The following is a 72,089-nucleotide window of genomic DNA, read 5'->3' as shown; positions in this document are numbered from 1 at the left end:
TAACACTAGTGAACTATTGCTGTGTGTATCTGGTCACTTGACCAGATAGCTTAAAACTAGTGACTTGACTTAAAATGTGTCTGGGCTAGTGAAGCCAAGAGAAATTAACTAGTGGCTTAACAATGTGAACCTGGGTAAAATTTTTATTTTATTTATTTACTTAATTTTAATTTTAAATTACTTTTAATTTTATATATGAAGTAAACATAAACCCAGCTCTTGGTTTCCGCATGCTTATAAACTTTGGGTTAGGCCCTTTGGAAATAATCGTTGAAGGTTTTTTGCTCTAGGTTTAGGTTGAGACGTGAAATACTGTTTCATGCTTTCGGTAGTAGAATGAGGTAGATATTGTTATCTATGCAAATGAGATGGAAAGCATGCAAGATGGAAAGCAAGATGCATATGCAAAGCAATGTATTGACATTGACTATTGATTTATAGGCTATATTGCATTTAAAATATTGATTGGCTGGACAGACTGATCAATATGGATGCACATCCCTCAGTAAATAATAACAATCAAGTATCAAGTATTGCTTATCATTTAAAACACAGTGACATGCTATGACAAGCCATTTTAGCTTTTATTCATTCACAGGATGCATTTTTGATATCAATAATTAAATTTGTACTATTTCAAATGTGAATTCTTGATATTAAAGGGATATTTCACTTTGAAATTAAATGTTGGTATGTTTTAGCTTACCTCAAGGGCATCCAAGATGTAGGTGTCTTTTTTTCCGCAGTAGTTTCAATTTTGATATTTTTAGGTCAAACCGTTCTTGTCTGACAGTCATATAATGCAGGTCTATGGTCACTATCTCAAAGAGCATGCACAGAGTCCAAATTAAACAATTCCCCATCGTAAGTACACATTGATGGCCTAAGACATGAAACGAGCGGTTTGTGTGAGAAAACGAACAGTATTTATATCGTTTTTACCTCTTGTAACACAGCCACGTCCAAGTGATCTGAGGGCGCGCGCGCATCCTGCTGTGTGACGTGTGCGCAGACTGGTGCATAGATATACAGTATATACACTAGATGTCGCATTAAAGACATTTGTTCCAATGAACTGCCGCAGCCAAGGCGACATCTAGTGTATATATCTATGCACCAGTCTGCGTACACGTCACACACCAGGAAGCGCCCGCGCCCTCAGATCACTTGGACGTGGCTGTGTTACAAGAGGTAAAAACGATATAAATACTGTTCGTTTTCTCACACAAACCGCTCGTTTCGTGTCTTAGGCCATCAATGTGTACTTACGATGGGGAATTGTTTTAATTTGGACTTCTCTGTGCATGCTCTTTGAGGGGGTGACCACAGATCTGCATTATATGACTGTCAGACAAGAACGGTTTGACCTAAAAATATCAAAATTGAAACTACTGCGGAAACAAAGACACCTACATCTTGGATTTTCATTAGTCCTAGTTAAAGGAGGGAGGATTGTAGTGGGAGCACTGGGGTGTCAGGTGTGACTGTGTGGCAATGGCTAATGGTTTACATGGTTCATGGGTCAGGTATGTTTATGGTATCATGGGCCCCATAACAGAATTTAGCTTAGGGCCCCAGGGAGGTCAGGATCGGCTCTGACTACATAAACCTCTCGCTGCTGCTTTAGGCACTAACGTAAACGCTGCTGCTTGTATGAATATCAATTGACCTATCTCGAGTTCAAGACAGTATAACGCGGTGCTTGGTTTTAGAACTTGAATCTATTTGCTAGTTTAGAAATCAAAAGCTGAGGGGGGGGGGGGGCTGTCATCGCCAGTGGCCCATGCATATCGACTGTCACTCAAAATCAGTGGTAAAACGTGAGGAAATGCTAGATTTTTTTATAGCTGGCAAAGTTAAAGTCTAATGAAATACACTGACACCTTATTTTTGTCCTTTCAAAAGGAACTGAATGCCCTGCTACATATATTAGCCTACAGTAATCATAGTTGTATTTAAAACATATAAATGTACATGTATATGTATAATTATGTCATTATAAAATATATATTTGTTTATATACACACTAAAAATGCATATATTTGAAAATAATACATTTTCCGCTTAAACAAAAAAACGTTCCGTACACAGCCTAGATCTACGTGCCCCCTAAACCCACATAATAAAGATGGACAGTGACATAGAAGTTTGCACAAATTAAGCATACGTTCCATACAATTGAGGTATTATCGAAATATCTAAATTTTAATAATGAGTGATTATTTAACAAAAGGCAAGTAAAACGGTCAGGGTTACATTTTAGACACACACACACACACACACATACACACCTCTGAAGCGATAGAAAAGTCCTCGGGACCACATCACTCGCAAGACGAAACCTGCATTGGTGTACAAGGCTGAAGTCCACCATTCTCCAGTTGAGTGGTTGCTACACACACATAGTTTAGATGTGTCCGTGGTTGATGGCCAGGGTTAGGGTTAGGGTTAGTCTAGCCCTGGCAGCATCGCGGGGAGAGATGCACTGGATCTTTTGCACAACGAAAACAAACGCGCGTCCCATCATTGCCTCTCTCATCTACTACGCGATATCACAGTTTGACATGTCTGTCATTGGAAAGATCCACGTGGTGTCATGAATAATTAAGAGAAAGTGTCTTCTCATTGGATAAGAAAACTCAGTTACATGAATAATTATGAGACACCGATGAGTCATCAAAGTACTATAGTGCTCTGCCACACGATGAAGATTTTAAACCCGGAAGATGAAAATAGCGGGAAAAAACAAAAATTTAACCATTTTCCCCCTACTATAAAATCTAACAGATGCTAATATTGTCTTAAATGGTGTTCAACACACCATTGTGTGTGTGTTGACCATTGATCTGTTAAAATCTCAAAAAATTTGGTTTAGGGTTTCATGACCCTTTAACTGTTTTAAATCTGCGATGGTTTGACTCATAAACTGCTTGCTGCTGCTGTAGACAGGATAATTGCTTGTATTCTTAGTAATTTACTCCTATCTCGAATATAAGACGTATAACATGACGCTTGGTTTTAGCTAGTTTAGAAAATAAAAGCTGACGAACACAAAAATGCACTGATATTGATTGTCTATTGAGTTTTAGATGAACTCTGAAGGTGTGCTGCAAATTACTATAGTTGATGGTAACCAGCCATTTAAAGAGCCCCTATTATGGATTTTTGTAAATGACCTTTCATGTAGTGTGTAACAGCTCTGAGTGAATGAAAACATCCTGCAAAGTTTTAAATCTGAAAGTTCACCGTATATAAAGTTATTGTCTTTCAAAAGTAAGAGTCGACTCTGAGTCAGTGAAATGAATAGTTTTTCAAACGAGTCATAAGCCGTTTCGTTGTGACGTCAAGACGAAACATTAGCATATTGCCCGCCCACTTATAGCGCACGCTGACACCAGGGAAAACTTGAACCTCAGACCTGCAGCTGATCCTGTGGACACTGGAGAGCATCATGTCCAGGAGACGCTGTGCTCTGTAATGTGAAGGTAAAGCCAGTGTTTTCACTGCCCAAGGACGAGCATGTGGAGAATCAGAGGTTAAAGTTCATCTTTACCACGGTATCACAGCAGTGTGATCCTAAACTTTTGCTGTGTTCCCTTTATTTCACTGACGACTGCTTCTCAGATCTCGGAGCTCAATGCAGGATTCACAAACCGCTTACTCTTGAAAGATGGTGTTCAAAATACTTAGTTTTGAGTTGTATATTGTGTAGGTCTCCTGCTAACTGGCTAACTCACGTTATCACTGTCTTACTGAAATACTTCTGCTGATCAGCTGTGGGCCACTATTACCTCTAACTGAGTCTATTACTGCAGATCGTCTGTCGTTCTCACTAGTCTGAGGAAATATTAAGCATGGAGCAAGATCTGTTTTACCAATGTTTAGTGGTCGACCGATATATCGCCAAGGCCGATATATCGGCCGATATTTGGCATTTTTGAAATATCAGAATCAGCCGATAAGTTTTTCTGATTGGCCGATGTGTTGGAAGCGGGACTTTTATTTTGACGGCGCTCCGGACTATTATTTTGACGGGCGGCGCTGAGAACACCGGTGCCTGAAGAGAACGTAACGGCTGCTCCTCAGATCAAACAGCGCTCACTCACATTCTCCGTCTTCATTAATTTACTATCTCTGTCAGTCATATCTAATACTTTGTTAGACAGAACTGGTAAAGAAAGAAAGTAAATGGTAATTTATGCGAAGTAAGTAAAGTAAAGCGTTTGCTTTTATATTATTTGTAACAGAAAAGGCCAAACAATCAGGCTAAAATACTTTCTCATTTGCCGTCAACATTCAGCAAATGCGCATCTACGTCATTTAAACAAATCCAGCTGTGATATCATGTGAAGTGTGCAATACTGTCTGCGAGTGACGGTCGGTCCGTGCGAAGTGAGTGAATGCGAACAGAAGATCAGCTTCAGGAGACGCCATCAAAAAACTTTAAATCCTTCATTTATATGCTGATATATAATATAACCAGTTGCCAACTGTGTCATATTCATATCGTTTTCACTGTGCTGTATGTAAAATTAGCGTTACCTTGTCTTTATTTGAAAAAAATATGATTACCAGCAAGAAAATAAACCAGATTACTGAGAGCCCTGTTACAGTGTTTACATTCTTTTTATTCACATATTCATATATTTCTAAACAATTACTTTGTGAAAAATACTGTAACAGGATTGCAAATTTAAGAAGTTGCCATTCTAAAGTATAAAAGCATGTTTATTTTAAAAATTTGTTTTATAATTTATTAAATATTGATTAAAATAAATATATATAAAAAATATCGGCTTTATATCGGCCATCGGCCACCCTGCTCTCTAAGATATCGGCATCGGCATCGGCCATCAAAAAACCAATATCGGTCGACCACTACCAATGTTTACGTTACATCAGTCATTCACTCAAGAGCTCGGCTAATGTATTGCATAACTTACATGGACTGTTATTGATACAGTTTCCACGTGTTCACCGCAATATATTACAAAAATACTCGGTAAATAAATTTGTAAAATAATCGGTTGATGGACATGCACTTGTTAATGCTGATGCTGAGGAATTACAGTTGCAACATCTCATGTACCTCAACATCTCAGTGAGTAGTGTATCACTGAGAAACATTGAGTCCTGCTCGAGTCGTCCTTGCGATGGATGTTCGGGTTGAATAACTAGTTCTTCCAATGAATGTTTCATCATCGGACTCGCGCTCACATTGATATGGTAAAATTGACGTCATTGTTCGTTACTGTGTTTAGTTTACAGTGTAGGCTAGGAAGCCTCAGGACACGCTGAGCTGACGTTGTTATGGCAATGGGTTAGGGTTTTGTTTTCGATGTGCTGTACACGGTAAACCAATCACAACAGACTGAGCCGTCTGGCCAATCAGAGCAGAGTATATCGCGGAAAGGCTGAATTTAGAGAGACTGATTCATCTGATGAGTCGTTTGAGAATCATTGAAAATCTGGTGATGTGTAAATGTATATTATGAGAAAATGAAACCTTTTTTGACCTTTGATGCATGTAAACCTGTTGTAGGAGACTCCACAACAACATTAGGAAACTTTAAATTAGCATGATAGTGGCCCTTTAAATGCTGAGCAGCAAGATCATTGGCTGCAGATGCGACATGAACCAATCAGCTTGTGCCAAACAGTTAACACAGTAAATATCATCAGGTTGCATCAAGAACCCATTAGCATCTGTTGTCCCAACATGTTGTACTGGGTAGCTTTAATGCACTGTAAATAGTTTTGAAAATATTTGCTAAATGCATTCGTGGGTGTGGTACTGTACCTGAAAGTGGTGGGGTTGTGCATGGACTGATCACTCCTCATTGACACACAGCTGGGTCCTGCACCATGCTCTTCTTTCTCCTTCAGGTCCTCCTCTCTCTCCTCACAGCGATGCATTTTGGCGTTGTGTTCCCCTCCTCTTTCTCTTGATTTAAGACATTTATCTGTTAATTATCTTCAAAAGGACAATAAAAACAAATTTACAGTAATATTTGGCAACAATCATGTTTCCTCTCTCAGATTCATGGATTAAAAAACTTGAGACTGGATCATCGCTGCGGCGGTAGCGATGAGTAGCACTGACGCTGGTCCGCCAAAACACATTTTTTTTTACGTAAATGCTGTTTTACATGAATATTATAACACGAGTGAAGCACAACATTTTGTTTACAAAGGAAATAATAGGTTAGCAATTAGACGTTACATTGCAGACATGGAAACAATTGGATTCTTGCAGAATGAGAGAGGTAGCCTACGTCACGTGACGTGAGCCCATAAATTTAAGCTTTGTCGGCTTTGTATTATGTTTTGCGATCTGCACCCATTTATCAGCGAATTTAACAATATTCCATTGGAGATGGAATATCTTGTTTCTTTTCCCAAATCTTCACGCACGTCTCGCCCATTTTCGCAGGGGATTATAAATGTTTCTTCCTTTGGTTCGCTTTTAAGTTGTCCTTCTGCGTTTTTCTACTTTACTAAAATACAATATCAATATAAAAGACCTGACACCTTTTTGCTTGCGCACATCAATTTTTATTTACCACAGTTTGTGCTTGTTATTATGGAAGCCTAAGGCGCGTCAACTACAGCACATTTCACACACGCTTGGGATTTTAGTTTCGCTTTCTCTGGCAGCACAAAATCAAACACACCCTAAATGTCTTGACACTGCTGAAGATGACATTCAGTCTTCAGACCTTTTGCAACAAGTGTCAGTTTCTTGCAACATCAGGAGAAAACATGAAGATATTAGAGAAGAGAATAGGTGTCTCTGCTCGTGTCCCACATCCCCGTCGAAGCGCAGAGCAGTACCTAGATGTAGGACACATCTTTGTCGGGAAATAGAAAAACAATGTTTTTTAAATCTTATTTGAAAACCAAAGATTAAAAAAAAAAATTAAAATAAAAAAAGAATTAAAATAAACTATTCGAGGGCGGATTAACCCATACCTCCTCAAGCTCATAGCTCAAGCTATTCAACCACCAGACCATTGGGAGACAAGCATTAAACGTGGATCTATGAATTTATTCACTGACTGATAAAAATAGCCTATCACAGGCTACAACATATTACTCTGCAAGGAAGTAAAGAAACCTAAATGATAGCGTATTTCTATATAGCCTACATTGTAAAGATTAACTTCTGAACTTACCACACCATATACCGGAGTTAAATACACAAGTTTTGTTTATATCTCCGGACTGGCGTCTCTTCTGTTTCTTCCGTTTCTTCTTTTACTTTTGTTTTCTGGACACACAGGTGACTTGAGGTGTGTGTTCCCTTCGAACGCCTGTGCTCTGCGAAGTGCACTTCATAGGGTTCTCCGCCATCTTGATGAGCCTCTAGTGCGTGTGCGTGTTCAGCTCGAGCTCGTAGGGCACTGCACACGGCATAGGGTGTAGGGAACATCGATCATCACTTCATCTGAAGTGGAGAGGGGAATACGTGTCACTGCGCGATCAGTGTGAGGGAAATACACGCGGGGAAGGAAGTGCGCGAGACGCTGCAGTTACAATGCAACTATCATGAAAGATAGTAAAATAAATTAAAGAATAAATAAATTACGTAAACACTTTTCAAAATAAACTACATTTATTAAAATAACTACAATAAGTTATAATACAATTAAGTTATTATAAAATAACTACATTACATTGATCTCCCCACCTTCATCCGGGATGCAGAATCCCTGACAACATTCAAAAGACAGATGAAAACTCATCTCTTCCACTTTACCTCATAAAAAAATATTAATAATAATAATAATAATAAAAAGTCATTTTCCTTTAATCCTCCCTTGTCTGGCTTATGCTACTCTATTTTGAGCACTTCTTGCGTTGTTTTTGCCTCTTCATGATGACTCGCTTAATTTAGTCTTCATTAAGCCTTGTTGGACAAAAGCGTCTGCTAAATTACTAAATGTAATATAAATTTTGATATTTAACATGGCAGCAGACATTTATCACTTAAATCATCTTCAAGTTTGATTTATTAACTAATTAATAATACATTATAGTTATGAATATATAGACTATTAACCTAGCCTACATAAATTACACAAATGTATGGTAACGCAATATACAACATGTTGCCTGAAGCTTTCAACCACCAGACTTCCACAATTGACTGGTAAAATAGTACAGTGTACCTTTATATTGTAAAGAAATGAAGGATCCGTTTTTATGTCGAATAATTCCATGTACAAATTTTATGAGATAGCCTTTTTCAAGCTGATTTGAGTACGCTTTAGGAGGCGGCATGTCTTATTTCCCTAGGGCACCAAATAAGAAAGAACTGCTCCTGCATACACCCCTGGTCCACTAAAAGTAAATCAGTATATGCTGTGAAAAAAAGTGTATTTTCTTCAATGCAGACTCATATTTACCATTGTTACTGTTTTTATGCACTTGTCTGCAGTTGAGAACTTCTGTAGACGTCTGACAGAAATAAAGTAATTCTGGTTAGTAATAAGTGGAGCTGGTAATGCTGTTTGTGGAGTTGTTTAATCCTCCTCTGCTGAGATCTTCAGAGATTTAATGTCTTCTTTTATCTTTGGTTGGTTTCCTCTAATCCTGTGGCTGAAGAAAGTTGTAGTTTGTGTTCTTATTTCTCTTTGTTCACAGCAGGTGTTTGCATGATTGAGAGAATGTTTCAGCCTGGAACTTCACACTAACCTTTAAATAACATTCTATTAACATTCAGGAAACTGGGCATTTTTATGTTCTTGGAATGTTACAAATAAAATGTTGAATTGTTAATCAAAATTAAGTTGAAAGAATGTTTGAGGAACATTATACCTTTTAAAACACATTCCTCTAACAGAAAACTGGACATTTTTTACGTTCCCAGAACCAAAACTGAATATTTGGAGAACGTTCTTGTAACAAAACTCTGTTAGCTGGTACTCACCAATGTTGCATTGACAGAACAACACTTTATAAAGTAAGTTAAAGTTGATAGGATACTTTATTGATTTGCAACAACTCCTTTACAACTATCAAACCCTTTTCAGTAAAGCTTACAAATATCTAAAAAATTATTGAATCAAGATGCATTTACTAAAGTAGTAAAATGCCATAAGATATTATGTCTTGTTTTCTGTGGGAAAAAAAATCAAAATGAAGTGAGTTTTTGCTTAAAACAAGCAAAATTATCTGCCGATGGGGTAAGAAAAAGAATCTCAAGTGTATTTTTCTTACCCCATTGGACCCCATTTCTTACCCCATTATTTTTCTTACCCCAGTTCTTACCCCTTCTTTTTTTTTTTTAGCAGATTTCAAAATGCAATAGATAGCAATAGATAAGCTAAATAAAAATGTAAAAGCTGAAATACTACTGATAAAATGTGTAGCATTCTTATGAGCTGTGGGATATTGTACTGCAGGATGGCTGAAACAATATTATGAATAGTTTTTTGCACGTTGCCTGCTCAATTTAATTGACACCTATAAAACACCCCAACAAACAAGTCTGGATCTGTCACTGGTCAAGGGTTTAACTTTAGCTGGGTCAAACACAGGAGTGCTCACAGTAGCGGAGATAGCGTGGGTCCGGCCGCCCCAGGGCCCCGTGCAGTAGCGGAGATAGCGTGGGTGCGGCCGCCCCAGGGCCCCGTGCCAATTAGGGGCCCCTCAAATGCCGCCGATCTTGCGTCACTGGACAGGAACGTGTTCTTCTTGATATCATTCTTTAAGCGCAAGACGCGAGAGAACACGTCTGCATGCCCGCTGTTTTCTGTGCTGCGCACTCACAAAGCACGAAAAGAGCCGCCTCTCATATAGTGCACTCATACATACACAATTATATCTCACAATTATCCTTCTAGTTAATTTATAGCATCAAATAAACATGAATAAACATTAGAAGAATTGTTGTTTCAACCACGGAAATTCAACCTTTTTTCAAGTTCAAATATCCCGGTAAAAAGTCGTTTTGTTTTAAATGGTTGAGAAAGAAAAACACTAAGCCTATGTCTATTGAATCAGTGCACTGACAGCATATACTCGCTGCTACCATTAATGTTGATCAAAGAACAAAAGAAAAAGAAAATCACTTACTGAACTTTTCTAACTTTAATTAGCTTAAGTATCTGGTGCTCTGGTGCTTAAGTGCTCAGTATCTGGATCTGTCACTGGTCAAGGGTTTAACTTTAGCTGGGTCAAACACAGGAGTGCTCAGTATCCCGCCGGATAGCCACCTTTCCTGAAGTCGGACTCGGCACAGAGTTTGTCCTGCTGTCGAACAACCGCCTGGACCACTGATAATGAAGCATTGTGATGGATATTATGACTCTTCAGCTTCAAGCCATCAATTACTCTCTGCATTCAGAAATACAACACAGAGAGAAAATTTGTATAATTATCACTTTTCTAATCTAATTTAGATGACAAACGTTTGTTTTCAAGTGTAAGAATCCTACCTGATCAAAGTTATCTTCTACATTTGTGTCATGTAGCGTGATCTGAACTCTGGGTTCAGTGACAGCTTTCTGCAGGTCATAGTCAAAGAACAGGGAGTTCAGGATCACCTGAGATTAGAGAGACAGGAGAGGGGAAAAGGTTTAGATTAAAGACAAAAATATTTAAATATCACACAAACCTATTGTCTATTTTTTAAATCACATAACCTTAACCTGACCTGTTCTGTCAGGGTTCTGTCACTTTGATCTGCTTATTCTTGGGTTGGTGACAGAGCTCTGATACTTCTATTGTCTTGTCTTCTGTCCGTGTGAGTTGTTTTGCGTGAAGTGCGTGGTGTTCTCATTAGCTGCGTGCTCAAGTCTTGTTCTGTTTGAGCACATGGCTTGTGATTGTGTTCGCTGGCCATGTGCTTGTGTTTTAGTCATGTTTGTGAGCACAGGGGTTGTCACGTATGTTCTCTCCTATCTATTGTCATAATCTTGTAATTGTTTGAGTTTGCTCCATCTGTCCTCCCTTGTTACCTGCTTTGTTTGCCGCCCTATTCATTCTCCTTGTGTTAGCAGTCCTGTGCAGTCCCAGTTGTCTTTCACTTTGGAGCCGATCGGGTCTTCTGATGTCTCTGAAGAGTGTTGTTTTCTACAACGAGCGAGTGTGTCTGTGTTCTTCTGGAAGACTCTCCCAGTGCTGGTGTTTCTACAGCGAGTGCAGTGGTGATCGCGAGCTACGGAAGCTCTCAACTGCTGTTTTAACAGCATTTTTTTTTGAGTGTTTGTTGACGGCCGGTTGAGGGTTGAAATAGTGAGTGCTTCACTGTAAAGTGTTGCCGCGGTTGTTCCCCTGTGTGCTCCGGCACTGGTGACGGGTCCAATTTCCTGAAAGAGCAACACAGGTGTGTTTGCGTCTTTGTCAAGATGCCATTCCATCCGAGCGTTTCTGGGTGCGGTAGGGCTCTGTCCCCCTCTGACGGCCACAATAGATGCATCACGTGTTTGGGCTTACAGCACGCTGAAGCAGCTCTCGTGGATGACTCTCATTGTGGGATTTGTTGTTCTGAGATGTTTTCATTGTGGGAATATGGTCATCTCGGTGTTGACATCGAGACTGGAGTCCCCATGCCCCGCTCTGGTGTTTCCTCTGGGCTAACTTCCCAGGGGAAGCCTGGAGTGCCACAGGGGTTGGGTGATCTGAGGATTACGGTGAGGGGTAATCCGCCTGGCTAAGCCCCATGGATCCCTCCCTCCTCTCTCACACCGCAACCGGTTGAGCTCCCTGAGGAATGCACTGGTCCCTCTGTAGTGGACCGACCAGCCGTTTAGTTCGGGGCCCCTCCAGAGGACAGGATGTCCATCGGACCGATGTCCGGTCAGTGTTTCATAGAAGTACACTCATACACTTCCCTCGCATGTCACAACTAGCCCGCCACCTCCTCCTATGGAGTAAGAAGCTTCTGAGATCGCTTCTTCCACTTCAAGTTCTGGCCTGCTCAATCGTTCCGCCCAGGATGCCTCACGACAGCCTGTAGCCAATGAGAGTGGAGACTCCATCCCCAGGCGGCCCAGCTGTTCCGGGGTCACTTCGGGGCCGCACAGTCTACATCTGTTGCCTCTCCGAACTCATCCCTTGCCAGTTGTTTACTCCCTGAAACACGGAGACACTGGCATACAGCTGACCCTGGGGCCTACGCAAAATGTGTTAAAAATCCCTGTCTCCCTCCACCCTCAAAATGTATGTTGCCTTTATATTAACACACATCATGATGCAGTAGATTTATAAGGAAGTACGACTTGATCATCAGGTTCCTGAGGCGAGCTAGGAGACTGAATCTGCCTTGCGCCCCCTCTATACCTTCTTCGGACTTATCTCCAGTGCTACTGCACTCCGAGACCTCCCCTTGAGTCACTGCAGGCAGCTGAGTTAAAAATTCTGTTTTTAAAGAAACAGTTCTCCCGCTTGCTTGCCTCTATCAAGAAGGTAGGGGACCTGCACGCATTTTCGGTCAACAAATCGTGTCTGGAATTTGGGGAGGCCAACTCTCACAAAATCCTGAGACCCAACCCTGAACACGTGCCCAAGGTCCCTACCTCTCCCTAAAGACAGGACCAGGTGGTGAGCCTGCAAGCACTTCCCCGGAGGAGGCAGAACCAGCCCTGGCTTTTCTCTGTTCCTTCCGCCTTGCGGTTTTTCCGGACAGAATGCAACCCTCAGGACCTCTCTCAGCTCTTGTCTGTTACGGAAACCAGCAGAAGGGAAGGCTGTTTCCATGCAGAGGTTGGCCCACTGAAAAGATAGTGGTTGCCATCATCTTGGTGTGTTTTCACAAGATGCACCATGCCCACCTGGGTAGTGAGCTTGTCCAAAGAGAGACTGTAGCTCCTTCCTGGGCGTTGACACAGAGTGCCTCACTGACAGATTTTTTAGAGCTGTGGGCTGGGCGACACCAACACATTTGCTAGGAAAATAGCCTATGTGTCGAGCCAGTTGTTTTCCAGAGGCTCCCTTCACATGAAGCCAACTTCACTGTTAGTCTGGTTTGTAGTGTCGGCTTGCTGCGCCATTCCCCTCTTATGGACTGGATACGTGCACCATTTTGCTTCAGTTGAGTTCCCCTCTTGCCGAACCCTGTTGAGTTCCTCCACACCCCTCGGCAATGGACGTGGCAGAGTGTCTGATGCTAGGCCTATCACTCTTATGCACGGGTGGAACTTGTGCTAGGCTGGGTCCATATGTTGCGATCACTACGGCAATCCCATATGTGTATTCTTCCACAGTCTGGCCCCCTGCGGCGAGCCCGTGTCTTCCCTTGGCAGAGCCTGCTCTGCCGTCACTGTCTGGTTGCATCTCCCCCTCTCCCATCTTTTAGGCTGGAGCCTCCCCAGTGACATTTCATATGTTGTACTGCCCAGTATTTCGCTCAGTCCATATGTGTTATTCTCCACGTTACCTCCCTTCGGGCAGGATGTGGCTTCCCAGTGGTCCTGTGGAACAGCAGTGACTTTCCTGGCCTAAGCCCTGCCCTATATCATATGCGGGAGGATCAGGAGGCTTTTGTCTAGGCACTGGAAGGTGGCAGCACTAGTGGCGTTTTAATAGGGATCCCAATCAGTTGACACGTTGACTACGTCGAACGTGAGCGACTGAAATGGAACGTCTCGGTTACGATTGTAACCCCTCGTTTCCTGAAGGAGGGAACGGAGACGTAGTCCCGTCGCCACTATTGCTGGACCACCGCTGACTCCGGGCTCCGCTTGGCTCCTCAGCGAAAAACAACTGGTGCGTGCATCTACTTCTGTATTTATACCTGCGCTGCAGGGCGGAGCGTGTGATGCAATTCACGCACGCCAATGTGCATTGGCTCATTTTAACAATACTCGAAGGTGACAGGCTTCCTAAGCGTGATCCCAATAAGTCGGCATGTCGACTACGTCTCGAGGGTTACATACGTAACCGAGACATTTCCCCCATTACAACGCCGTTACCGTTACTGATAATAAATGTGGCGTTACTATAATTGAGCTCACTGAAGCGGTTTTCATCCGAGTAGGCTCTCTCTCTCTGTGTGTGTGTATGTGTGTGTGTGTTTATGAGGCGCCAGACTGGACAAAAGTGAGAGAGGCCGAGGGTGTTCGAGCATTATAGTTTGTTCATAAATAAATTACACATTTCAGCATTAGATTAATCTCTGTAGCCTACTGGTATCATCTGCAACGTTTTAATTAGTTTACATGGTTATAAAAATAAAATCTACAAAACTGGGAACTGGGAAGGTTCTGTTTAGGTTATAAAAAATAACAGGTGACGTTCTTGGAATGTTCTCTTTAGGTTAAAAAATAAAACCTCAAAATAACCTGCAGGGAGCGTTCCCAGAAAACATTGTTTTACTGGTTGTGGACACGTGTGGCAAACACGCCAAGACTTTGGCTTAAAAATAAAACCCCAAATTATTATATTTTATTATTATTATCACTCTCCAGAACATTCTCATTCACGGTTCCATGCTGGTGGAATGATCTCCCCACCCTCATCCAGAATGCAGAATCCCTGACAACACTCAAAAGTCAACTGAAAAGTCATCTCTTCTGTGAGCACTTAATCTCATAAAAAAATTAAAAAATAATTCTTTCCTTTTCCCTTCACAATGACTCGCTTAATTTGGTCCTAATTTGTAAGTCGTCTGCTAAATGACTAAATGACTAAATGATTATTATTATTTTGGTACATTGTTCAGTATTATATTGAGAGCACTTCTTTTTAAACTGTTTACTTTTGTGAGGAAGAAAATACTTCAAGAAGGCTATACAGTATGTCTACCAGTTTGTGAAGTTGTGTGACAATTTTATAATTTTTTAAAATTTGCACTACAAAGAGTATGTATTTTTATTATTATTATTATTATTTATTCATTTTTGGTATATTTCTCAAGAAGCATAATTTATTTTTCTTATTTGTTGGCCAATTGTGGTCTGTGCAATAAATATTAAAAGTTCTAAACCATATATTGTGCTTTATTGTTCCACAATAGTAATGATAATATTTACTATAATATATTGCATTTAATAGATGTCTCTCACATTGTCCCACAGCAACATTAAAATAGTGTAGATTAGTGTACAATGTTTAATGTAATAATAAAATAAAAATGTATTCTATTTAGTGACCATTTCATTCATTTGACATATTTAATATTGGGGGCATCCAAGTTATTTGACATATTCAAACTTTTTTTTTTTTTTTTTAAAGTAACGCAATAGTTACTTTCCCTGGCAATGAGTTACTTTTATAATGATGTAGCTCAGTTACTTACTCAGTTACTATTTGTGAGAAGTAACTAGTAACTATAACTAATTACTTTTTTTAAGTACTATGCCCAACACTGGTTGTTACAGATGGTGGTCAACCAGAATGCCTATTACCGCCGCGCCAGCCGCCGCGGCGAAATAGGCTTTATGCCCAGCTCCACTACTTCCTGAACTTCAGCCAGCTCCTTTGTTTCCTGTCTGCCATTATTGGACAAACTGATTAATCCAGGTGTGCCTGACCTCAGTAGTCACAACAACAATAATCAGACAAACCTGGATTAATCAGTTTGTCCAATAATGGCAGACAGGAAACAAAGGAGCTGGCTGAAGTTCAGGAAGTAGTGGAGCTGGGCATAAAGCCTATTACCGCGGCGAAAATAAACCAGCCGCATTTCAAAGTCGTTCCCGAAATGACCGCAAGGTGGCGCAAAGGGACATTGTGCAAAACAGCAGCAATTGCCGTATTTTAAAATGTAAGTGGGTTAAATAATAGGCATATTTTTCATATATATATAAATAGGCCTATTAGGCTACAACAGAATAGAACCAAAGATAGAATCAATTTTACAGCTGAAAAAATAGAATCAAAAGTTAAAAATAGAGACGATGTTAGGAGCAATGACGCTGAATATTTTTACTATTCTATTGAGGAATTAGATAAACGAAGAGCTCTCGTGAGCGATACAATTGCACAGTAATTTATAGTGATTTCAAAAGCAGTCCTTAAAAAAAAAAAATTACATGGAGTAGTGTGGCATATTTTTTGAGAGATTACGCGGAACACGTTTTAGTTAAGATCCTGGTTTCAATGCCCTTAATGTATATAGGCTAGGCTTTTAAAAAAATTCACAACACGTTTTGAGATTGTTTTGAATTAAACATTGAAGTTTAAAATGTAGTGTTTTGGCACACCAGGCCGAGTGGCGTTACGCATCGTTCAAAAATCAAGTTTTATTCTGGCATGTTGAATTGGCGTTAATATTTTTTATTTTTATTTATTAGATTTAGATTTTAGGTTTTGTTAGATTTATTTTTCTCATAACAGCTAAAATAACTTAATATATGCCTTGTCTTCATATGATTTTTATCAATGAACTAGTGTTTTCTGACAGTGTCGACTGCAAAGATGAAGTTGACGATCGCCATATTTGTAGTGAACGCACCTAGAGAGAAATGCACAAAGACATAATCAGAGAGTAGCCTTTTTCTTTTTCGTTTTGAATTATTTCGTTTGAAGACACTTCAAGCTTTGTGTATTTGATGTATTTATCATGTCTGTGTGAGGCATACGCTGAGTTTCGTTAAATTAGGAGGATGAGATGCGCTCCAGCTGACGTGCAATGCAAGTGACCTCACGGGCGCCTCTATGATTAGTGTCTGTTTGCTTCTCTTACTTATTGAATCCAGACAATTGGGTGATGAAAAAATGATTAAAATTAAGATACAATTTATAGAAAACGAAATTCACTTTAAAAAAAAGTTTCTACTAAACAAAACTTAATGAAGTGGTCAAAATCATGTCTGACCCACTCCATATCCATCTCTCGATATAATGCATCCTATCTTACTCGTGCTGTTCACTTTTCATATTCAACATAGATGGAAAAAAATAACATTATAATATTTTAACAAATATGATACTAAATGAGATTATTTAATGTCTACAACAGTATAGTAGGCCTATAGACTCTATTTGTACAAATTGCTGCACGTTAATGTAATTAAATGAAACCTTGTAACGAATTCACACTGTAGACTGTGTACAGTTGAGACACCTTAAATAACTTGCGTTCGCAGCAAGCACAAGTTGTGATTTTTGCTGTGCACTTGCATATAAGTGTCAGCTGGGAAGGAAATATAGAGACCAGGGGTGCGTTTCCCGAAAGCATCGTTGGCCAACTATGGTCGCAAGTTCATCGCAATGTCCATTGAACTCTATTGGTAACGACGGAACTTGCGACCATAGTTGGCCAACGATGCTTTCGGGAAACGCACCCCAGACCTCTTGGAACTTTAATTGAATACATAGCGTTGGTAAAGCATACTGAAATTACATCCCTACAAATGTATTAGGCCCTACTGAAAATAAATGTATCGAATTTAAGCAAAGTAGCCTAAATGTTAAGACTGTAAGCCCTTTGCTTTTTTACGTAGCCTAAATGACTCTTATAGCCGACTTTGGGTTAATTTAATTTGTAGAGGATTTTTTAACTCAAACATTAACACTTAAATAAATTAAACTAAATTATTGTAATTTTTTGGCACACCACGACGAGTGGCACTATGCATTGTTCTAAAGCCAGGTTTTATTCTGGCATGTTGAATTAGTGTTCAACAAATGCGGCGGCGCGTTCATTTGAATGAAGAGCGTTTCTCGCTCGTGTGAGCGAACACACACTGGAACATTAGGCCATATCGCAACGAGTGAATAGTGGCCGAGTGGTTGAACGTACGTTACGATCATTTAGATGACACGGGTTCGAATCCCGAACTAACTTGGACTACTGGTATTTTTATATTAGCCTATTAATGCATTTTATAGTCTATTGTTGATGCAGAGAGATTTGTCTTCTAAAACATTTTTTTTTTTGCCTATTTACAAAATAAAATCGCCATGCATTTCCATTTTACACTAAGGAACAAATATTATACAATGACTTTACTTCTGTAGCCTATAATAATTCATATATATGACGTTTAAACGACAAACAATAAAATCAGAACCAGTATTCTGTTGCGTTCATGGTTCCAGTGGCAGTAATGCATCCACGGCTTTTCAAAATGTCACAAAGCGTTTTGAGATTGTTTTGAATTAAATATTGAAGTTTATAATTTGTTTGGCACGACGAGTGGCAAACGCTTTGTTTTGTTTTGCAAACTCAGCTAGCCTGTGGGGGGTTTGGAGAAGGCAATAGTTGCTTTATCGTGGGGGTGCAGGACAGAGGTGTTAATGTTCCGTCTTTCATATGGAGAGTGTCGGAGCCAGCCTGAGGCAAAGGCAAAGGCAAAATTCTTTTAAGGATTAATCTCAAAATCTCCAAAAGTCCATAGCCTATGTACAGTAGGCCCTATATCTTATTAAATTATATATTGTAGTTTTATTGATTGTATAGGTTTTCCACAAACAATTTAAATTTAGCAGATACAGAGCTCTTTTATTGGCGACCCACCTCGTTTTATTGTAAGGTGAATTCAGCAAGGCATGTTGTATCTTTGAAGGAACAAAAGCTATTTGTTACAGTTTTTTCTTTCGTGATTTGTGTGGATGACACACAGCGACATATACAGTATTATCAGCTGTATGGTGTTTTTTTACGCTGAAATGCTTAATTTCGAGAAAGACCCGCCGCGCGCAGTGAGGGAGACCAAACTTACTAAAAAAATATCCATCGCGAGAGAGGCAAAGAAAAACGCCTGTTCTTAATTTATGTTGCTTTGAACTTTTACCGTTTTGTACCGTTTTAATTTTTTAATTTAGCTGCAATTTCTTTGACAATAGAAATTTAAAATGTTGCAAGAATAGGCCTAAGATTCTGTGTTTCTTATTTTGCATCACAAAGGGAATAAACTCTATCGATGCAACCCTGTTTAAATAAATAAACTGTCCCGACACTTTATTCATATCTTAAAATGTGCGATGGGTTTTCAAACTTAATTAATTTTATTTTTATTTTACATTTTCATTGTTTATTTTTTACTTGAAAGCAATACTGTATTGAAAGTATTTTTCTGATTTGTTCGATCTGTTTTGAAAAATGTCTTCCGTTGATATGGCCGGGTATCACTGTCAGTCATCTCAATCTCGTGAATGATTCACACACACACAAAAAAATAATTTAGCAGATTAAAGACGAGCTTCATCATCTTCATTTTCTGGTGCGATCGACTGACAGTCTTCCTTCATCAAATGTGTCGTCTTTGCAGCGGGAATGTAGCAAATTTATGTTGTAATGTACAATTGATACCTAATTAAACAAGATGATTGACTTTAATAAACAGATACATATTTAAGCATCAACACTGTCGGCTACACTGAGATTCGATCTCAGATCGTTTGAAGCTCCGAGAGGCTCTTGTTAATGCTTTGACCACAGAGCTATCGTCTGAATCGCCAACGTCTACTATTTTCTCTGTTTTAAAAGTTTGTAACATGTAAGGCTATATTTAGTTCTGAATATAACAAAGAATGCTTAAACCGACTACATCGGTTAGGAGCTGCAAGTCCTGAAAATGTTTTAATTTCACGGTAAATTATTTTAATTTATTTCACTGTTATGTTTCAGTTAATAAATCTACAAACACATTAAAATAACACGAAGAAAATGACAAGTAACCTATTGACATAGCCTTTCTAAATTATAGAAAAACTGGGCACACAATGTTAACGTGTGTCTACTTTGTTTAAATTTAATGAATTTGAATTCGTTTAACCACAATATTTATCTTGAATTTATCTGTGACCTCAGCTCAGATTACTGCCGCGGCAGATTACGTCATAAAGAGAATAAACTGACACTTTTCAAAGTCTGTGATTACAGCGCCACTCAGCGGTAAAAGGCAGCAAATACACATCCCAATTTTGCCGCCGCGGGAACGGCGGCGGTAAAAGTCTCATTCTGGTTGACCACCATCTGTAGTTAGGTCAAGTCAAGTCCTGCAGCCGATCCTGTTTTCCCCCTCAGGGTAGTTTTTGTTTTGTTTTGTTTTTTTATTAAATAAAAACCCATACTCTGCAAGTCCTCGCCTCTTCCCTTTACTCCAACCTTGACAAATTTAGAACAAATGTTTTTTCAAGTTCAGAATAGTAATTCAGAATAATCAAATGTCAATGTATTGATATTGCTTTCTGTAATGTGCTGTTATATAATGTTGAGCAATGCTGTAAGTGTTTTTTGTTACCTGAGCAGTTGCAGTGGTAATATTTGTCCCACCTGCACCTCCAACCACCATTTTGACTTGTCCGCTGTGTTTGTCCAATATTATTGTGGGGCACATTGATGAAAGTGGCCTTTTACCTTGTCAAAACAAATAGTATTTTATGAACATTTATATTTATATAGGTATTTTTTCTTGTACTCAACTCTTTCCCCGCCAGTTTTTTTTAAGTTGCCAGCCATCGAAAGCATTTCTGAGCATTTTCACAAAATTTTAATGGCCCCTAGAATATTTTGTTGTATGAATGTCTGAACATGCAATATATCTAGCGAAAGAACAGATTAAAAAGAATTCTAGCTTCAAGCATTCTTTTATTTATCAACACTTGAATGTGGATAAGTTTCATAAAAAAACATTCTGCAAAAAAAAGCTTAGAAAATCGCATTTTTGTCAAAGACTACATCCGATCCGGATGATTCAGAGCGATGATCAAAACATAGATGGAGTAGATTGAGTCCATCAAAGCTTCTGAAATTCAGTCAATGGCGGGAAAAAAGTAAATATTGTAAATCATTTAAACTCAAGGCATGCATGTTTTTATTATTACTTTTTTACCTGGTTTAATTAAGTTGTTTTTGATAACTTCATTTATCACCTCAGGTTCAATGAAATCCCACAGTTGGTCATTAAATATAATGCCTGTTAAGCGTGAGATCACCCCAGAACCAAAACTGTGAGAACACAAAAAATATCCAGACAACAAGATTGAAAACAACAGCAAAGCAACAGAGCTTCATTAATATAGACACCAAAAGTACATTAACATCTTTTTAAAAAAAAATCTATTCTGCATTAAAATCGAATCTATATTTTTGAAAGGAAGAGTGCAGTTTCTTAAAAAAATAAGTACTATTGTATTTTATTCTGTTGTGTTTAAAGGGTTAGTTCACCCAAAAAGGAAGTTTCTGTCATTAATTACTCATCCTCATGTCGTTCCATACTCGTAAGATCTTCGGACCACAAATGAAGATATTTTTGATGAAATCACTTTCAAGGCCCAGAAAGAAAAAAAAATGTTTTCTTGTTGCATCATAACATCCCAGACAGCAACATAGTGTTGGTCCAGATCTGGCCCACATCTGGGCCGTCACTATGTTGCTGTCGGGGATTAAGGTTGAACCACTCTAATCACATGGACTATTTTAACGTTGTCTTTACTACCTTTCTGGGCCTTGAAAGTGTGTGTTGTATTGCTGTCTATGGAGGGGTCAGAAAGCTCTCGGATTTCATCAGTGTTCCGAAAATGTACGATAAGTAATTAATGACAGAAATTTAATTTTTCTGTGAACTAACCCTTTAATATAAGTATTGCTAAAGGCTATGTCCCACTAGCTGACTTGAATGATTTTGGTACAAGTCAAATCTACTGACTATTCTTGCAGAGGACAGTGACAGACTTAAAGACTGCCTCTGACATTCTTGCTTGAAGAAAAATATAGAGCTACCCCTGAAGTTGTTCATTTAAGCCATTAGTCAACTAATCGCACGTTCATATTAATTTAATTACTGAAATATTTACTGGGGGGGGGGAACTTAACCATAATGATCGTTTAATTCCACGCATAAAGCTTGCCGCAAAACAGCAGCAAAACCAGCTACTTGCCTCGCAGACATGAGAAATATATCTATAGAAAGCTTTAAATGTCTACTAGGCTCCCTACTAGCCTCCCTCCCAGTGTAGGCCCCTGGAAGCCAGTGTACTAATGACCCCTGTTGAGGCGATGGATGACAGGCGAATGCTTGGATTTCTTGTAATTACCACAAGGATCCGCTGTTAACGATCTGTCCCTCACAGACTGCATGACTTTTTTTGTGACTCTTCGACTAATACAATTCTTCTCGTCAACTAACGTTTAGTCGACTATTAGGGGGCAGCCTTAGAAAAATAAGAATAAGAACATTTCGTGAACATACACTGAACTGTAGAAGTGTGTCACATGTTTGTCCTGTCTTGTTTTGCACTTGGGTGTTGGTTAGGTTAAGTCAGGTGCTCATGCTCATTGTTAGCCCCGCCCGTCTTGTTAGCTAGTTATTGGTTAATTTGCCCCACCTGTTGTGTTCGTTACCCTCCTTTGGTTGCTCCCCTATTTAGTCTCCTTGTGTCTGTAGTCTTGTGTGGTTACGTTGTCTATGTTTGGTGTTCTGTTTCCAGTCCCAGTTCTGTTTCAGAGTTTCTTGTATTTTTCCCCCTCGTGGGTATTTTTGTTATTGTGTTTTTTTATTAAAGTTGATTGATTGATTGATTGATTTTATTTCTGGATCAAACCGGTACAAAAAGAAAGAAACAGTAATCCAAAAGGATAACATGCTAAAGTAAAAATACTTATTTCCAGCATGGTCCTTGGTGTTACACACTGTAAAACAATAAACAGAAACAATGGGCAAGAATAAAGAAAAACAAAAACAAACCCATACAATATGAAGAGGAGGGTAAAAAAAACATCACGTAAAACAAACTAAAACAAAATAAAAACACTATAAAGACTCTCCAAACTATTAATAACTAATTTACCCTATCCCATAAATGTTTTTTGACCTGTGTTTTAAAAATCCCTCTTGATGATAGGAGTTTTGTAGCAGTAGGCAAAATATTCCATGCCATGATACCAGTATAAAAGAAAGAATTTTTAATTGCATTTGTAGCTCTAGGAACTATGCAAGAGCGGATGCTGGCCCTAGTATTATAGCCATGCTGCGTATGGACCATGTTTACGTTAGAGCATAAATATTTGGGGGCATGACCATTAACAATGTTAAACATATGATTTAACTTAAGTTGTTCTACTCTTAGATGTACAGGTAGTAGACCAGCTCTTGTAAACTCCTCCCTACCTATATGAGTACGGGAGGGTACTTTTAATAGGTACCGAATAACATTGTTTTGCAGCACTTGGAATTTATTTTTAAATTTCGCAGTCAACTCAGAAAACCATGCAGAGCAAGCAAAATCTACATGACATTGAATCAGAGTTAATACCAATAATTTCTTTACAGAGGAATCAAAAAGCTTTGTCTTGCGATATAAAAACTTTAACTTACAGGCACATTTGGCTAAAACCTTGGCTGCAATGGCTTCACCTTTAAGTGATTGATCCAATGTTAGACCCAAATATGTAACACTTGATTTGGATACAATTTCAAACCCATTACACATCACCTTTAAAGTATTTGATTTTGCCAGTTTCCTTTTTGTACCAAACAAAATTGATTCAGTCTTGCCCAGATGCATAGAGAGCTTATTGTCTACTAGCCACTGGCTGACAGACTCGAGCTCTATGCCAAGAGTATTTTCAATGTCTTTAACATTACACCCTGGGACAAGTAAAACAGAATCATCAGCATATAATAGCAACTTGCACCGTACCGCAGCTGATATATCATTTATATATACTAAAAATAACAGGGGCCCCAGGATCGAACCTTGGGGCACCCCGCATGTTATACTCTGTGGATCAGACAGGGTCCCCTCAACATCACAGACCTGGGTCCTGTCTGTTAAGAAAGAAGTGAACCATATAAGTGCTGAGTTACTAAAACCCATACACTGTAATTTAGAAATCAAAATCTTATGGTTCACAGTGTCGAATGCTTTTTGCAGGTCAAGTAATAGCATACCAACATAATTCCCTCGATCAAAATTCTGACGCACATAATCAAAAAGGTGAATGAGACAGGTGTCGGTAGAGTATGCAGCTCTAAAGCCAGACTGGAGCTCATATAATAAATCATGCCTGATGAAATACTCCTCCACCTGTTCATACACAAGGCGCTCAAAAATCTTTGATACAGCTGACAGGATTGATACTGGCCTATAATTTCCAACATCAGCTCTGCTACTTTTCTTAAAAAGAGGAACCACTCTGGCATTTTTCATATCGCTTGGAAAAACACCCTGACTTAAGGACAAATTTATAATATGGGTAAGAATACTATATATAACCCCTGCACTATCCCTAAGAAACCTGGAGGGGATAAGATCCAAGCCAGAGGCCTTATTCACTGACAGGGTGGAGAGGATCGCTTTTACTTTATCCTCTGTGACCGGGCTAATTACAAATGCACCTGCAGAGACATTTTTACTTTTATAAAAAGAGTTAACAAAATTTATGCCAAATTTGTCAGAAACACCAGGCAATTTACTGACCAAACTGGCAGCAATGGTTGTAAAATAATGGTTAAAATGACAGGCAATCAGCCGCTTATCAAAACACATCTCATTCTGAATAATAAGCCCCGCTTTTCCAGACTTAGATTTTGCCTTTGCTGTTGATCCCATATCATTGAGAATTTTCCACAGTTTTTTAGGCTGTTTTACATTTGCAGCAATGGAATCAGTATAAAATGTAGACTTAGCTTGCTGTATCTTGCAATTAACTTGATTTCTAAGATAAGCATAAGAGTTATAGTCCGCTGGAAGTTTAGACTTTTTAAACTTTCTGAAACATCTATTACGTTGTCTGATCATGTCAACAATTTCAGATGTCATCCAACATGCACTTCTATGCTTAATTCTTGTTTCCCTCATAGGAGCGACTTCATCAAGAGCTGCTATAAAACGCTGCTTGATGAAGTCGCTCCTATGAGGGAAACAAGAATTAAGCATAGAAGTGCATGTTGGATGACAAGTTCTTCTTGTTTTGGCTGCAATTGAGTCCTCGGTTTTGTTTGTATCTAACGTGACAGAACGTAACCACCACCTTGAGGACTCAGCAGCATGGAGACTCACGGGCTCGTTTCGTGGGAGAGTGAGTCTTTCAGAGGAACCCGTCTCGCTAAATTCAGGGGAATTCGTGGAGGACACAGGGGAGGAGATGCTAGAAGGGAGCACCAACAGTACTCTCCAGTTTGGTCGTTTCGTGACCAAGGACCGACGAGGTTCAGCCCCGAGTGTTTTTCATCGCCGGTTCCCAGGGTTCCAACGCCGGTGACTCCAACGCCGATGATCCCAGGGACTTCGAGACGCAGGAGGAGAAGAAGGACGGGTCACGTCACACCTACCCAGCCAGAGACGGTTCATGCCACGTCTGCCCAGCCAGAGACGGTTCAGGTCAGTTCTGCTCAGTCAGAAACGGTTCAAGTCACGTCTGCCCAGCCAGAGACGGTTCACGTCACGTCTGCCCAGTCAGAGACTGTTCACGTCACGTCTGCCGAGCCTGTGTCTTCGGACAAGATGGCCGACGCGGAGCTGGTGTTCCCTGAGGAGATGGCCACTGGAACATTGTTGGATTATTTTTCAACGCTACGGAAGATCCTAGAAACACCCAGGAATGTTCACGTCACAAATGCTGAGCCTATGTTTCTGGACAAGATGGCCGCCGCCGAGCCTGTGTCTTCGGATAAGATGGCCGCCGTCGAGCTTGTGTCTGAACTTGAACCGGTGGTGTCTGTTCCTGAGTCGGAGCTGGGGGTGCCAGTTCCAGTGCCCGAGCCGGTGGTATCAGTTCCAGGACCCGAGCCGGTGGGGCCAGTTCCAGTGCCCGAGCCGGTAGCGTCTGGGACATTGTCAGATTACTTCGAGCGTCTGGCCAGAATCCTGGAGAGACCTTTTGGACCCACAGTGTCTGTTCCTGAGCCGGAGCCAGTGTCTGTTCCTGAGCCGGAGCCAGTGTCTGTTCCGGAGCCAGTGTCCGTTCCTGAGCCGGAGCCAGTGTCCGTTCCAGAGCCGGAGCCAGTGTCCGTTCCAGAGCCGGAGCCAGTGTCCGTTCCAGAGCCGGAGCCAGTGTCCGTTCCAGAGCCGGAGCCAGTGTCCGTTCCAGAGCCGGAGCCAGGGTCCGTTCCAGAGCCGGAGCCAGTGTCCGTTCCAGAGCCGGAGCCAGGGTCCGTTCCAGAACCGTTGGTTCCAGATCTAGTGCCTGAGTTGGTGGTGCCAGTTCCAGTGCCTGAGACGGTGCCGCCAGTTCCTGTTCCTGAGCCGTGGCCGCCCGAGGGGTCTTCGCCGCCGTGGCCGCCCGAGGGTTCTTCGCCGCCGTGGCCGCCCGAGGGGTCTTCGCCGCCGTGGCCGCCCGGGGGTTCTTCGCCGCCGTGGCCGCCCGAGGGTTCTTCGCCGCCGTGGCCGCCCGAGGGGTCTTCGCCGCCGTGGCCGCCCGAAGGGTCTTCGCCGCCGTGGCCGCCCGAGGGGTCTTCGCCGCCCTGGCCGCCCGAGGGAAAGTCTCCACCCTGGTCCTCCCATGGACAGTTTGTTCCTCTTGTCTCACCCTGGTCTGTCCCTCCCGTCCCGCCCTGGTCTGTCCCTCCCGTCCCGCCCTGGTCTGTCCCCGTCCCCCCCGTCCCGCCCTGGTCTGTCCCCCCCGTTCTAGTGGAGTGTCTGGAAGCCACTCCTTAAGGAGGGGGTTATGTCACATGTTTGTCCTGTCTTGTTTTGAACTTAGGTGTTGGTTAGGTTAAGTCAGGTGCTCATGTTCATTGTTAGCCCCGCCCGTCTTGTTAGCTAGTTATTGGTTAATTTGCCCCACCTGTTGTGTTCGTTACCCTCCTTTGGTTGCTCCCCTATTTAGTCTCCTTGTGTCTGTAGTCTTGTGTGGTTACGTTGTCTATGTTTGGTGTTCTGTTTCCAGTCCCAGTTCTGTTTCAGAGTTTCTTGTATTTTTCCCCCTCGTGGGTATTTTTGTTATTGTGTTTTTTTATTAAAGTTCTTCTTGTTTTGGCTGCAATTGAGTCCTCGGTTTTGTTTGTATCTAACGTGACAAAGTGTAACTCATACCGTAATCTCACCATATAAAGGTGCATGAGGTATTTGTTCCCTCTGGGCTATGAAGGCTCTGATAATATCAAACATGTTGAAAGTTGCCCAAGAGCCAATGACTCTTCTGACTCTCTGCCAACTTCCAACATGTCTGATATTATTAAAGCCAGTTGGTAGAGAGTTTAGTTATTGGACCTATTAGTGTTCCCCCTCAGTAATTATGCAAATTAGTCTACTAAACAGAAGACTAATAGTCTAATGTTAAGTCTAAGTAATGTTAAGTTCATATTGTTAGAGGTGATTTTATGTTTCAGTAACTGAAACTGGGTGTGATAGGGTCAAGACCAGGATTAAGAAACACTGATCTCGTTGTCTCTTTTTTCTCTTACTAGTTATTGATACTGCTGGTGACTGCCACTGCACTCCCATCTTCTGCGATAATAGACAGGTGAGATGTGCCATGGTCATCAGGCGCATTATCAAGGTCCTCCTGCTCATCATAGCTCTTTTGTTTGATGTCATCTTTAATCTTACTCCTGATGTGGTCCGCAAAGCTCACTGAGGTCATTTTTTGGACAATCTGTGAGTGTGAAACAAAATTGACAAAATATCAATACGTAAATATACACAGCAAAATCCCAAGTGTTAAATCTGCTCAGAGTGCATATTGGCTGCGTTTACACGGGCACAATTTTTTATATGTTTTTTTGCACTTGCATGCGTGTAAACACAAAAAATCTGCATAAGATCCGAGATTTTTTTACATCTGATCTGAGCCACCCTCATTTCAAAAACGCTGTTGGACAATGTTGATAAAATCAACCCAAACAAACACACCCCTCTCTTTAATTCTCCGCCTACAAAACTCAGACTCCAATCCTAACAGCCCTGCTCAAGTCAGCCTTGAACCCCGATCCCCTGCATGTGAGTCGAGTACACAATAGTAATAACAAACAAGAGTTGGTTGTTAGTTGCCAACAGAACAGCACAACGATCCAAAAATCGGATCGCTTACTCCAACTTTAAGTATACTTGACTTATAATGACAGAAAAGTCTACGTTTATTTGGCCTAAACTTGTACTCAATCTTTGATCGAGATATACTTAAAAGTATAATTAAAGGGATGGTTCGGAGTAAATTCAACCTAGGGTCCTTGAATTCAACCTCAAGCCAGTTTCCTAATTTTGCCCCTTTGGAGTCCCAGAATTGATATTTTTGGGTGAACTCTCCCTTTAAAACAGGGATGGGGAATGAATAAAAACGCCTCGGTTACAACTGTAACCTCGGTTCCCTGAAGAGGGAACGAGCGTTGCGTCGAGTTTGACGCTATGGGAACGCTTTGCGTGATGACGTCTTGAAGCACATGTAAAATCAGTCCAATGGTGTGGCGGAACGTCAGAGGCGGGTGACGTCACATACCAGGAAGCTATAAAAGCCGGCCTGAAACAGAAAACGAAAGCTTCTTAAAGTCTGAAGTCGTGCTGACAGGCATGAAGGAGATATGGCAAGGTGACGCAACGCTCGTTCCCTCTTCAGGGAACCGAGGTTACAGTCGTAACCGAGGCGTTCCCTTTCAAGGGAACTCGCGTTGCGTCGAGTTTGACGCTATGGGAACGTCTATACCAACGCCTCCATAGCTACAAATGTCTGTCCTGTGTGAAATCTGGTGAGCAGCACTAGGAAGACAAAACATGAGACCCTGGAGCAGAGTCTAGATCCAGAGAGTAGAACCTGACGAAAGTGTGCGGTGAGGACCAGCCTGCCGCATCACAAACGTCCTGTAACGACACTCCTGAAATAAGGGCCTTAGAGGCCGCCATACTCCTCGTAGAGTGCGACCGGACAGCCAAAGGAGAAGGCTGTCCAGCCGCCTCATAAGCAAGTGAGATAGCCTCGACCACCCACTTGCTCATCCTTTGCTTAGACACCGGACCTCCTTTGTTAGGGGACCCAAAGCATACAAACAACTGATCACTTTTGCGCCACAGGGCAGCTCTGTGGACATAGGCGTCTAACGCCCAAACTGGGCAAAGCAAATTATTAGCCTCCTGGTACGCATTCTGAAAAGGAGGAGGACAAAAGGCCTGCAGAACAATAGGTCTGACCACATTAGTGGGGACCTTGGGGACATAACCCGGTCTCGGATGTAGAAAAGCTTTAACCATACCCGGTGCAAACTCTAAGCATGACGGAGCAACCGACAATGCTTGCAGATCCCCAATTCTCTTGAGAGAAGAAATAGCCAGAAGGAAAAGAGCTTTCAGGGTTAGAAACTTCTCAGGAACCTCCTCAATGGGCTCAAAGGGGGCCAGGGATAAGCCTTGTAGCGCAATGGACAAATCCCAAGGTGGCACCCTAGAGCGAACTGCAGGCCTCAGCCTCCAAGTGCCACGAAGGAAACGAGATATTAAAGGGTCTTTCCCCACAGACATTCCACCCAAAGGAATGTGGTAAGCACCTATGGCCGCCACATAAACCTTTAAAGTGGACGGGGTCAGACCTGCCGTGAACCGGTCCTGCAGGAACTCCAGCACTGTACCAATTGGGCAGTTAACTGGGTCCAACCGACGGTCACTACACCAAGAAGTGAACACTCTCCACTTCAGGGCATAAAGTTTCCTCGTGGAGGGAGCTCTGGACTGCAGAATGGTCTCAACAACCTCAGTTGAGAGACCTGACTCTATGAGCTGGGCCCCCTCAGAGGCCAAGCCCACAGGTTCCACAGTTCTGGGCGGGGGTGGAATATTGAACCCCCTGCTTGGGACAGAAGGTCCCTCCTGACAGGAAGCTCCAGAGGATGCCCGTCGAGGAGGGACACAAGATCGGGAAACCATACTCTGCCCGGCCACCGCGGGGCTATAAGAAGCAGGCAAATCCGGTCCCTGCGAACTCTCTCCAGAACTCCCGGGAGCAGAGCAACTGGGGGAAAGGCGTACAGGCGTAGCCTCGGCCATGCCTGTACCATAGCATCCAGTCCGAGAGGAGCTGGATGCGTGAGGGAGAACCAAAGTGGACAGTGAGACGTCTCTCGAGACGCAAACAGATCCACTTGTGCTTGGCCAAACTCCCTCCATATCAACTCCACCACCTCGGGGTGGAGCCTCCATTCCCCGGGCCTCGGCCCCTGTCTCGACAGAGTGTCTGCTCCTATATTCTGGACCCCGGGGATGTAGGCTGCCCTGAGTGACAGCAACTTCCCCTGGGACCACAGGAGGATATGGCGTGCCAGATTTGATAATGGGCGCGAGCGCAAACCCCCTTGGTGGTTGATATAGGCGACTACCGACGTGTTGTCTGTATGCACTAACACATGGTGCCCCCTGAGATCTGTGATGAAGCTCCTCAGAGCCCGGAAGACAGCTAACATCTCTAGGCGATTGATATGCCAGGAATGATGATGGTCTTCCCACAGACCTTGAGATGAGCGACACTCTAGGATCGCTCCCCAACCCGTGAGGGAAGCATCCGTCGTTAGCAGTTTGCGACGACAAGGAGCTCCCAACACTGGGCCCTGGGACAGGAACCAAGGTTTCTTCCACATAACCAGGGCACGTAAGCATCGCCGCGTGACCTTGATTGTGCGAAATGGGTTGCCCCTCGGGGAAAACCCCCTGGTCCTGAGCCACCACTGCAGGGGCCTCATGTGTAGCAGTCCAAAAGGTATCACGTTGGAAGCTGCTGCCATGAGACCCAACAGTCTCTGAAACTGTTTGACAGTGAGTAGCTGGCCTAGCTTTACACTTTTCACAGCTGCAAGGATGGACTCTATACGTGGCGGTGACAGGCGCGCCTGCATCGACACTGAATCCCAAACTACGCCTAGAAAAGTGGTCCTCTGGAGAGGAGAAAGCACACTCTTCTTGGCGTTCAGCCGTAACCCCAACTCTTTCATGTGGGCGAGAACAACATCTCGATGTTGAACCGCCAACTGATGCGACTGAGCTAAAATCAACCAATCGTCGATGTAGTTCATGATGCGAATACCCTGGAGGCGCAGGGGCGCCAGAGCTGCATCCATGCATTTGGTGAAAGTGCGGGGTGATAAAGCTAGGCCGAATGGAAGTACTCGATATTGGTATGCTTTGCCCCCGAAAACAAACCTCAGGAACTTCCAATGACACGGACGGATGGAAATATGGAAATATGCGTCCTTGAGGTCTATCGTGACAAACCAGTCCTCGGACCTGATCTGTGGCACGATCTGTCTCAATGTTAACATTTTGAACTTGAGCTGCATGACTGACTCGTTCAGAACTCGAAGATCTAAAATGGGACGCAATCCCCCGTCCTTCTTCGGAACTATGAAATACCGGCTGTAAAACCCGGTTTCCCTGTTGGAGGGAGGTACATATTCTATGGCCCCTTTCTCTAACAGAGTGTTTACTTCCTGTTCCATAACCAGAACCTGCTCGGGACCCACCACTGTGGGCAGGACCCCCATAAACCGAGGTGGGCGTTTCTTGAATTGTATCTGATACCCTTTTTCCACGGTCTGCAGGACCCAACGAGAAACATTTGACAGTAGCTTCCACGCTGTCAGAGATTCTACTAAAGATACCAGCCTCTCGAGACTGGTTTCTGGATTTTGTTGTTGTTGAGTAGTCAGTTCGTCGCCCTGTAGCGGCGCACCGGCAGGGAACGACCGAACAGACTGCTCTAACACCCTCCTCGGAGGGGGCGGGCATCCCGAGGCCACTACGTTTCCGGGTGGTCCTTGAGATATGTGCTCGCCGGAGACCGCTGCGCCCTGTAACACCGGAGGCGGCAGGGTTGGCAGAACGGTCCCCTGAGGGTACCGAAGAGAGACGGGCACCGTAAAAAGAGGTGTTGACCGCTCTGCTTCGGGGGGGACTACCCTCATTTGTCCTGAGCCCTCGGACGTCAGGACTTCTTCCCAGCAGCCTTCTTGGCGGTAATAACGGTCCGCAGATCCGTTCTACCCCTCGAGGGCTGCTGGGTTTGAGAGCGCCCTCCGTGTCCCCGAGATTTTTGTGGGGGAGCACGGGAGGACACACTCTGTTTCTGAGTGGCACGGTGCTCAGCGCTCTTCTTAGAGGAGTGAGGCTGCTCCCGCTCAGCAGCCTCAAAGAAAGAACGGCGGGGGAGAAGTTTTTGGAGAGCAGCTGCTTGTTTAGAAGCTTCTATTGATTTTGCTACCGCACTATTAACTGCATCGCCAAACAAACCAACAGTGGAGACCGGAGAATCCAAGAGAACATGCTTCTCTTTATCTTTTAGATCGCTCAGATTGAGCCACAGATGCCTCTCAGTGGCCACCAGGGCTGCCATAGACCGCCCGATTGATTTAGCGGTCTCCTTGGTGGCCCTGAGAGACAGATCTGTGGCCCTGCGTAGTTCTGCCACAGTGTCAGGACCAATTCCCCCGCCCTCCTCTAAATCACCCAAAAGTTCAGCCTGATAGGCTTGCATAATGGACATCGTATGCAGACACGCTGCAGCTTGACCAGCGGCTGCATACGATTTATGAACCAGGGACGATGTCATTTTAACTGGCTTAGATGGAAGTGTAGGAGCCTTCAGGGAAGATGCCGTTGCTGGAGAGAGATAGCTCGCAAGCGTCTCCTCCACCTTCGGCATCTCCCCATAACCATACTCTTTATATTTATAAATTGAAGAGTAGTGAGATGTGTGTGGTGTAAAAACTCTGTATGACACTGGTTTCCCCCACGATCTCGACACCTCGGTGTGGAGATCGGGGAAAAACGGAAGGCTCCTGCTCTGGGGCTGCGCACGAGATGGCAGGAAGCGTTCGTCGAGCTTGCTTTTCGAACGAACGTCCTGCCTATCCTCTGGCCACTCAATAGAAAGTCTGTCAACTGCTCTAGTGATTACATCGAGCAGTTCCTCAAACGCGTGAGACTGAGGTGGCGAATCCTCAGACTCAGCGTCAATACTCACAACATCCAACTCCTCAGAGCTGGATAGTTGCAGTACTGGTGCCTCCATCGGGGGGGAAGAAACCGCAGCGCGTGCTTCCACACCCTGATGAGAGGCACTGGATCTGTCAGAAAGAGGCTGAGATAAGGCAGAGCCCGTCTCAACATCCACTGACAGATCCATTTGCGAACCCCAGGTCTGAGATCGCCGCCGAGCCTCAGCCGCGGCGGGACCCGAGCCCTGGGGAACGTGGTCGGGATTGAACCGAGCCAAGCGGGATCGGAGCGTACGCAATGGAAGCGCACAGCAATGCACACAGTCACCACCCTCGAGTGCTGACCGGGCATGCTCCTCTCCCAAACAAACAACACAAAGAGTGTGAGTATCACCTCCCGTTAAATAACGCGGGCAGGGATGGACACACACTCTAAACTGCTGCTTGCTCGCCATACTGAATATATATATATATAGACAGACAACACCAAATAACAAAGACAGATTTCAACACAGAGCGCAACTGAAGACTCAGAAAGCTTTCGTTTTCTGTTTCAGGCCGGCTTTTATAGCTTCCTGGTATGTGACGTCACCCGCCTCTGACGTTCCGCTACACCATTGGACTGATTTTACATGTGCTTCAAGACGTCATCACGCAAAGCGTTCCCATAGCGTCAAACTCGACGCAACACGAGTTCCCTTGAAAGGGAACTCACCTGCCTGTAGCCTTAGTTATCCTGAAGACATTGATTAGCTTGTTCAGGTGTGTTTGATTAGGGGTGGAACTAAACTCTGCAGGACCAGCATTCCCCACCCCTGCTCTAAAACTATCCAGTATAGGCCCAAGGAATATATAAGTATATTAGAGTTGAGTTGAGTTCACCTCAATCATGTTTTCATGAAGTGGGTCTCCCAGTTTACTCTTTTGGGCATCAGCGAAGCGGAAGGCCTCTATCATACGATGATAGGTCAAAGTCTTGTTCTGTATTGTGGACACACTGCTGCTTGAGATGTTGTAGCCTGAAATGAAATGCTTAATTATTTGAACTGAAAATTAAAAGAATTAAAGACTTAGATTCAAGACAGAGAGATTACTAAACCTATGTTTCACACTGTACAAGTCTTTTGGTCCTTTACAATTGTTGCTTTTCAGAGTTTTTGATAGGATCTCAACATATTAATGGTGAATGTCTGGAGTAACTCATGGTTGAGCAAAAGATGGTGGCATGAACAGCCTGTTTTACAGAACAAACACAAGGTAATTTGAATAGACCTACATTAATATAAAGCTAACAGGACATGTTGTGTTGGTCATTTAGAGAAGGTATACTGTAGTTTCTCACATACAGTATGTCATCAACTCCTGTGCTTCATAAGGTTCCTCATATGGCTGAATTTGATCTGCCTGCCAGATTATTACCAACCCTAACTCATTGAGGCCGCTAACTGATTGGGTAATCATAACCTCACCCCACCCTTAATCCTAACCCCAACCATACTGGTCACCTATGCCATGGGCCGGTCCTGAATGAAGTGATGGCTGTCTTAATATGGAAATTATTTGGAGTAATTAGAGAGTGCTGGCCTTAGCACTCCCTAACTGTAATCCACACACACACACACACACACACACACACACACACACACACACACACACACACACACACCTTTGAGTATGTTGAGGATCAGAGCGAGTACGGGTCCACCAAATGGAGCATCAGGAGCATGAAATATGTATTTCCCCACAGTAAAGTTTAATGCATACTCATTCAGCACTGGTTGATAATTCTTCAGGTCCTCGCGTGTTATAATCCCTCCTGTGTTATGAGAAACAAAAATGGTAACACTTTAAAAAATGGGTGCACTAATAAGCATTCGTTCATGCTTAACTAATGTATAGAGGAGTTAATGTTTGACTCATGAAGAACTAAACCATTCATTAAAGATTATTGCACAACAACTAATAAAGAGTCTATCTGATTAATAGATTAGGTACTATATGAATGCTATTAATTAAATGTGTCATCATGTATTAATTCCTTAGCAACATAGTATTAACTAATAATGTAAAATAAATTTTTAGTTGCAGATGCAGTAATCATAAAAATAATAATAAACTTTATTTTATAAATAAAGTAGCTTCTCAAGGCACTTTACACAATAAAATAGACAGATAAAATTGCAAAGGGCACAAAACAAATAAAGAACACATAGGAATACAAAATAGTGAAAGGCATAAAAAAAAAAGTTAACATAAAAAAATACATTCATTCTCATGATTACCTGTGCAGTTAAGCATGAATCAATGCATATTAGTGCACCATACTGTAAAGTGTTTACACAAAAGATTCAATGCATATTAGTGCACCGTACTGTAAAGTGTTTACACAAAAGATTGAGACAGATTTGCATACTTTGATAATATTAAGTCACAAGATCCTTTAGATATGAGTCAAATTTAAGCATGAAATAACCTGCAGTATTAATATCTTCCACTATAGTCTGAGTCAATGATCCATCATAAAAGGCATCTGGTCCTTCTTCTGCTATCTTCTTAAAGGTGAGAGCTAGTTTAGGAAAACTTATAATGTCATTTTCCTTCAAGGTGTTATTATTTGAGTCACAAAACACTTCACTGGAAAGAAGAGACAGAAGTGCAGAAATCAGATGATGCCATCACATTTAAAAGGCAGATGCGTTAGAGACCCTGGTGTAAATAGAGACATATAGTATTATAATAGTGTTAGATCTGTCTTGTAGAATAATTTCCACTGACAAAGTATGTTTTTTAAATTTTTAAAAAATATCCTAGTTTTTTGCTAGTTTACAAATGACACATTCTCACCACAATGTTTTATCTTTCAGAATTGTTCCACTAGTCTCATTGATGGCATAAGCCAATGCCTTGCCAATCCGAAAGCCCTCTGATGCCAGCTTTATACTGGGCTCAAACAGCTCCTTCCATTTCAGTCTCCCGTGTCTTTGGTGTGCCAGCGCATAACCACGCAGTTCTCCTGGCACAGCTATAAACAACCCTGCTATTCACACAAAACAGAGGAGTGGTCACATCATTCAATGGCCAAACTGGCAAGAAATCATCAGAGCTGCTTTAATGTGTGGACCAATGTGCTTCTACTGAATCTGTGCTGCATTTAGTCATCATGGAGGCTGAATTTGGGGATATAAAGATTTATGGTGGTTTACCTGGTATTGCTTTCTTGGGGTCATTGCCAAACATGTTCTCTGAAGCACTCATTGGAGCAGTTTCTCTTGCATTAATTGTCTCCACCTTTCCTGAAGATGAAAAAATACACTTTTTGTTTAACACAAAAAATGTGTCTCAGTAGTCAAGAGGTTGCAGTGATTGGCCAAAGAGGACACTGAAGAATTTAAGAATCTAACTTGTGATCTTTAATAGCAAGCTGTTGGTGCAGCTTTAAGAAAGCCAACATACACTCACCTAAAGGATTATTAGGAACACCATACTAATACTGTGTTTGACCCCCTTTCGCCTTCAGAACTGCCTTAATTCTACATGGCATTGATTCAACAAGGTGCTGAAAGCATTCTTTAGAAATGTTGGCCCATATTGATAGGATAGCATCTTGCAGTTGATGGAGATTTGTGGGATGCACATCCAGGGCACGAAGCTCCCGTTCCACCACATCCCAAATATGCTCTATTGGGTTGAGATCTGGTGACTGTGGGGGCCATTTTAGTACAGTGAACTCATTGTCATGTTCAAGAAACCAATTTGAAATGATTCGAGCTTTGTGACATGGTGCATTATCCTGCTGGAAGTAGCCATCAGAGGATGGGTACATGGTGGTCATAAAGGGATGGACATGGTCAGAAACAATGCTCAGGTAGGCCGTGGCATTTAAACGATGCCCAATTGGCACTAAGGGGCCTAAAGTGTGCCAAGAAAACATCCCCCACACCATTACACCACCACCACCAGCCTGCACAGTGGCAACAAGGCATGATGGATCCATGTTCTCATTCTGTTTACGCCAAATTCTGACTCTACCATCTGAATGTCTCAACAGAAATCGAGACTCATCAGACCAGGCAACATTTTTCCAGTCTTCAACTGTCCAATTTTGGTGAGCTCATGCAAATTGTAGCCTCTTTTTCCTATTTGTAGTGGAGATGAGTGGTACCCGGTGGGGTCTTCTGCTGTTGTAGCCCATCCGCCTCAAGGTTGTGCGTGTTGTGGCTTCACAAATGCTTTGCTGCATACCTCGGTTGTAACGAGTGGTTATTTCAGTCAAAGTTGCTCTTCTATCAGCTTGAATCAGTCGGCCCATTCTCCTCTGACCTCTAGCATCAACAAGGCATTTTCGCCCACAGGACTGCCGCATACTGGATGTTTTTCCCTTTTCACACCATTCTTTGTAAACCCTAGAAATGGTTGTGCGTGAAAATCCCAGTAACTGAGCAGATTGTGAAATACTCAGACCGGCCCGTCTGGCACCAACAACCATCCCACGCTCAAAATTGCTTAAATCACCTTTCTTTCCCATTCTGACTTTCAGTTTGGAGTTCAGGAGATTGTCTTGACCAGGACCACACCCCTAAATGCATTGAAGCAACTGCCATGTGATTGGTTGATTAGATAATTGCATTAATGAGAAATTGAACAGGTGTTCCTAATAATCCTTTAGGTGAGTGTATATCTGTGATGTATACTGTAAAGCCTTGCTGTAAAAAATCTGACAGTATCATACCATTTTCCATTTAAACAGTAATATACCGTATAAAACAATGCATTCTGGGTAATATTTTTCATTTTTGAGAAAATAGCCTACAGGAATATACTGTGAATTAACAGTGCTCAAAATCGACACTCAGAGGCTGTGTTCCAAATCCCACCCTATACCCTCATTCACTATTCCCTACATTAGTTCTCAATACAGTCTACTTGACAGAGTGAATGAAAAGAAGTGAGTGAATTCAGACACTGATGAACTCCTGATAATTAGAATCAGTGAAGGACAAGAACAGAAAAAAAGAGACGAGCAGAAACACAAGAACTACAACTGACTTCCAGTCACACTGTTTTACAAGTTTACAAACCAGTTTGATATTATTTCTTTCATACATGTACAAATGTACTTGTTGAGAATTAACAGGGATTTAGATGTTTTATTGAAAATAATAAAGTTTGTAGTCGTCATTATGGTGATCGGTGTTATTTGTAACATTATAAAGACAGTTTGTCAGTTTGTCGCCATAATGGCTGTTAAAGATTTATTACAGTAACCAACTGCTTGTAAACCTCACTCCCCTGATCTCAAGAGGCGCTCTAGCGACTGATGCTAGTGGCTGTGGTCTTTAGCCTCCTTGTTAGAGTTCCTGACTCCCATGTCGGAGACCACAGCTTGAATGCCCGCTGGGAGAGGGTTGAGTAGATCCGGTTACACATAGGCTTAATTCGCGAGTGGGACATGTCCCCACCACTTTTTGCCAGGGTCGATATTGTCCCTACCACTTTTTTAAACATTTTGTGGCATGGATGTACTTAATTCAAATGAAACATCTACAGCTGACTAGCAGAGCATTCATTTAGTTCGTTAGTTATATAAGAGGCGATCTGGCGCTGGAATGTGTGGTTTTTTAATCATGTGAGTGTTTGTTGCTGCAGTTATCAGTGGCAGAAGGCAACTTGGCACTTTTGCACTTCACAGACGAGCGCCTCATTTGCTTAATGCCATCACGATGACTCTTTATTCGTTCCGGTGAAATCACAAATCAAATGCATACAAACGTGTCCACACTCTTGACATACAATTACAGATGAACATCTTTGGTTTTAATGGGAAAAAAAAACTATGCAATTGTGGATAAGAACCCAGAACCTCTCTGACATGCTTAACAAAAGTTCTACCACTAGACCGTAATGGCACAAGAGGCTTCCATGCAAATCTACGTATTGATTAACTGGCGTGAAAGAATCTTGGTACCAACAATATATTGTATTAAAGTAGATGTAATTTAAGGATGAAACTGTCACGTCAAACATATCTTCTATGTTGAATATAATTTACTGCATTTGATAATTAAATAAATAAATGTGCTGCGGGGATCAAAGTGAAGCGCGACTCTTTAATTATGTACATGCATTAGGGCTGCACGATTTTGGGGAAAAATCTAATAGTGATTTTTTTTTTTTTGGGGGGGGGGGTTAAAATGACAATTTATTAATTAAAATGAATTATTAAATATGCGATTTATTGGCCCAACATTTATTAATATAAAAAATATAAGAAATGTTGTTCCAGATCTTGAAAAGATGTTGATCTAGAAACCTGTTGGATGAAACACATTAACACCTGGTCAAGGTATGGTTTGCTAATATAAAAATTGCACATTTGTGCCCAAGTAAGAGTGTGGCAGGAATTGTTTCTGAAGGCACTTGACCTCACGCTGCTCTAGGGAAACTACTTCTTTAATAATGCACCATAAGTTGTTTTGATTGAAATGTATCTTCTGAATGGCAAAGTTTTGTTTGTTTGTTTGTTTGTTTGTTCCTTGAACTGTTGCCATTGTCTGGTTTAAGTATCTCAAAGCCCATGTACCTGTTGATGGGTTGTATATGGTGAAAACCCCGCCTCCTCCGATGCCCATGCTGTGGGGATTAATCACACTCACACACAGCAGAGCAGCAATGGCAGCATCGACTGCTGAACCGTTACGCTTCAACATGTCCCTGCAAACACAAAGAGCTCTGTGTTAATTCAATCACTCCATATTAGCAATGTAGACTCTGGAGTTGCAAAAGTCTCAACGCTAACGCATGGAATCTTTCCCAGAAACATAAATGTGACTCTTTGTAATCGTACCTCCCGATGGTAGAGCAAACTTTGGCATCCGCTGCCACTGCTGCTTTAGCATAGCACTCTTCAGAGGGTCTCTTATGGAGTGTAACTATGAGTACTATCAAAACCACTGCAATCAGAAATGTGACGAACAAGCATCTGAAACCACCAGAGTTTGAGAAATGAGAAATTTATTTATCACACAAACAGAAATCATTTTATTTATTTTGTAGGCTGCCATGCACTTATCTCTTCCTTATGTTATGAACTGGCAAATATTCATATATATATATATATATATATATATATATATATATATATTAGGGGTGTCGCAATATACCGCTGTTGACGATAATCGTGATATTCAAAGCATGAAATATCGACATCGTGTTAATTTAGAGTGTGACAATATACCGGTATTGGCGATAACCACAATGTTTAAAATGAATAGGACTCTTATGATAACATGACACGTAAATACTACAGCGCCAGTAGGCCTACCTTGTTGACCTCTCAAGTGGCAGTATCGCATCCGCGGACACCTGTCAAATAAGAAGACGACGCAGCGCTCGTCCGCGCAGCTAGAGTGAAACACTCTGTCCACACCCGAAAATAAGTAAGCTCGCCAGTAATAAGAACAGAGTTCTTCGGCTTCAAAGAAAACAGCATCTTAGAGGTGGTCGCACACCGGACGAGAAGCGCAGCGCCACGTCTTTAAAATTCGAACACATTCTGTATGAGTGTACACACACCGGCGGCGCACAGCAACGGCTCAGGACCGTGTTCAAAATCCTGCCGCGACACAAAGCACCATTTACATAGTTTTATATTAAATTTACATTATATTTGTCTCAAATCATCCTAAATGATTTCACCCTGTGCTGCAATATAGCCTACATTTAATTTTACATTTATTTACAGAAATCAGCTGCTTGAATGAAAATTGCAGATGTTATCGGATTTTCAGGTGATATTCTCAATGCATTCGGACGCTCTGAGGTAAAGTGTTCAGATCACAGACTCAGCAACTATTGTATTGAATTGTACAGTATAATCTGTAACAGTACAGGATAAACTTCACATGCTTGTCTTCCTTCACAAAAATTTGCCATAGATTGAGTAGGCTACGCAAGAATTAAAAATGCATGTGCCTTGTGTTTATCAGTATCCTTATGTTTGTTGGGTAAAAAAGAAAAACTATATAAACAAAATAAAAATTAATTTGACTGATAACTACTACCCCGCCCCCGAGTTTGAGGTGCCATCTTCGGGCGAAACACATTTTTGCTGATGTTAGCAAAGATGCTGCCGAGACAGGGTCAACAAGCGTGCTCGTCAAACGACACTGGCGGAGTGCAGCCGGGGTAAGCCTGTCAACAAAACGTCAACAGCAAAGTTAACTAGTGCAATTACTAAATGGATCGCCACAGATTGCAGGACCATCAACATAGTACAGGACTGGGGGCTTCAGGACATCATTCAGATCGCCACAGGCGACCCATTATACAAGCTACCTTCGAGGGGAACTATTGTTAAAAGAATGCATGAACTGTACGACGTTGAAAAAACTACGAAAGTGAGGCAGTTGGCAGAATGTACTTTTATTGCACTTACAGGAGACCACTGGACATCAGTAAGTAACCAAAACTACCTCAGTGTAACAGCACACCTAATCGATTACATCTGGCAGCTGCACTCATTTACTTTAGGCATGTTAAAAACAGAAGAAGACTGGTTTAGACTGGTTAACCAGTTTCTTAAAGTTGCAAATGAGTGGGAGATAATAGGAAAGGTCACAACTATAGAAACAGACAGCGCTCGCAATATGATATGACCGTGAATAAGTCTTTCTGCATCTGGCAGCGATGGAAACGGTCGTAATCTAGCGAGATTTCTAAGATGGAAAAATGCAGTTTTTGATACCATTTTAATATGGGCATCAAACATCAGTTCTGGGTCAAAGATAACGCCAAGATTGCACACTTGAGAGGACGGAGTAACAAAGTCATTGCTAGTAAACAAATTTGAACTGTTAAGTTTAAGTAGAGCCGTTGGCGTACCGACAAATAGAAATTCTTGTTGAGCTTAAGAAAATTGTCATGCATCCAGGCTTTTATCTCATCCAAGCAGGTGGTAAGAGCTGTAACTGCAAGGTTTGGATTAGGGTGCATGCTGATATACTGTAGATCTACATATCGTCAGCATAGCAATGAAACCCTAACCCAGACTTACGAATGATGTCACCAAAGGCAACATATAAATGCTAAATAAGATGGGACCAAGCACAGACCCTTATGGGACACCCTGCTGAACTAGTGTTGGTACAGATTTGTTTTTCCCCAAAGACACAAACTGGAATCAATTAGTGAGATAGGATGTTAGCAGTACCAGAGATTCCTAACCATACAGACAGTCTTTCAAGAAGGACAGCATGAGATATTGTGTCAAAAGCAGCAATGTTGTCTAAGACACTACAGGCACCCATATAAGCAGAAATGAGAAGATCATTTGTGACCCGGACGAGAGCAGTCTCAGGACTATGACCTGATCCAGACTGAAATGGCTCTAGGAGATTGTTGATGGACAGGTATTGCTGTAGCTGGCCAACTATAACTCGTTCCAGGACCTCAGCCAGAAAAGGTAGATGGGCAATAGGCCTATAGTTAGACAAATCCTCAACATCACAACCAGTCTTTTTAAGGACTGGTGTGATGGCAGCTAACTTGAGGGCCAAAGGAACCTGACCAGTTAATAAAGAGTGATTAATGAGTACATGCTTCATCACCTTCTTGACTTGCTTGTGAGACAACCCATTATTGAATAGCCCCTGTCCACCAGTTTAAAGAAACTGTAAAATAATAACAGTTTGGTTTTAGAATTACAAGGCTGGTATGCCATACAAAAAGACAGATTCTCTCAAATTAACACTTTCACTGGAAAAAATAGCAAAGATTAAAAAAAATGGAACTTTCTTTCGCTCTATCAATTTCAATGCATTAAATAAAAATACAATATTACCGTAGTCCGAGGAGGAGTTGAAAGGAGAGCCGTTGTGTAGGCCCAGCAGATTTGATGTAATAATTGTCAGAGAAACAGACGGTTGAGTAATCACATGGTACCCGCTGGACCGCTGCTTCCTGTCTAGCTGTTTCCTGTTCGTGTCTGCAAACCTGCAAACATTGCCTTCACAGATCTGTTGAGCTTTATTTCAAACTGGTAAACCTAGCCTGTTGTGCATACCATTTTCATTAGTCCATCTGTGGTGTACGCCCTCGAAACAAAAAGATATTTCCATATATTTATGATCAATATATTAAATGGTTTAAATATACTGAAAAATACTGTGTTAATATATTGCCTTAATATATTATAATATAATGAATAATACATAACTGACACTTTTCATATGAGGAAAAAGATTGCCTTAAATTCCTCAAAGATGTTTTACTCAAAGTTCTAAGTTGCTAATATAAAAACATACAAAAGAGTGTCAGGACAAGGATAGACAGTGCATTTATTTCTATTTATTAAACTGCAAAACTTTGTGTGCAAATTAGGTCTGTGTACTGGCAACAAAGTCACGATATGTATCCCGTCACAATACATTATATACTCTGATTGTTCCAATCCAATCTGACCTCTGACCTGTAATGCTGCCTGGATCATAATCACACACTGTTCGCTCGTTGGCCAGAGGAGAACTGAGCCACTGAGTCTGGGTTCTCCCAAGGTTTTTTCTCCATTCTGTCACTGATGGAGATTTAGTTCCTGTCACTGTCGCCTTTTTCACCTTTTTCGCCTTTGTTGCCATTGGCTTTTGGCTTGCTTTGTTGGGGACATTAAAACATTAAATAATATTCAACAATATTATATTTTTGATTAAACAATATTTTTGATTAAAGCAACACATGTTACATATACAAATATTTATTAATAGAGTGATATTTCACATATCCTTAATATTGCTGCAGAAATAATCAATATTTTGGGGTTACTCATGGTCTGTTGTAGTAATTTGTTAATGCTTTTACATTTTTAAAATGTCCTTTTAATATTCAGTGGTTGAAAGGGATTAGGGAAGTAGAATAATATCATTTTAGAGTACCGGAAGCTTGCATAAAGCAAAGGTATTATCAGAAATACGTATGCAGTAGGCCGTGATGTTAACAGGATTAGATCCCGGCTTCATAAGCGGAGCTGATACAGGAAGTCAAGCGCAGCGCGATAGTGCACTTTCTGAGATATATTTTTTTTCTTGCGACTCGTGAGATTGTCGTTTGCATTATTAATTTGTTGGAAACGCATTTATTTTCGACTTGTCGGAGTCGGGCTTTAACTACAGCACAAACTGTTTGTATTGCCCTAAGATTATTTGCGAGTGGCTCTTTCCTTTACACTACTGGTAATTTTTTATGAAGATCATTCAATCATGAACATGCTGATTAGCCTACAGTATGTCACTCAGGCTTCACTAACGTGATTGGTACCATAAACTATAGGCTGACCATAGACTGCCATCAAGGCCTCAATGAAGGGGATTATGTGAACAGAAAGGGGGTTCACAATGTAAATGTGCAGCCCAGTTACTATTGTGATTCTTAATATTCCAGATTAGTAATATTATATCAAATTAAAAAAAGGCAGTTGTCTAAAATCTTCCATATCACATTTGTTTATTTGTTTATTTGTTTATTCACATTTATGCACATTATTTGAAAGTGGTAAGGAAAGTTCCACAATTAAATATCAAGCTCACTGTATTACATACACTTATGCTGATCCTAACAGAACTGCATTTTTTCATAGGTGATTATGACATGTTCCTGCAGACAGGTGTTGTATGACCCCATTCCCTGACCCAAACCAGTTACAATGGAGCTCTAGCCAGGACAAGGGCACACAATGAAATGGACTTTGGCTAACTAAAGGGAAGATTTCAGTGTCTGAGAAGTCTGAGGGTTGCACACCTGACAGGGTCTGTGACATTGTTGCATGTGCCATATTACACAACATTGCCAAAAAAAAAAAAAAAAACACTTTTCATTAAATGTTTAATAAAAGACAAATATGCTTAGTTCCTTGAGTTTTATTCCAATTGTTCTTTGTAAAGAAAAGCCAGTGGTCAAGTGCCTGCAACAAGAGATATTAGACACATGCCTCATGCAACAAATAAAAAGGAAAAGTTGGCTATACACTGCCCACCTGTAGGCCTATGTCTCCTCTGTGTGTGCAGACTCTTCTGTAGGCCTTTCTGTAGATGTGGAATCCTGCAACTTATATTGCAGCCATAAGCATACAAGTATAAATTAAGTAAAGTTATGTGTGCTCTTGCAGGTAGGCTAGTACCTCCATATGACAGATATCTGAGAGGGTTTATTCACTGTCCAGTGCAATGGAAACAAATGGACATTACAAAGTCTTATACTTTCTTTCCTTTGGAAAGTTAGAAAAATGTCCACTTACTGCACATATTTCAGCCACCACTTTCTTGGGAACAGATACAAGTGTTGGTGTATTATGTAAAAGTGCACAAAAGAGGAAAACACAATGTCATTAAAATGAAGTACACTGGGGGGAAATGTTTTAATATTTTTACATTAACATAAGTTTATCAGTTTCCACTTTCACAAGTCAAAGCAATTCATCATTACTCAAGATTTAACAGTTGAAATGACTATACGGCCTTAATTTCATGCAGCAAAAATTATTTTACAATGTAAATGTCACATTCACTGTCTGTCATCGTCCTGTCTGCACTACAGTTCCCAGAATCCTCCTTGTTTCCACACCTGAACTCACTCCCTTCATTACCCACCTGTTCATCATCATTATCTACATCACCTGTCTTGTGTTCATCTGTGTGTGTATTTAAGTTCCTGTCTTTCAGTCTTCTGTGTTGGTCAATGTTAATGTTAATGTTAGGTTCTATCTATGTTCTGCGCACTCGCTCCCTGTTCTTTGTATTTGTGATTATTGAGAATTAAAACCTTGGATTCTGCATCTTCGTGTTCGCCTCCTACTTCATCCACCCTGAAGCCTGACAGATTGACCGACCAAAAAACAAAATGGATGAACACCTCAATTTCATCCTTGTGGCCCAGGAGAACCACGACATCCTGGATTTCTCCCGGAAGTTTTTTCAGCTCGCCCTCACAAGCTCGTTGGAGGACGAAACCCTCAACACACTATTCCTGATCGGGGGCCACTTTCCATCGTCCCCTCAACCTCCCAGACACCACTGGACTATCCTGGGAAGAGACTGTGATCCGGTGTCTGGAGAGTGTTGCGCCCCGGTCAGGAATGTCACCCAACCCAGCACTTCACGCCAGTCCAGCCGAGCCTGCACTTCACGCCAGTCCAGCCGAACCTGCACTTCACGCCAGTCCAGCCGAGCCTGCACTTCACGCCAGATCTGCCGAAGCCAAGGCAGTATGCGTCATGCCCGCCGCCCCTGAGACTGTGAGCGTTATGCCCGCTGCGCCTGTGACAGACAGCGTCATGCCCGCAGAGCTTTTGTTTTCTTTTATTCCGCCGACCTTGAAGCTCCCTTCGCCGCTGGTCCCGTCCAGCTCAGAACCCTCTTCGCCGCTGGTCCCGTCCAGCTCAAAGATTTCTTCGCAGCTGGTCCCGTCCAGCACAGAGCCCTCTTCGCCGCTGGTCCCGTCCAGCTCAGAGCCCTCTTCACCGTTGGTCCCGTCCAGCACAGAGCCCTCTTCGCCGCTGGTCCCGTCCAGCTCAGAGCCCTCTTCGCCGCTGGTTTCGTCCAGCTCAGAGCCCTCTTCGCCGCTGGTCCCGTCCAGCACAGAGCCCTCTTCGCCGCTGGTTTCGTCCAGCTCAGAGCCCTCTTCGCCGCTGGTCCTGCCCAGCTCAGAGCCCTCTTCGCCGCTGGTCCCGCCCAGCTCAGAGCCCTCTTCGCCGCTGGTCCCGCCCAGCTCAGAGCCCTCTTCGCCGCTGGTCCCGCCCAGCTCAGAGCCCTCTTCGCCGCTGGTCCCGCCCAGCTCAGAGCCTTCTTCGCCGCTGGTCCCGCCCAGCTCAGAGCCTTCTTCGCCGCTGGTCCCGCCCAGCTCAGAGCCTTCTTCGCCGCTGGTCCCGCCCAGCTCAGAGCCTTCTTCGCTGCTGGTCCTGCCCAGCTCAGAGCCCTCTTCGTCGCTGGATCTGCCCAGCACAAAGCCCTCGTCGCTGGATCTGCCCAGCACAAAGGCCAAAGGGCTCCATCATGGCCACCTGAGGGGCCCTCACCACCATGGCCACCTGAAGGGTCTTCACCGCCGTGGCCACCTGAAGGGTCTTCTCCGCCATGGCCACCTGAAGGGTCTTCACCGCCGTGGCCACCTGAAGGGTCTTCTCCGCCATGGCCACCTGAAGGGTCCTCTCCGCCATGGCCACCCGAAGGGTCCGCACCGCCTTGGCCACCCGAAGGGTCCGGACCGCCTTGGCCACCCGAAGGGTCCGCACCGCCATGGCCACCCGAAGGGTCCTCACTGCCGTGGTCGCCTGAGGGGACATCACCGCCCTGGCCACCCGAAGGGTCCTCTCCGCCGTGGCCACCCGAAGGGTCCTCACCGCCGTGGCCGCCCGAGGGGTCGTCTCCGTCCTGGCCACGCCCACAGCCTGCTCCACCGTGACCACACCCACAGTCTGCTCCGCCCTGGAGGCTTCCTGCCTTGTCTCCCTTGCCTTGTCTTCCCCGTCAGCCTCCAGGGCGCCCACCCTCCCACCCCTTTGGTCTTTCTACGGCGCGAGGACGCGCCTACCGGGAGGGGGGAGTAATGTCACATTCACTGTCTGTCATCGTCCTGTCTGCACTACAGTTCCCAGAATCCTCCTTGTTTCCACACCTGTACTCACTCCCTTCATTACCCACCTGTTCATCATCATTATCTACATCACCTGTCTTGTGTTCATCTGTGTGTGTATTTAAGTTCCTGTCTTTCAGTCTTCTGTGTCGGTCAATGTTAATGTTTATGTTAGGTTCTATCTATGTTCTGCGCACTCGCTCCCTGTTCTTTGTATTTGTGATTATTGAGAATTAAAACCTTGGATTCTGCATCTTCGTGTTCGCCTCCTACTTCATCCACCCTGAAGCCTGACAGTAGGCTACTAAGAACTTTTCTTTTCTTTTTTTTCTCAGCCTTTTTCTTGGTTGCTTTTATAAACAGACAACCATTTATTTAACAGTGTCTTTTATAAAAGAGACTATAATATAACTAAAAATTACCATTATGTAGAATATTTTTGTACTTCACTTTTATTTGTTCCCATGTTGTGGTGACTGACATTACAATAAACAAAGTAAATATGCAATTATTAAAATACATGGCCACTTCTAACGGATTTAAATTGTCTGCTACTTTTTGCCAGCCCTCTCTCCTGGCTTTTGCAGACTTTGAGGTGTTCCCTGGCGTTTTGATTAAACATTAAAATTCCGAATAAACTTCGACTATTAGTTCTTGCTCTGCTGAGGAGAAAAACTGAGCGCGCTCTTTGGCCACGCTGAGCAGCCAATAGCAGCGTTGCTGATCAATGTTTCTACTATCGATACATATCCCCTTCGAACCAGCGCATGAACGCGCAATTATCTCAGATAACTCAATCCAACTATACTAATCATATCCGGCAGGTGTGTTCGAAGAACCTAATTAGCCGGATCATGATTAGCACGATGATTTTATCTTGGATGTGTAATTTAATCTCGGATATTTTAAGCAACGTACAAAGAACGGGCCCCTGGTGTGTTAGATGAGAGAGACATACAAAATGTGCAGAGGTGGGGTCCCTAGGACACATTTGAGAACCTCTGCCTTAATGCAATCAAACAGAGTTTAAAAAATTACTGATGTTTACATTTACTGCCCTAACATAATACTTAATTTCAGTTTTCAAATCATAAATTGTCTCTAGTCTCTTTCACTTCCACTGGCAGTTGATCTCTGTACATATATATATATATATATATTTGTATGTATGTATGTATACCCAGCTAGGAAAAATGATAAAACCAGGAACTGCTAAATTACTGAACAAAATACTGCAAATTACCAAATGTTGTATATATAAAAGGGTATGGAATCCTATTTTTCTCAAGTGCTTTTTATTAGGAGCGGTGTGGTGCTGGAAGGCTTACATTTTGCCTAGATGTCCAGATGTCTAGAACCGGCCCTGGAGTAAACTGAGGGGTTAAATACACAGGGGAGTTATCAACAGAAAAGAGAACAGGTGCGTGAATTAATTATGAACTATGGAATCTAATAAGATCAGGGAGCACAGGCAAACTAGAGCAGGGAAAACAACCAAAACACAATGAAGCTAAACAGAAATAAACATACACCTTTCTGTGAGGTAATTTTCAAAACACACAGACAGAGAGCGAGAAAATGACAATTAAATTAATCTGTTGTACTTTTGGAGAAGCTTTTGTTTTCTAATAAACGCATTAGATCAAATTATAGTCTGATAAAGTTTGTATCAGCTACTTTTGCCATATACTGTAAGTAGATGAACTATCTACTTTAATTGAGCTATATATTTCAGCTTAGCTTAGGTATAATGTTTCTATAGAGGAGGTGGTTGCTTAGCCAAGTTACCACCTACTCTATATAAACATTATACAATACATTATATGATACATTATATGTTACTGTGTGAGCATCTTCACAAAATATCCTGAAGGGTCCTGTAATTCATTCATATTACCAACATGATCTGACCAATCTCATCTCTTTTTTGCACTTGTGAAGTTGTACTCAAAGCTCATTGAAGGGGAACCTTGTTGTGGTAATTGTGACTTTATATCTTACAATGTGACTTTAAATCTCAGAATTCCAACTACTTCTCATAACTATATCTCACACTGCAAATTTATATTAAAACTGACTTGTTTTTTGTGAAGTAACCTCATACATTGTGAATATAGCTCACAATTGCAACTCTATTTCTTATAATTGTGACTATTAATTGATGTCACAATTGTGAGCAAATTGCATTGACAAGATATACAATCGTAATAACCTTTTGGTTTTTTTGCTCTGAGGTGGAGATATGCTTCTGACGTTCCTCATCGGAGGTTGTTAAATCTGACACAGAGACACTGAAGATTCAGGATAAACCCCAAATCCAGCATAGAGGGGTCCAGTGAATGTGGTGTTGAATGTGTGTATGTGTGTGAGTGTGTGTGTGTCAGAGACGCTGTAGAAGGACAGAGTGCCGGCCGACATGTCCACATACACTCCTACTCTATTAGAGCGGGCTGAAGGCCCAGATACATCAGTGCTGTTATTATCGAACCAGACAGTGTAATTCTTATCAGAACAATACAGACTCCAGGACTTTTCATTGAGTCCAAACCAACAACCAATCCCACTTTTCCTGCTGATTTTTTTATATGTCACTGCTACATGACCCGAGCCACTCCATTTAACCTCCCAGTAACAGCGTCCAGTCAGACTCTCTCGACACAGAATCTGCTCCCGGTGATCAAATCTCTCTAGATGATCAAGATACGGCTGATGATCTTTGGCGTGTGTCACTGTTCTGTTGTCCTCAGACAGAATGAGTTGAGTGTGTGCTGTGTTTATATCCAATGTGAGACCACAGGCATCTGAACACAGAAAAACAGTTCAGAACAACTATGACATCATTAAATATGGAGAGGTGTGTGTTTGTGTGTGCATGAGAGGACTTACATTTTCTCAGTCCTGGTTTGTTTCTGAAATGTCCTCCATGGTCCAAACTATACATTGACAAATCATACACACAAACAAAAATGATTCGCTATGAGGAAAGATTGTTAAATTAGGAGTATGCTAATCTTAATGGGAGTAGTTCAACCAACAATGAAAATTCTGTCATCATTTACTCTCCCTCATGTCATCCTAAACCCATCAGACCCATCAGATTATCTTTGAAACACAAATTAAGATATTTTTAATGACTGAGTGATTTCTGTCCCTCCACTGAAAGTGCAACAAAACTTTCCAAGATCCATTAGTTCTTGCTGAAGCTCAAATGTGATGCGTAACAAGAGAATGAATCTTATTGGTTCTTGCTGAAGCTCAAACGTGATGCGTAACAAGAGAATTAATCTTATTGGTTCTTGCTGAAGCTCAAACGTGATGCGTAACACGTTTGATATTTACGATTTGGGATTGTGCGGGCTCCTATGCGATCTGAAGCAGTACAAAAATCATAATGCACCCCCCAGAATGTTGGGGTTGCAATCGGGCCCTAAATCTGGCTTAAAATATTTTATCGTGTGGCCAGACTTAGGTGACCTCAATCACATACAGAAACACATATGAATCATAACGTATAAACATACTTGAGTATCTTCAGTGAGCAGTTTGGATCACTGAGTTTGTCGTTGAGCAGCTGAACTCCTGATTCTCCTGGGTGATTGTAGCTCAGATCCAGCTCTCTCAGGTGTGAGGGGTTTGAACTCAGAGCTGAAGACACATAACCACAGCCTTCTTCTGTCACCATACAGCCCGACAACCTGCAGACACACACATCAACAGACTGATCATCTACAGACACACATACACAGTCAGATCATCTACAAGCACACATCAACAGACTGATCATCTACAGAAACACATCAACAGACTGATCATCTACAGACACACACATCAACAGACTGATCATCTACAGCAGAGGTCTTCAATCCTGCTCCTGGAGGGCCACTGTCCTGCAAAGTTTAGTTCCAACCCTAATCAAACACACCTGAATCAGCTCATCAAGCTCTTCAGGATCGCTTGAATATTCAAAGGCAGGTGTTGGAACTAAATTATGCAGGACAGTGGCCCTCCAGGAGCAGGATTGAAGACCTCTGATCTACAGACACACATCAACAGATTGAACATCTACAGACACACAACCACAGCCTTCCTCTGTCACCATACAGCCTGAAAACTTAAAACACACAAAACAGTCTAAGGTAAGGAAAACTACTAATTTATACTTATTAATATGTCTCTAAACCTACAAAGATACCCTGATTACAAAATGTTTACTTATCTATGTTTCAGAGTTTTTCTCATTACACAGTAAACTCCCCAGTATTAAATGAACACTGCTCAGTGTTCTTATGTGTCCACACTAAAGAGTGTTCAAATAACACTGAATCAGTGTTGAAGTTAATGAGATAATTAAGTGACGATTGAGCATTTGTGATGAACACCTGCTGTTAACAAGCAGAATCCCTGAAGGAAAGAGAAACACAAGAACTACAACTGACTACAACGACTACAAAGGAAGGCAAAAACACAGATGACCAGATGATGTTGGTTATTTTTTGATGCTGATTAATTTTTAATCATTACAAAGTGAACTGATTCACAAATCTCATCACCAAAAGAAAGTGGCTTATTGCGATCAATAGAATTCAATTTTTCACTATCATCACTGTTTTACTACATGTCAGATATTATGAATTTTGAATACTTTGAATTTTGAATAATAACATTTTTTAAATACATTGTGCATAATAAAAGTTTAGACACACACAGACATCAAGAATAAACATTTGAATCTCAGTCCGACAATATAACCATAAACTAAATGATACCTGCTCTATCTCCATGCAGCATATATTTTCTGGCTCCGTGGGCATCCTAATACAGTTCCCACACAAGCACCTATACAACAGTTTTTCTAGATTAACATGACGGTACAGGCTAGTCTATGAGATGAATCAATCAACTCCACAACAACTAAGTTACATAAATCTATCCACTAACCATTCAGGAACGTCCATGTACAGTCTAATATTTGCAGCCTCTTCCTGAGTCTCTCCATTTGTGTCTGACTCTGGTTCAAACATGTAAGGCAGCACTCCGCTACAGAGTATTATTGACATTTTGCCTGAGAGAAATTCGGCTGTTATGTTGTTCCAGTATCCAAAGCACATGTAAAGGATCTAAACGGGACGGCAGCAGCTCATTTGCATTTAAAGGGACACACAAAAAAACGGATCGTTTTCCCAAAGGGGCAAATTTGACAAGCTATAATAAAAAATCTCGGTGGTATTTTGAGCTGAAACTTCACAGACACATTCTGAGGACATCAGAGATTTATATTGCATCATGTGAAAATGGGCATAATAGGTCACTTTTAACACTCTGAAGGGCTGTTTACACTACACTGATTTCAAATAAAAATTGAAAACCTTTTATGGGTTGTGGCCGTTCATTTACACAACAAAAACGTTTTGGGAACCTAAAAACATTAACCCTCTGGGGTCTGGGCTGTTTTTGGGGCCCTTGAGATGTTCTGACATGCCCTGACATTTGTGCTTTTTTCAGTTGCTTATAAACATATTAATGGCAAAGGTGTAAATTCACTCTATAAAGCACAAACAGGGCTACCATAATATGTGAGCCACGTGTATGTACATGTTTTCATTTTTGAGAGAATAATGTTTATGCATGGTTATTGAAAAAAAAAAAAAAAAAATTTCTGAAATAAGGCCACAAAACACATAGTAAATATGTGTCAATAAGACTTTTGACTAATGGATGTCCTCGCCTAGAGTTTTTTCTTCAAAATTATGTGAAAATAGTCTTGCTTTATCGTTCACATAAAACCATACATTGATTTAAATCGATGTAAAACAGGTTTTGCTTGGAAAGCCAATATGCGAGGGGGAGGAGTAGTTTACACCTTAGAATACAATGTCCCACCCACTCTGCATAATTAGCCATTCATTCAGGTGTGAAACTGACTGAGCCACAATGCAAGGACAAAAGATATATTTAGAAGAAGACTTATATTGACCATTTAAGATTTTGCTTACATCTATCTTGTAAATATGTTTTGCTATTTTATTAAAAAGGTTACAATTACAACAATAATAACAATTTCAGCAATATTTCAAGTGTACTCTTTCTTTGTAAAAACATGATTATAGGCCTACATTTTATCTATGTATTCATATTTCAGTCGATTTTTACTCTCAGTAGCAATACAGTTTGCTAAAACATCATCATTCATTCACACACGCGATTTAAATTTAACGTCTGGCAAATATGAAGTTGACGATAGGCTATTGACTCGCGATCTTCGCAGTAGGCTAGTGTTTTGGATGGTTTTGTTTAGAACCAGCTTTCTGTAAATATATTTCACATTTTTTAGACATGTGAGGCGAGTAGGCTACGGTCTGGTTCATGATGATCTCCAGTTCAAGCACCTTATGTTGTGATTGCTAGCCTATATTTACTTTAAATCCAGGAAATTTGTTAATGAAAAAATTATTAAAATTAAGATACAATTGATACAAAACGAAATTCGTTTTAAAGAAAGGATTTGTACTTTCTGTTTTGAGGTCTCTGTGAAAGTTTGAAAGTCTTTTAGTGCTATTTTTAGAGCGCTCGCGTCCATAATGGAGAACTGTCACGTAATATTGTTTTTTCCTCATAAATGCGAACACGAAAAATAAAAGACAAAAGACTTTTAAGTAAAACTTACTCCGAAATTGTGTTCTCGGCGGAATTCGCTCTTCAAAATGCTGCCATTCGTCCTCTGAGGAAAAGGTGCATTCTTCCTCGCTGTCCAGAATCATCTGAAGGGCGTCTTTATTACCGGAGAAGCGTGTCATACTCAAAACGTGATGAACTATCAGTAAGTCAGATGAAGAAACTGTGTTTTTATGGCATTGATTGGGGGGCGTATGCGATGCATACTAGATCACGTAAACTATTTACATGTGAATAGCGCCGGGGGCGGGGCGTCTGCAGCTCATTTAGAGATAATGAAGGGAGAAGGAAAAACGGTACCTCTCCTTGCTTTCAAAGGGATTACATGAGTTGAAAACATTTGTTTTTTATATAAATTACTTCATTTAAAAGAAGAGATTTCAAGCTTCATAAAGACATATCTCACGTGCCTGTGTGAGAAGTATTCGCTGAGTTATGATTCATTTTCGGACGCGTTTCAGAATGGACTACACGGACAGAGAGAAGGCAGAAATCGCTTCGTATTTATTTTTCTTTATTTGGCGAAAAGCACAACACTTTGTTTTTGTTGTGAGTATACACAAAAATAATACACATTTAACAGAATCGATTGATGTATGAAACTCCTATGGAAAATCAAAGTCAACAGAGTATTTATGAGTTTCTTTTACACTGATAAAAAAAAAAAGCGAGCTGGTATCGCCGGCGATACCGCCGACCTCAGGGGGTTAAATTGTGAAAACATGATTATTTGTAGCATTCTATCTAAAAGCTTTTAACTTAACAAAACTTAACAGAACCTTAATTGGAACTGCTGAAATTTACTTTATCAGAGTGCTAAACTTAATTTAATTTCTATGCTTGAATCCCTAAAAATGAATCCCTATTAGTGCTAAATATTCCACCTATATTATTCAAAGTACTAAGATATCAACTAAGATATCAAAAGATACAATTTTGCACACCTCAGTATCTCCAGCTGACAGTTTGGACTCTTCAATTCATCCGAGAGCAGCTTCACTCCTGAATCTTGCAGGTCATTGTTACTCAGATCCAGCTCTCTCAGGACACAGTTTGAGGATTGTAGAGCTGATGACAAACTCTTACAACACTGAGTAGTAAAATTACAACTAACAAGGCTGAAGGAGAGAAAAACACATCCTTAACCTCATTCTTCAACTATTTCAATAATATCAGCTACATTCTTGTAAAAGACATTTAAATTAATTTATTAAGACATGATTAAACACTCACAGTGCTTTTCTGCAGTTGATCACAGCTGGTATCAGTCTTCTTCTACCCTCATCTGATGTGTTGTATTTCTTGAGGTTCAGCTCATCCAGCACCTCCTCTGAGATTTGAAGCATGTAGGCGATTGTTGAGCATTGAGCAGGAGAGAGTTTCTTCTCTGAGTGTTTGTCTGATTTCACAAACTCCTGAATCTCTCTGGACAGAGTCTGATCTTTCACTTCCAGCAGACAGTGGAACAGATTTATGGATCTTTCAGTGGAGAGTCCATGTCCATCATTGATCTTCTCTTTAATGTACTGTGTGGTTCTCTTGATGATCTCTGAGCTGTTCTCTGTGTGAGTCAGTAGATCTTGTAAGAGTCTCTGATTGGACTCTAGTGAGACGCCCAGCAGGAACCGCAAGAACAGATCCAGGTGTCCATTCTCACTCTCAAGGGCTTTATTTACTGCATCTCTATGCAGATTATGCATCACATCACAGAACTGCAATGTGTCAACATTTTTGATTACATAATGATAAAACACATAGAAACCAGCGAGAAACTCTTGAATGCTCAGATGAATGAAGCTGTAGACTTTCCTCTGATGAATAACAGATTCCTCCTTAAAGATCTCAGTGCAAATCCCAGAATTCACTGAGGCGTCAGTGACGTCTACTCCACTCTCTCTCAGGTCCTCCTCATAGAACATCACATTGCCCTTCATCAGCTGATGGAAAGCCACTTCAGCAAGTTTCACAATCACTTCTCTGTTGGACTGCAGGAGTTTCTCTGGATGTCTCTCTTCATACTTCTGATTCCTCATGTTGATCTGAATCAGCAGGAAGTGGATGTACATTTCAGTCAGAGTTTGAGGGATTTCTGCACTCAGATCTTCTTCCAGGAGCTTCTGAAGCACAGTGGAGGAGATCCAGCAGAAGACGGGTATGTGGCACATGATGTGGAGGCTTCTTGCTCTTCTGATGTGTGAGATGATTCTGCTGGCTTGATGCTCATCACTGATTCTCTTCCTGAAATATTCCTCCTTCTGAGGCTCATTGAATCCCTGAATCTCTGTCAGACGGTTGATGTATTTGGAGGGGATCTGATTGGCTGCTGCTGGTCTGGAGGTGATCCAGATGAGAGACGAGGGAAGCAGATCTCCTTTCATGAGGTTTGACATCAACACACCCACTGATGAAGTCTCAGTCACATCAGAGACTTTCTGAGCATCTGAAAACATAAGTGGGATTCTGCTTTCATCCAGACCATCAAAGATGAACACAACTTTACACTCCTTATAAATATTTTTTGAGTCCAGATCTTGAAGTTCAGGATGAAAGTCCAGCAGAAGTCTGTGAAGACTGTACTGATGATCTCGGATCAAGTTCAGCTCTCGTAATGGAAGCACAAACATGAAATCTACATCCTGATTGTCTTTTCCCTCGGCCCAGTCCAGAATGAACTTCTGCACAGAGACGGTTTTCCCGATTCCAGCGATGCCTTTAGTAAGAACAGTCTTGATTGGCTCTTTCTCACGTACTGGTTCAGGTGAGGCTTTAAAGATGTCATTGCAGTAGATTGGAGTCTCTTGTGAGTGTTGTGTTCTGACTGTTGTCTCCATCTGTAAAACCTCATGTTCTTCATTCACTCCTTCTCTCTCTCCCTCTATGATGTAGAGCTGTGTGTAGATCCTGTTCAGGAGGGTTTGATTCCCCTGTAGTTTCATTCCCTCAAATAATCTCTCGTACTTGTTCTTCATGCTGGTTTTGTGCTGGTCTTTGACTCTCTGCAGGTCTCCAGTCTCCAGTGTGTGTGTCTGTAGGACTGCTTCAGATTTGTCCTGACTGATATGGGTCTGATAGTGGGATGTAGATGACGGCACAGATCTGTTCCGCTCATCTATCTCTCCCCTGCTGAAATTAAAAAAGAGAAGTGCAACAACAAGACAATTACAGCCATTGCAATGACCCTTGGAGACCATCAGAAATTTATTGATTACCAGGTATGACTTCGCTACCCCTGTGCAGTGCATATGCTGTGTATGTTTACTGAATTTCTTAAATCATTATTTATCTGTGATGCACTACAGTATATTAGCAAGTGAAAGAATATACTAACGTAGAGTCAGAGGACTCTGATCCATCACTGAATTCAGGTGGTTGCCTTATGGATTTGCTACTCTTTACAGACACACTGCTGGGTTCTGGAGACTCTGCTATCTGTCTCTGCCTCCTGCTGATAATGACAAAAGACAAACAAAAAAGCATTTTAAACTTTTCTTCTGTTTGTCAATATCCTGTCTCAAGTCATGGCCCATGTCTATAGCTTGAATGCACCTTTGATTTACATTTATTCATTTAGAAGATGCTTTTATCCAAAGCGATTTACAAAAAAGGAATACAACAAAGAGATTCAGTTACATGAGAAGTGCTGTTATACGATTGTTCACTAATGAAATGAATGGGACACATAGTAAACACATACAGAATAAGGGAGGTTCTGGAAAAGTGCCGTGTCTCTCTGTGATGGTACCATGAGGTGCCACTCACTCACTGACTGCAAGTTTCTGGAATGCACTTTAACCCTCTGGGGTCGACAAATGCACCGGCGCTTTTTGCTGGATTTTTTTCCAGCTGAGGATTGTGAATAGTAAGTTCTTTATTCTTAAGCGCTTTTTCTAAGCGCGATATGGAATAGTGTCTGTAAACCACAAAAAGACTGTTTAAATATGAATCGCGTGTCTGTGTGTGAATGAATGAACGGCACAGATGTTTACTACAGCTGTAGTAAACAACAGCGCGCATCTGTGCTGTTCATTCATACTCGCACTTACATTAGTAAACGTTTTTACATGAACACATCTGCTAGTTTAGCTTTTACCAAACTTTATTGCTATACTGAGATGAGTAAAAATCGACTGAAATATGTTGAAATAAAATGTCTTTGTATAAGCAACGTATTAAACTGCAAATTAACATTTATATGCCCTAATATATCATATGTTACAGACGAAATATGAAAGACAACATTTTGTTGACTAGTTTTGGATAGATTATAGTTTTTACTTTAAAATAGACTACTGCCACATCAAATAAGCTTTTGTTAGCCAATTTCTGCTCATATGTTAGTCATAAATGTATAGTATGTTTTGTCAAAAATAAAGTCATCAACTAAGATGTTATTATAGTGTTTGCTCCAATGTAGGCTATATTCAAACTAATGAATCCTTAACTTTGAAATACGTATGATAAAATGTAGCCAATACTTTTTAAAAATAAAGATTACACTTGAAATACTGTTAAAATTGTAAGTGTTGTTGATTTACATGTGAAAACTTTTTAATAAAATAGCAAAAAATATATTTACAATGTAGATGTAAACAAAATTTTAATAGGTCAATATAAGCCTTCTCATTAAATTATTTATTATTGTTTTTTATTAGTGACACATTTGGGGAGAAGATAAATAAAACTTTCCAAAACTTTCTGAAAATACAGTATGAGAATTAACTTTAAAATTACTAGAAATTTTTACCTTGGATGTTATACAATGCAAGCATACACAATTTGTGGAAAAAAAGTTATTTTTTCAAGATGTTTCCAACTCTAACTTTGAACCAATTCTGTAGAATGGCCCATATAGCCTATTTGAACAGATTTGTCTCCAGGTATGACTGTGTACTAAAAATGTGCTTTCGACTTTCATTTATATTTGGATTATATATATAATGTATATATATATATATATACACAGTATATATATATATATATATATATATACAGTGAGGAAAATAAGTATTTGACCACCCTGCTATTTTGCAAGTTCTCCCACTTAGAAATCATGGAGGGGTCTGAAATTGTCATCGTAGGTGCATGTCCACTGTGAGAGACATAATGTAAAAAAAAAATCCAGAAATCACAATGTATGATTTTTTAACTATTTATTTGTATGATACAGCTGCAAATAAGTATTTGAACACCTGAGAAAATCAATGTTAATATTTGGTACAGTAGCCTTTGTTTGCAATTACAGAGGTCAAACGTTTCCTGTAGTTTTTCACCAGGTTTGCACACACTGCAGGAGGGATTTTGGCCCACTCCTCCACACAGATCTTCTCTAGATCAGTCAGGTTTCTGGGCTGTCGCTGAGAAACACGGAGTTTGAGCTCCCTCCAAAGATTCTCTATTGGGTTTAGGTCTGGAGACTGGCTGGGCCACGCCAGAACCTTGATATGCTTCTTACAGAGCCACTCCTTGGTTATCCTGGCTGTGTGTTTCGGGTCATTGTCATGTTGGAAGACCCAGCCTCGACCCATCTTCAATGCTCTAACTGAGGGAAGGAGGTTGTTCCCCAAAATCTCGCAATACATGGCCCGGTCATCCTCTTCTTAATACAGTGCAGTCGCCCTGTCCCATGTGCAGAAAAACACCCCCAAAGCATGATGCTACCACCCCCATGCTTCACAGTAGGGATGGTGTTCTTGGGATGGTACTCATCATTCTTCTTCCTCCAAACACGTTTAGTGGAATTATGACCAAAAAGTTCTATTTTGGTCTCATCTGACCACATGACTTTCTCCCATGACTCCTCTGGATCATCCAAATGGTCATTGGCAAACTTAAGACGGGCCTTGACATGTGCTGGTTTAAGCAGGGGAACCTTCCGTGCCATGCATGATTTCAAACCATGACGTCTTAGTGTATTACCAACAGTAACCTTGGAAACGGTGGTCCCAGCTCTTTTCAGGTCATTGACCAGCTCCTCCCGTGTAGTTCTGGGCTGATTTCTCACCTTTCTTAGGATCATTGAGACCCCACGAGGTGAGATCTTGCATGGAGCCCCAGTCCGAGGGAGATTGACAGTCATGTTTAGCTTCTTCCATTTTCTAATGATTGCTCCAACAGTGGACCTTTTTTCACCAAGCTGCTTGGCAATTTCCCCGTAGCCCTTTCCAGCCTTGTGGAGGTGTACAATTTTGTCTCTAGTGTCTTTGGACAGCTCTTTGGTCTTGGCCATGTTAGTAGTTGGATTCTTACTGATTGTATGGGGTGGACAGGTGTCTTTATGCAGCTAACGACCTCAAACAGGTGCATCTAATTTAGGATAATAAATGGAGTGGAGGTGGACATTTTAAAGGCAGACTAACAGGTCTTTGAGGGTCAGAATTCTAGCTGATAGACAGGTGTTCAAATACTTATTTGCAGCTGTATCATACAAATAAATAGTTAAAAAATCATACATTGTGATGTCTCTCACAGTGGACATGCACCTACGATGACAATTTCAGACCCTTCCATGATTTCCAAGTGGAAGAACTTGCAAAATAGCAGGGTGTTCAAATACTTATTTTCCTCACTGTATATATACTGTATATACTGAATATATATATATATATATATATATATATATATATATATATATATATATATATATATATATACCATTAACAAGTCACTTTGGATAAAAACCTCTCCCAAATGCAAAAATGTCTTACCTGGGGTCAGAGGTCATCATTGTATCACTGATGTGCTTTCGACTTTCATTTATATTTGGATTATATATATACTGTATATATATATATATATACACAGTATATATATATATATATATATATATATATATATATATATATATATATATATATATATATATATATATATACCATTAACAAGTCACTTTGGATAAAAACCTCTCCCAAATGCAAAAATGTCTTACCTGGGGTCAGAGGTCATCATTGTATCACTGAATGCAGAGGGCAGATTCTTCATGGGTTAATTTGAAACTCAATTCAGGAAATGTCTTCATCCTCTATCTTTTCATAGAGACTTATTTTGGAGTGTCCTCCTCTTTTCTAAAAAAAAAAATGTGTTGAGAGAATAATTGATCAATTTTATGAAAAAAATAAAAAAAATAAAAAAAATAAAAAAAATAATATATATATATATATATATATATATATATAAATGTAACAATATATATATATATATATATATATATATATATATATATATATATATATATATATATATCAGATAAGTAATATTCTCTGTCTTGTCACTTAAAAAAAAACCTAATAATATATATATATATATATATATATATATATATATATATATATATATATATATACATACACACACTTAAAAAAATGATATAAATATATATATATATATATATATATATATATGTATATTCTTTTTTTCCCCCTATTTATAAATATATATATATATATATATTATTACATTTTTTGGATGCTAAACTATTGTTTATTATAGGCTTTGTACTTCACTCACGTTCCAATATTGAAGGGAAAAATTATCCTCTTCACATGCGCAGAAATGTGCTTGGAAACATCACAGTTGAGCGGTGATTACTGTGAATTGTATGAATTGTACTACTGACTATTTAAACAGAGCAGTGTAATTTTTAAATGTTAGGTTGAGGTTGAACAGAGTCAACATTTTTTAGTTCATTCCTACTTCCATAGGAATTCATTGAAAACGCTTGCTCTGCTCTGCACCATTATCCATGTCAGTGTGGACGAACATATTTTACTTTCGTTTTTAAGTTAGCGATTCAAAAGCCCCCAGCGGTGTCACACGTTGATTAACTGGTGTTAAAATATTCTCACCGTCACATACCTAGTATATTTTTACATAGATACAATAGGCCTACCTGATTTTGAACACAAGAGGGCAGTATAGCACTATGAATTACATAATTTATTTACTTTTTGAATTAAAAAAGCATTATGGATGTTTTTAAACTTAAACAATTATTAAATTGAAAAAAAAAAGAATAAAATGGGTTTAGTTCTGATATTTGTATAATTTTATATAGAAATAAATGGTGTATAATTACATTTTTAGAAGATATGAGGCTTTTAGTGTTTCCTTTTTTGACATTACTTTAATCCCTCGCCATAGCAAAACCATTTGAGATATTTAATATCTGTTTACAATTTAGCATCTTTAATGTATTTTCATCATGTTGAAAAAGTTTGGCAGGAATAAAATAAACCACTTAAAGGTGCTGTATGTAACTTTTCTACTAAAATGAATCCTTTTTTTATTGCATGTGTGTGAAGAGGTTGTAATCTCACATTAAAATGATCCACTTTGCAGGTTTTGCTATTACCTCGGAAAGCAAGTATTCTTATTTTTATGTGAAGGTGCCGGGTCGGATTTACCGCAAAATCCAGTGACGTGACCTGCACGCGCGCTCCCGAGCCTCTCACCTCGTCTAGCCTACTGACTTTGCACTCAACAGCGACGACACTGCAACTTATGACATGTCTGATAACACTAAGAAACGACCTGCTCCCAGCACAACATAGACTCCAACACAAACTCCACATATTGATAAAAAACAAAAAACTAAATTTTTCTGCTGAAGCTCGTAAGGCCAGGCGTGAATCGGACGAACTTCGGGTGAAAACACGGATCAACATCGGCAGGGCATTTGAATCATGGAGAAACCTTATCTACAAACCTAGAATGTACATTTCCTGAAGAAAATGTGAAGTGGTGCTTGCAGTGGCACAATTCGGCACGGTTGATAGGGTTCCATACTTATCATGGTACGAGCATGGAGCATTAGTTCAACGTCAAGCTGATAAAAGTAGCCTATTATTGTAACGTTGCAGTGGGAGTTTACCTGAGTTTCCAGCATGTTGTGTGATGCTTTCTCCGGTGTGTTGCGTCTCAGTCTGGAAGGTACCCACAGTGCCGTTTATATACTGTCTATGCACATTTCTCGCTCATAAATTCGAGCACGGTCAGCACGCGCAATGGCAAGAGCACGCGCTTGTAAACTTATTGGTTGCAATCTGAAACATCACCGCTAGAGGTCGCTGAATCCTACATACAGCACCTTTAAGAGGAGTGGGTAAAAATTCAGAGGCTGATTTTGCAAAGAAATCCACATTCAAAACAAAATATCTGACTTCCTGTTGCTCGGAGCTAATGACTGTAAATTAGAAAATTGTCCGGCTCGATGAGACCAATATGCGTACTGATTTTTGTGACTGTACATAAAATTAACCCCCCCACTTTTGTCAAAAGCATTTAGAAAGTGACACACTTCCTGCTGCCAGTTAGTGGCACTATAACTTTGACTCACAATAGTTGCATCCATCTGATTGGCCTCTTACACGGACACACTGCTGAAGTTTCATCAAGATCAGTTAATGTATGCAGAATTTATAACACTTCGTTTTTATCTTTTCTCGCCATAAAGTCGTTTCCTCGCCACGGCCAAACCATTCGAGATATCAAAAATCCGTCCGCAATTTAGCATCCTCATTGTCTTGACTTCATGCTGACCGAGTTTGGTGGCAATTGAAAGAATTGCCTAGGAGGATTATTTTAAATTCCAGAGCAAGCGTTCTCCAAACAACCCATAATAGTCGACTTCCTTTTGGGCTGGCGTAAAACTTGACCAGGGAAAGTTGTTCGGCCCGATGAGATCTATATGTGTACTGAGTTTCATATTAATTCATGCAAGCGTGTTTGATCTATTGACCAAGTTTTCAGACCCCGTTCAAGGGTGAAAAATCCCCCCCACCCCTCACACACACAGAGACAGAGAGAGAGAGAGAGAGAGAATTCTCCAGAAAAATCCACATTCAAACCAAAATATCTGACTTCCTGTTGGTCGGAGCTAATAACTGTAAATTAGAAAGTTGTCTGGCTTGATGAGAACAATATACATACCAAGTTTTGTTGCTGTAGATGAATCTAACCCCCCACTTTGGTCAAAAGGTGGCACTACTGTGCCATTCCACCACGCCCGTTTCTGAAACTTTTCACATGTCTACTGGCTAATAAGTGTGATGTGTCTGTCGAGTTTCATCCAATTTCAAGTATGCTAAGAGTCTCAAAAGCATCAAAAAAGAATATTAAAGTTTGATGCGTTGCCACGGCAACAGTATCTAAGATATCAATAATCCTTTCACAGGTCTACATCTGCCGTGTGTTTACATTATACACATAAAGTTTGAAGCAAATCGGGTAAAAATAAGAGAGTAATTTCAAAGCATTTTGAAAGTGACACACTTCCTGCTGCCAGTTGGTGGCGCTATAACTTTGACTCACAATAGTCACATCCATGTGATTGGCCTCTTACAACGAACACACTGCTGAAGTTTCATCAAGATCAGTCAATGTATGCAGAAGTCATAACACACTTCCTGTGTCCCATTATTCGCCATAAATTCGTTTCCTCGCCACGGCCAAACCGTTCGAGATATCAAAAATTCGTCCGCAAGAATTCATCCTCAATGTCTTGACTTCATTCACACCGAGCTTGGTGGCGATCGGATGAATTCCCTAGGAGGAGTATTTCACATTCCATTGTATGCGTTTTCCAAACAACGTATAATAACCGATTTCCTGTTGGGCTTTTGTAAAACTTAGAGCATGAAAGTTGTTCGGCCCGATGAGATCTATATGTGTACTGAGTTTCATATTATTACATGCAAGCGTGTTTGATTTATGGACCAAGTTTTCGGACACCATTCCAGGGGGAGCTGTTGAGCCCCCCTGCCATGCCCGGGTACCAGCTTCAGTCCGGCCCTGATGGCCGTGGGTTCTGACCTGTGTGTAAAATTGCAAGAGTTTTTGAGCATGTTAAGGGCCCCAAAAGTGACAAAAAGGCAAAAAAAAAAAAAAAAATGAAAAAAAAAAAAATCCTTCCGGAAACAATAGGGCCTTCGCCCTTTCAGGGCTTGGGCCCTAATTAAATATACAAACAGAGAGACATAAAAACAGAGAAAGATGCTGTTACATGAGGGTGAATAAATACTGATAGATATTTTACTTTTGGATTAACTATCCCTTTAAGTATTACACTGCAGTGCAGCTACATTAAATATAGGGGGGAGCCCCAAACACTCCAAGCTGCAGACAAAGCGTCCCTGAGACAGGCAACCCAGAGAGAGAGGGCTGAGAGCTGCTCTGTGAAGGCACCGCTCCTTCCCCTAGTGGAGGACTGGGCGGAGAATCATTTGTTCAAGTTTGTTTTTGTTCCGCCGCTGGTCTCACAGCCAATGGTACCCAAAACCTCAGCAAAAGAGCAATTTCCTCAATCTCTGGGTTACAAGAAGTCTGGGTTGACAGTCACAATGCCTTGCCTCTCTCACCCCTCTCTTTTGCCAACAGGCAGGATGATGCGTTTTGAGGACGCAAAGCCTTCTCACGCAACACCCGGCCGCCCTGTGGAGTGCAAATACACTCACGCCCCCCTCGGAACGCAGGGCACCACAGCGGGTACATCTGTTGTCCATTGGTCCCCCTTGCACAGTGTCTGCAAGCCTGGCTAGCTCTTAACAGCCCGTCTCACTGGGTCTTTCGGACGATTAGACTCGGTGACGCGATTCAGTTTGCCCGGCGTACAGCCAGATTCAGCAGCGTCTGGGTTACCTCAGGGGCAGACAAGGATGTTCCTGTCCTGTGTGCGGAGATTGCAGTCCTATTGGCAAAGGACAAGATAGAGCCAATCCCTCCAGCCTACATGAAGTCAGGGTTTTACAAGCCCATACTTCGTAGTGCCCAAGAAAGGCGGTGAGTTACAACAATCTTAGATCTGAGAGTTTTGAACAGGGGCGAATATGGCATTCACAGCCGCAGTCACGGCGCTTGATTGATTCATATGAGACCACTTCAGCGCTGGCTTCACGGCCGAGTCCTGTGATGGGCATGGCACCGTGAACTGATCAAGTTTCATGTTTCAAGTTTGTTTTTATTTATATAGCACATTTAAAAACAACAAACATGGCTGACCAAAGTGCTGAACAAAACACAAGATAAAGAGACAAGGGTAAACAACACATTCATGACAGAAGCTCATAATGAATTAATATCTAAAGAAAAAAAGTAGGTTTTAAGAGAAGATTTAAAAACAGTCAAAGACTGTGCCGATCTGATGTAAACCGGAAGGCTGTTCCACAGCCTAGGGCCGGCAATAGCAAAGGCTCTATCTCTGTGCTTTAATCGTCATCTGGGGACAGATAAAAGTCTCCAGACCTCAAATTTCGTTTGGGATTGTATGGACAGAGTAGCTCAGACAAATAGCTCGGTGCCAGATTATTTAAGGATTTTAAAACAAAGCGAAGAATGTTAACTCCAATTCTAAAATGCACAGGTAGCGAATGCAGTGATTTCAAAATTGGAGAAACGGGATCATCAGATCCTTATGTCCAGCCTCTCATCACTGGGCATTGCAGGAACTCCTCTCCACTGGTTTGAGTCCTATCTCAGGGTCGCATGGAGAGGCGAGATATCCAGAGCACATTAACTGACCACAGGGGTTCCTCAGGGTTCAGTTCTTGGACCCTTGCTCTTCTCCATCTACACCACATCACTGGGACACATCATACAGACACATGGTTTCTCCTACCACTGCTATGCTGATGACACACAGCTCTTCCTCTCATTTCAACCAGATGATCCCACAGTAGCTGCACGGATCTCAAGCTGTCTGGCGGACATCTCAACATGGATGAAGGAACATCACTTGCAGCTCAACCTGGCAAAGACTGAGCTTCTCGTCCTCCCTGCCAATCCGTCTCTACAGCACAACTTCACTATCCAGCTAGAATCATCATCAATCACCCCATCAAGGTCGGTCAGAAATCTTGGAGTAAACTCATACGAGTCTACATCCCTACCAGAAGCCTACGATCGGTCAAAGAGCGACGTCTCGTGGTTCCATCACAGAGAGCCACAAAAACACTTTCCAGAACATTCTCATTCACAGTTCCATGCTGGTGGAACGCGCTCCCCACCCTCATCTGGAATTCAGAATCCCTGACAACATTCAAAAGACAGCTGAAAACCCATCTCTTCCGTGAGCACTTAACCTCATAAAAAAAAAAAAAAAAAAAAAAAAAAAAAAAAAAACTTTCCCTTTAAAACCTCACTTATCGGGCTTATGCTACTCTGAATAATGCCTGAACTTTGTATTTCGAGCACTTCTTGCGTTGTTTTTGCCTCCTCATGATGACTCGCTTAATTTAGTCCTAATTTGTAAGTCGCTTTGGATAAAAGTGTCTGCTAAATGACTAAATGTAAATGTCAATTTTCTTTTGAGGAACTTTCCAGTGGCATTTTGTACTAATTGGAGACGAGCAATAGGTATTTGGACTTTGTAAAGAAAAATGACAGTCTAACAGAGAAACTTATATTCGTTAAATATGGTTTAAACTAACTGAGGACAGTTCCCTGAATACCCACAAAACATTCTAGTCGGGTTAAGGGAGTTTTATAATCAACTGTATAAAAAACAACAACAACTGATTGGCAAATCACTCCATTCTATCACTGAACTGCCCTATAGCTTAATCGTGCCTACACTTTGAAGTGGAACCACTTGGCCTTACAGAGAGTACCCCCATTGAACCTTTGCAGTCAGTGGAGATTAAAATCCTGTCCCTTCTGTTAAGAGGGTGGGGGACCTGCAGGCATTTTCGGTCGACAAAGCGTGCCTGGAAATTGGGCTGGGCGACTCTCATGTCATTCCTGAGCTCCCGGCCTGGGTACGTGCCCAAAGTTCCCACCACTCCTTTCAGAGACCAGGTGGTAAACTTGCAAGCGCTGCCCCTGGAGGTGGCAGACCCAGCCCTTGCATTGCTGTGTGTGTCCCGTTCACGTCCTGCATTTGTACGTGGACTGCCCTCAGAGTGTCAGGACTTTGTCTGCTATGGAGGTCAGCAGAAGGTAAATGCTGTCTCCAAACAGAGGTTAGCCCAATGGATAGTGGATGCAATCCTCTTTGCGTATCCATCCCAAGAGATTGCTCCCTCGGAGTGAGAGCTCACTCAACACGCAGTGTTGCTTCCTCCTGGGCGTTGATGCACGGCACCTCTCTGGCAGACATATGCAGAGCTGCGGGCTGGGCACCCTACACATTCGCCAGATTTTATAATCTCAGAGTGGAACCAGTGTCCTTCCATGTGCGATCTACAAGTAGATAGCCACGGGTCCCGCTTGCAGCGCCATTCCCCTCCAAGTACAGGATGCGATGCAACTTTCTCCTCAGTTGAGTTTCCCAAACGGCGAACCCTGTTGAATTTCCTCCAGCATCCTCGGAAGTCAGGTGTTGCGGATACATCAGACGCCAGGTCTAGCACTCATGTGTATGCCCAGTCTGTCAGCCCCTGTACTAGACTAGATGACCATATGTTGTGATTCCCCTCCTTAGGTGATCCCAGTTGGCAAGCCTGTGTCTTCCCCTCGGCAGCCCTCTCTATATAGTTGTAACGCAGTTCAGCTGTTACGGGAAGAAGGAGGCGGGAACCGGCGAACATTCAACATATTTTAATAAATAAATAAACAAATACAAAAATGAAAGTATAAGCCAGCAGCCCCTCGCAGATGACTGCTGGCAACACAAAACATCAAATAAAACGCAGGCCTGTTCCTCTCTCGCTCTTCACTGTCGTCGCTCCTCCTTCATGCTTCCGCTCCTCCGTGAGAGATACGAGACCGGTGCGTCGCGCAGGTGTCGCTCATCAGTAATCACGCCATTGTGTCCTCCCCTGAAACAGGCGGGATCTACTTCAGAGATATTCCATATGTAGTATTGCCCTGATGGTCAGTCCATATGAGTAACTCCACATGTTACCTCCCTTCAAGCAGGATGTGGTCTCCGCAGCGTCCCTTTCCAAATACTGGAATAGGCAAACTTTCCCAGTGTTATCCTATGTCTGACTGTAAGGCTGAAATTGGAACTTCGGTGATTGACAAATCTCTGTGCTTACGCTTGTCTGCTTCCCTGCCCCAGTGGTGCCAGCTGGCTTACTCAGAGCCCTGGAAGGAGTCAGTAGATGTGGCATCTTCCATAGGGATCCCAATTCGTCAGTCACTGACGATTAATGTCAAATGTGATGTCGAACGGAGACGTTAATTCCCCTTGCCACAACTCCTGTACCTCTGCTGACAGCCAGGATCCGGTCTCGGCTCCTCAGTGAAAACTTAATGCGAGTATTGCACGCACGCCCTTATATACTCAATACTCTCTCAGGCGAGATCCCAATTCGTCAGTCACTGACGATTAATGTCTCTGTTCCCTCCTTAAGGGAATGGGGGTTACATTAGTAACCTAGATTTTTGTTACGGCTGGCTCATATACTGCAACTTAAAAGAGCCAAACAACAAATTCAACAATAAATTGTACATTTAACAATAAATACCAATTTATTTACAAAACAAGAAAACAATTATTAAACAATCACAAGAAAACCGATGTCTGGGGGGGAAAAACACGCACGTGTGATTACCAAATAAGCATAATTTCTGGCTCTAAAAATGAATAGGGAAGGAAAATATTAGGAGAAAAATAAATACAAATTAGAAGAATGGGAGAGAAGTGAGAAAGAGCTCACTCGAAGGCACTCGAAGGTCTTTATACTAACACCGTATCAGAGGGTTAATTATGAACTGAATGCACCTGTTGCCCAACTAACGTATGCACTGTTTAGCTGAACCAATGTTTTTTTTAACAACAACCAGCACTTTCTCATGTTTGTGCAACAGAATCAGCAGGCATTGGTTTATTGATAATTGTTTCTGATTACTGTAAACAATAACGCCATCACAGTGCATTACAAACTGTCATGGTAAAGACATATATTTGTATTTTTACTTTTTATACTTTCTTTGTTTAGTTGACATCACAGTATCTGCATATATAAAACAATTACTCTATGGCTTTCAGTCAGTTAATTTTTTTTTCTTCTAATGTTATCAGAGTAAGTCTGAATGCATATCAAAATAGTTTACTTAATCAAAATAATTTCCATAAAGAACTTTAACTGTCAACCATGTTGCCAATTTGTTTCTGAGCTATTGCAGTTGTTGAAATATTATGTTCCAGATTTCAAATCCCATTTAAGGAAGACCAAAAAAGAAAAAATAGCAGTTGAGTTTATATAACTACATGGTTACATGAAGAATATGTTTTCAACTTACCACATAATATGCCGCCGTTTAAATACCCAGTGTTAACAGGTTTAAACCTTGGAATGGCGTATTTTCTACTTTCACTTCCGTTTACTAGTGAGATGGTTTTAACTCCACCCACATGAAAAGCAAACTCTCTCGAGTGACACAGAGCATTATTACATTTTCAGGTGACTCTCAGATCTGTTGCATGCATTAAAGATAGGGTAGGTAATGTTTTTCGTGCATCAAACCTTTTTTATATATATATATATATACTGCTTGAAAGTCTCTTCACATCCTGATAGCAATCAATAATTAAAGTGTTCTAAATTTAAAGACTCAGTCAGGACCATAATGTGTTTGTCTAATCAATTACATTCGGTCCTGCCTGCCTGTCAACATGTGCATTTGCACAATTCAGATTCTGTTATAGAAGTACCTGAAGAATCTGAACTTTACAGATGTAACATGACAGACAATGAATTGTTCACCATGTCCAAAGATTTATTGAAGAAAACCAGTAACCCAGTGTTACAAAGAGCAGATGTTACATTAAAGAGACATTTTCACCTGATCTGTCCATTAAAAGTTACTTTCACTGCTGCAACATAAAGTCAGGAAGATTCAGTCTTAATAATTCATATTTGTAATGTATTTTGATTAAAATAAAAACACATTTTAGGTTCCCCAACAAAATATTTTGACAAATTCAAAACACAGGAAAAAAGAAGTACAAATTAATATAAAGTGTAAAGTTGAGGTTTCGACAAATCAAAACATATAATTTAAACATATAAATTGCTAAGAATTGTATTAGAATGGTTTTAGCTAGCATAATTTACCAAAGTCAATATTGTTAAACAGAGTGAGTCGAAAAAATTCAACAAACACTCTTGAAAGCATAATGTTAGTGCTGCAAGAGATTGTCATGACAGTTATGATAATAGCAATTTCTGACAATCCAACAGGATAAAACTGAGTCTGTGGATCCTCTGAAACAGTGACGACATCTATAGTAGCTTTCATAAGATCACACCAAATGAAGAACCAGAGTGTTTCTGCAGACCATCATCTTTGACGTGCTGAAGTCTCCATGGATTCACACAATAACAGATGATACCTGATACCTGAACAGCTTGTCATATAAGAGTTTCTTCGCCAACGGCTAACACACACACACACACACACACACATGTCTGGTGCACTATCTTTGTGAGGACTCTCCATAGACGTAATGGTTTTTATACTGTACAAACTGTATATTCTATCCCCTTACACTGCCCCTATCCCTAAACCTACCCATCACAGGAGACATTCTGCATTTTTACATTTTCAAAAAAACTAATTCTGTATGATTTATAAGCTTTTGTACCCATGGGGACCTCAATTTAGGTCCCCACGGTGACACGAGTCCCCATGAGTCTGTGTGCATTCAGGTTTAAGTCCCCACCGGTGTAGAAAAACATGTCCACACGATCGGGAAAAGAGTTTCTTTCCCAACGGCAAACAAACACACACACACACACACACACAAACACACACACACACACACACACAAACACACACACACACACACACACACACACACACACACACACACACACTGCTAATCACTAAGGAATCACTGCCAGCATAAAAAAAAAAAAGATTTGATCAATGTACACTAGCATGTAGATAACCTCAAAGCTAATAGACTTGAAGCAAAAAAATATATTTTGATTTCATAAAGTTTTTGTGTATAAGTTGTTTTATTTAAGAAATAGGAAAATTAAAGTTTGAGAGAGTTTGGAAAATAGACGGTTTGTTTTTGATGTCTCAATAGTTTCTTTCAGCAGCAGCAGGTTGTTAAATCTCACATAGAGACACTGAGGCATCATAAACCCTGAATCCAGCATAGAG

The 72,089-nt window shown here is 41.2% G+C and overlaps 3 protein-coding genes across 14 annotated transcripts in view; all 3 read right to left on the bottom strand.

Moving 5' to 3' along the window:
* Positions 1–7,476, bottom strand: part of LOC307165010 (NLR family CARD domain-containing protein 3-like) — a 38,216-nt gene extending 30,740 nt beyond the window's left edge. The window contains exons 1-2 of one of the 2 annotated variants that reach the window (XM_079882258.1): positions 7,176–7,476; positions 5,801–5,974 (exon numbers count right to left, since the gene is read on the bottom strand). In XM_079882258.1, the coding sequence (XP_079738384.1) occupies positions 5,801–5,916 (116 nt within the window). In that variant the 5' untranslated portion in view covers positions 5,917–5,974; positions 7,176–7,476. The remainder of the gene's footprint in view (positions 1–5,800; positions 5,975–7,175) is intronic. The other variant, XM_079882257.1, reaches the window with a different exon arrangement.
* A 1,101-nt stretch (positions 7,477–8,577) lies between these two features.
* LOC307165013 (glutathione hydrolase 1 proenzyme-like) lies at positions 8,578–42,829 on the bottom strand. 9 transcript variants are annotated; one of them, XM_079882260.1, is made up of 14 exons: positions 42,589–42,811; positions 42,356–42,418; positions 39,595–39,729; positions 39,331–39,461; positions 35,954–36,043; positions 35,595–35,787; positions 35,224–35,384; positions 34,417–34,566; positions 33,633–33,769; positions 27,246–27,436; positions 20,730–20,845; positions 20,139–20,254; positions 10,443–10,550; positions 8,964–10,341 (listed from the first exon to the last, which is right to left on the bottom strand). In XM_079882260.1, exons 2-14 carry the CDS (start codon positions 42,382–42,384, stop codon positions 10,198–10,200), a joined length of 1,701 nt encoding a protein of 566 aa, XP_079738386.1. In that variant the 5' UTR covers positions 42,385–42,418; positions 42,589–42,811; the 3' UTR covers positions 8,964–10,197. The 9 variants fall into 9 exon arrangements, with proteins under 9 accessions (XP_079738388.1, XP_079738386.1, XP_079738387.1 ...); XM_079882261.1 differs by having other exon boundaries at positions 35,595–35,784; XM_079882264.1 differs by having other exon boundaries at positions 35,595–35,784; positions 39,595–39,700; positions 42,589–42,646.
* A 4,872-nt stretch (positions 42,830–47,701) lies between these two features.
* Positions 47,702–71,665, bottom strand: LOC307165008 (NLR family CARD domain-containing protein 3-like). 3 transcript variants are annotated; one of them, XM_079882254.1, is made up of 8 exons: positions 70,218–71,665; positions 60,964–61,099; positions 57,367–57,483; positions 55,272–57,161; positions 54,983–55,156; positions 50,888–51,061; positions 50,253–50,299; positions 47,702–50,167 (listed from the first exon to the last, which is right to left on the bottom strand). In XM_079882254.1, the coding sequence occupies exons 2-8, from the start codon at positions 61,014–61,016 to the stop codon at positions 49,638–49,640; spliced, it is 2,985 nt and encodes a 994-aa protein (XP_079738380.1). In that variant the 5' UTR covers positions 61,017–61,099; positions 70,218–71,665; the 3' UTR covers positions 47,702–49,637. The 3 variants fall into 3 exon arrangements, with proteins under 3 accessions (XP_079738380.1, XP_079738381.1, XP_079738382.1); XM_079882255.1 differs by having other exon boundaries at positions 55,272–57,158; XM_079882256.1 differs by lacking the exon at positions 54,983–55,156.
* Positions 71,666–72,089: the final 424 nt, after the last annotated feature.

The sequence above is a fragment of the Squalius cephalus genome (assembly GCF_949319135.1).
Source record: "Squalius cephalus genome assembly, chromosome: 9".
Lineage (NCBI taxonomy): Eukaryota > Metazoa > Chordata > Actinopteri > Cypriniformes > Leuciscidae > Squalius > Squalius cephalus.
This window is presented reverse-complemented; position numbering and strand designations above follow the sequence as displayed.

What these genes read in the sequence shown, in the direction of transcription:
- LOC307165013 (XM_079882260.1), bottom strand. Translation starts at nt 42,384, where the DNA reads ATGGGTTGTCTCACAAGCAAGTCAAGAAG. An exon ending in AAACAACTTAATTAAACCAG is followed by an intron (nt 20,255 to 20,729) that starts GTAAAAAAGTAA and finishes TGTTTTGACAAG; the next exon opens with GTAAAAGGCCACTTTCATCA. An exon ending in TTACCACTGCAACTGCTCAG is followed by an intron (nt 10,551 to 20,138) that starts GTAACAAAAAAC and finishes CTCTAATCTCAG; the next exon opens with GTGATCCTGAACTCCCTGTT.
- LOC307165008 (XM_079882254.1), bottom strand. Translation starts at nt 61,016, where the DNA reads ATGAAGAATCTGCCCTCTGCATTCAGTGATACAATGATGACCTCTGAC. An exon ending in ATCAACTGCAGAAAAGCACT is followed by an intron (nt 55,157 to 55,271) that starts GTGAGTGTTTAA and finishes TCTCTCCTTCAG; the next exon opens with CCTTGTTAGTTGTAATTTTA. An exon ending in CAAACCAGGACTGAGAAAAT is followed by an intron (nt 50,168 to 50,252) that starts GTAAGTCCTCTC and finishes TTCTGTGTTCAG; the next exon opens with ATGCCTGTGGTCTCACATTG.